Here is a 72,089-nt window from a genome sequence, read left to right on the forward strand (position 1 = left end):
ATTAGGAGACAGAAATTAGGAAAGAAAAGTGGATTAACTGATTAATAGTTTGTCCAAGTCAGGAAGAGAAAGAATCTGTCTCTTCCTCATCTATCTGTGGGAATTTTACAATATATAGAGAGCTGTGAATGGAAGCAGAAGATACGTGGACTCAGCTGTGAGACTCCTTCCTAGTCCTCTCCAAGGGGTACCTCCACTGCTCCGGTCTTAGTTATGGAGAGGCAAAGTGTCTCTTTAGAATTAGAGTGCCCAGTCCATAATCAAAGCATGGGATCATAGCTTTTACGTTACTGAAGGAACCTAAGCTATAAAATTAGGGAAGTTATAACTTCCATTAAAATTGGTTTTGAATTAGAAAGTTACAACATACTCTAATTCACTGTGGCATTACATTGTCCCTTTAAGCACAGTTACATTTAGAACATGGTGTATATCCAGACGCGGTGACAGAACAACTATCACAATATCATTTTTTGTTAAGATAGGGGTTTGCTATATCGCCTTGACTGGCTTCTACCCAGCCCAAATGGCCTTGAATTCACAATTATCCCCCTGCAGCTGTCTCCTGAATCCTAGGATTTGTTTCTATGCCTGACTACTAAAGGATTTGGGAGCAGATTAGGTGATTATGTCAACTGTGTGATACTCGGTTTAAGATTCAGTAGCATGTATCCACAGGTAAGTGTGTTAACTAGAACTTGACATGGCAGCCTTTCCTCACCTCAAGAAAACAAACAAAACAAACAAAACAACCAACTGTGGCCGGTCGTCCCAGCTCTAGAGAGGGAGCATGGACTGTGGGCTCTAGAGAGGGAGCATGGACTGTGGGCCCTTCGGATCTTTCAAATCTCTCCTCTGACACTTCACTGTGTTAGTATGGACAACATACCTGATGTTTGTTTTCTTTGTTTTTGTTTTTGTTTTCTATGCCACAGTTTCTTGTCAGCAACTGGGGGATAAACATTCTTTGTAGGCTCATTGGTTACAAATTTAAATCAATTTATCTAAAGTTTTAGGATAGTTTATCAATAGATCCTCAATAGGAAGACACAAGAATTACTGCAACGGGAAAGCACACTGTCTACAAATTTACACGAACCAAAGGTGACTTAGTTTCCTAATGTCTTTTTGGTGCATCCAAACTATTAGTCCAGCCCACACAAACAGTTTTCAATGAGGCCAACACTATGTAGACAGATTATCTCTTTTCTTGTGACCTGGCATAAAATGGTCAAAAATGAAATAAAAGCAATGGTGACTGAAGGCTCTGGGACGAGCCTGGGAGTGGTTTTAAAGAAGGCGTCCTATTCAGGTGGCCTGGCAGGCCACTGTAAACATCAGGATATTTAAGTAGGAAGTCAAAGCCCATTGTGGTCCACCAAATGGATGTCTCTTCAGTGTAACAGAGCTACAGATGGCTATCAGTGCAACAGAGCCAGCCTCCTCCTGTTCCTCTCGGCCTGGTCATTTCCTCTCCTGAGTTGAATGTAGGAACCACCCACTGGCGTGGTTCTCAGCATTATAGGTTTTTAGGTCAAACAGAAACCCCAGGGAATGCCTGAAAAGGCCAAGCAAATAGTTCCATCTGCCCAGAACGGATGACAAGGAGCTACCGCTGTTGTGTGTAGCAAAGTCCACACTGGAGAGACATTCCCTGCTGCAGCATCGGAGGAAGCCAGGAGCATGTGTGATCTGGTTAAGAGCTTGGTTCAGAAGTTGCTGAAATTTTCCCTAGGGGGCTCCGTATGAGGCCTTGGTTCATCTTAGAAGACTGAACAGTGGGCCCTGCTGAGTGACCGTCATTATCATCTTCACCTAGGCCTGCCATGGATGAGACGCAGGAGTCTCTAGCCTTGACTGTGCATCTTCTTGCTGACACTGGGAACGGCTCGCTTCTGCAGCAGGCTCTGGACCAACTCCTGGACTGCATCTGCCCGGAGGTGCGTCTCTTCCTGGTGTCTGAACGGACCAGACCACTGAATTACCATGAAAAGTACCACTCCCGGAGGGCCCGCTTCCCCGGAATGTCTGTTTTGCTCTTTCTTCAGGAAAGCCTGGGACAGGAGCGGTTGTTTCGAGTCTTGGACTTCCTACAGCATTCACCCTGGCAGGGTTTCCCTACCCAGCATGCACAGGGAAGGCCTTGTCCCTATCTCCCTGCCAATCAGGAATTCTATAGCCTGCACAACCAGATGCCAGTGTGGGGCATGAGGCCGGTGCACTGTGGCACTGATATCCTCAGAGTGACTCTGTATTGCAGTTTTGATAACTACCAGGATGCCATCAGGCTGTATGAGATGATCCTACAGAGAGATGCCACCGTGCAGAAGAGCAACTTCTGTTTCTTTGTTCTTTATGCCACCGAGGGCTTCAGCCTGCAGCTCTCTCTGAAGCAGCTGCCCCTGGGAATACCAGTGGACCCCAAAGAGTCTTCTGTGCTTCAATTCAAGGTTCAAGAGATCGGCCAGCTGGTGCCTCTTCTGCCCAATCCGTGTGTTCCCATCAGCAGCATTAGGTGGCAGACTCAGGACTACGATGGTAACAAGATTCTGCTGCAGGTATGTCGTTTCTTACGCTTCTACTGCGTACCTGCGTACCAGGGTTACCAGAGTTGGTAGGGTCAGAGTCAGGACCCTGGAAACTCCGACAAGCTAGGCTTGGCCATCCATCCTCAGTAGGCCAATTAAACAGATGAATAATAGTGAAATACAGAGACAGCAGATCTATTCGAAGCAGACACGTTGGGAGAAGACCAAGTGAAGAGGTCCAGTGGCCCCTCCCCCTGATAGGAAGTTTAGGTTTAAGTAGAGGTCAAGACATATGCATGTTTACCTATGCAGTCCTGGTCTGGGTGTGGTCCCAGTTATCATCCATCCATCATTGTCTTAGCTCCAACTTCTCCAGGCAAGTTGTGAAATCTTTCTGGGAGTCAAGCTTCCCCTCTGGCTGCCGTCAGGGTCCCAGCTTTCCCCCTCTGCAGCATGAGATTCCTAGGGAAATTTGAGTTTCTTGGAATCCATTGTGCCATTAATCTGATAGCTAAAGGGAGGGGCACAAGTACTTTTCAAAACAACCTCGTCCCTGTGAGGAAAGGTCTGATGCTATATCTGGGTGGTTCCCAGAGTTGCGTTAGTTAGTGGTCGTCAGCCTGATTGCATAGTAAGAGACTGGGGAGGCTTTAGACTGGTTCATGCCAAGCTACACCACAGTCCCACTAGACCAGCAAGTCTGGGGAGACCCAGAGCATTTCTTACAAAAGAATAAAAGAGCTCATTGTGTGATTCTCATACATACTGCAGGTGACAGTTACAGACTTCAAATTACACAAGTTCCTCATGTGACAGGTAAGAAATACCTGACTTGTGTGAACTTGTAGCTGAAAATCCCAAGAGTCAGATGATGTTCCCGCCCCAGAATGCCATTCACCATGCCTGTCACCCATCTGCACACACTTTGCCCCCTCAGATTCAATAATAATATTACTGGAAAATCTGGACGTCTATCTAGATTTGCACATGTTACTAGGATAATGGAGCTCTCCCCTTATGGTTGTTAGACTCATTGATAAAGGAATTTGAGGACACACTCAGGTGGAAATTCAAGCACAAATTTCTTGAAGTTCAAAAGAAGAGGTAGAGGAAGATGAAGATGAGGAAAAGGGGGGAAGGAGGAAGAAGAGGAGGAGGGGAAGGAGGAAGAGGAAGAGGAGGAAAGAGAAGGAGGAAGAGGAGAAGAAGGAGTAGAAAGATGAGGAGGAAGAGGGGGAGGAGGAGGAGAAACAATTGAGTGCAAGCAAGCCATAAATCTCAGCATCTGCCAGAGGAGAGACATAATGGGGGAGAGAGGGGGCAGAGAGAGACAGAGACAGAGAGACAGAGACAGAGAGAGGCACACAGAGAGAGACAGAGAGAGAGACAGAGACAGAGAGAGACAGAGAGAGAGAGACAGACAGACAGAGAGAGGGAGCCGTGAAGAAGGAGGAAGACTAGGAAATGTTGCACCGGAAGAGATGGTGGGCTTATGAAGTAGCAATGGGTCCTTCCACGTTGCTGATCAAGGCTACAGCAATGCCATGAGTTCTTTCCACAGACCTAAGGAATGGCAAGGTGTAACGGTGTTTGGAATGTTAGGTTGGCAATACTATTAGCATTTTCGACCACTGTCAAATTTAAACACAAATCAAGTTCGACACCCAGAATGCCTTCTAGAGAGAATCTGAATGCCACCCTTTTCAGCCATCCTACTGATGCTACACGCAGCCAGGTATTTACCTAATCATGATGGCTGCCATGTGCCGACCCTTATGGCATATGATGTGGCATCTAAGCTTTAACACTTAGTAGCAGCTGTGACCTTAGCTCAATGAAGGTGATACTGGCATCTTTCTACATGAAGGATGCTAATCCGCATGGAATGGCTTAACACTCATGAACACACATCATTATATTTTAGCTACTGTTGTACATATTATACACTGTACTAAGATTTTCAAATCATTAATTTTTAAAATCTTTATAACAATCTATGAAGTCAGTTTCATTCCTGTTATAAATGAGAAGACTGAGGCAAATTTATTTGTCCAAAGGACCTGTGTTTCTATCAGGTCTCAAAGTCTGTTTGACTAATGGTGGCACCATAAAGGTGGGGCATGAGGGATGGGCAGGGTTACGGCAGCCCCTGTGCTTATAAATGTTCAGGAGTACAGGACAGTCAAAGCAAATATCCCATGGTGTCTGTCCTCGGGAAATGACCAGAACTTCCTTTAAGGCCTAGGGTATGAAGTAATAACACGAGATAGAAATTGTTGCCCTTCCCCTGGGCTAGCTTTCTTACCATCCATTTGCCTTAATTAATAAAACATGAGTTACACAGATTCTATCATAAATAAATACTTCTTTTTCCCTTGAGTAAAACACAGGAGATACTTATCGAACAAGAGGAAAGCTCCAGGCAGCCACGAGGGGCCCTCTGAAACATGTTGTTAGAGATATTACTGGGGAAATGAGGGTTCATTTTTATAACTTCTTTGTCTTACTGAGAAAAGAATTTAAAAACATACCCTGTGTGAGGGAGATGTCTGGACTGGTAAAAGTGCTTGCAGCCAAATCCAAGGGTCTGATTTCAGTTTCTAGGATTCGCATGGTGGAAGGAGTTGTTATCTGACTCTATTCACACTGGAGTCACCAAGCAAGTACCTTATTTTCTACCTTCTTGCTTAGAGGCCTCTAGCACAGCTCCCCTGAACATCCACATTTAGTTCTAGTTAATCCCAGGAACTATAAGCATTCCTGGCATGCAAAAGGGACCATGCCCTTATTCATTCCTATTCTGAAGGCTAAGTGAATTTACTTGGGAGACACAGCTACACAATTAGTCACTTTGAAAAGCTGAATCATATTTGGGAAGACTAGAGAAGTTTTTGATGAAGGAAAATCCAGTAAGGAATACGAAAAAAAAAACTCCATTGTCTCAGCATGTTTTAGAAGTTCCAACACCTGTTAAGTAGGAACCCAGAATATGCCTCTCATTCTTGTGGCTGTTCTTGGACTCTTGGTTTGTGCATATCTTCACTTCTCCAAAATATTGGTCTTGGTCACTTTTTGATCTCTTTATATACAGGACTCCACACTTTTGCAAACAAAATGAGGAATTGTTTTCTAGAAAATTTTGTGATTTCTTGTCACAAAAAAGTTTAAGGAAAGAGTACAAAAGGCTAGACCATAGCGTGCTATTATAATTAACATGTGGTAGCTGCAGTACAGCCATGTTGCACTCAGAAGGAGGTGAGATGTTTAGTGTGCAAAACCCAGTGTAAATTTCCTTGGGATCAGTGTTAGGGCAACAGGGACAAATGATGAATACTCTTGCTTTTGTAAGTAAGTGGTCCAGGCCTAAAATTAGCAAACCTAGGATTTAGTTTTTAGCTTTGCTAAGTTGGTCTTCGCTCTATAATCAGTAAGTTTCTGGACTAGACTTCAGTTGGACCAATATATACTCTACTTTCCCCTCTGAATTGGTGGTTGTACTCAAAGACTAGAGTTTTATGACGACATTAGTCCCAAGGCAAAGATCTGGCCTTTGCTTTAGATGCTGTGTATGGTCACACTGATGTATGGAACTGTCACAAAAGGGTGAAGGTCCTTATAGAAGATTAGAGTGGAGGAGACAATTGCTGAATGTTTGTCAATGAACAAAATTCAATGAAGAAAATAATGTCTGTCCTGGGAAAATCAAATGACAAATTAAGCTCTCTACAGATAACCCCCCATGGGGTCCAGATGGAGACAAAGAGGCCAGAGTGTGTCCGATGTTAAACCCAAGGGGCCAGGGAGAAACTTTCTGGAGAAGTGCTGAGGAGGCCTGCATGAGCTAGGTGACATAGAAGAGGGCCAGCCATTGAAGGGAAGAAATGGCTTCTGAATGGAGGAGACAGGGCACATTTAGCACATTGCCTGAGGCTGCATGAAACTGCAATAAAGGAAATGACATCATGGCATGTGGATGGACAGGTGGCCAGAGGCCAGGTCTTCAGAAATGTGATCCATCATGGGATATGAACATCAAGAAAGAAGACATCTTTTTCTAGTTCACTCCTATGAAGGTAGTATTCAAACTAGTCCTTAGTACATGGAAGGCATGGACATTCATATATGAGTGAATGCCTGATAAATAGCTTCGATTCTAGCTTTAGTACAATGTACAGCTGCTGATGGACCTGTGGACAGCAGTGGCATGGATAATTTGTGTTACGAGAACCAAATGAAAGAACACGCATGTGGAGACTTGTGGAGGCCTGCAGAAGCAGAACAATCGCTGCCTTCGTGTGTCAGAGGCTGTTAGCTCTCTCGCCAAGGGACACTTTCCACAAAACTTCTTGTCACCATCCCCAAACAAAACTCCACACCCACTAGACTGAATTCAGAGTTCCTTCTTCCCCAGCAGTCTACATTGTATTCTGTCTTCATGAATTCACCTGTTTAAGGCATTTCCTGTGAGTGGAATTATTATTGTTTCTCCAGAAATAACAAGGATTTCTCTTTTGCTTGTGTAAGCTGTCCTCACTCAGACTTCGTCACTCACTCTTGTTTTTGCTCCTGCCTTCCCATTCTCCATCCCTACACGCAACTCACCTCAGGCAGTGATACACAACTGGATTTACTAAGTACCTAGGCTGTGCTGTGATTAGCAAGTGAGGGTCAGAGGCATTGGCTGCTATAGAATAGCAGGTTAGCATTGGTGGCTTGTCAGTAGATCAAGGAGTTTTAATTGGAAAAGATTTTCCACTCTTCAGTATGTCTGATGCCTTTTGAGAGTCTCCTCGTATCTACCTACTTTGTTTCTACACCATCATCTTTCCCATCTCAGAGAAATTCTTTGGTTACTTTCGTGAAAAACCGTCAGTGAGACATATTATTTCTCTTCATAGGTACAAGCCTGCTCCTTTGTCGATAATGCATTTTCACAAGCTTTTCAAGTCGAAACTCGCATTGGGGTATGCATGTTCTCCCTGTTTATCACACCTGCTAATGTTCTCTGAACTTGGAAAAACCTTGTACTTGTAGCATTTTAGTTCTTAGAAAGATGAGCTCCCAGTGATCATAATTCCAATAAATGTATCTTGTGGCAAGAGAAGATTTATTCCCCCTCCAGGAATTTGTCCCTTACTCAGAGTCAGGGTTCCTTTGGATATTTCTCACACTGCACCTCTAGATTGACAAGGTTTTTCTTCTATATGGCCTAAAGATCTCTTCTCTCTCTCTTTTTCGTTACCCTCTCTAGCTAGGAAGATTGCAGAAATATCCAGCTGTATGAAAAGAAAAAAACAATATTCACTTCAAATTATTTTTCCTTCCTTCCTTCCTTCCTTCCTTCCTTCCTTCCTTCCCTCCCTCCCTCCCTCCCTCCCTCTCTCTCTCTCTCTCTCTCTCTCTCTCTCTCTCTCTCTCTCTCTCTCTCTCTATTTCTTTCTTTTGTTTAGAGTTTTGAACACTCCCAGTTTCTGCTTTACCACTAAGTTACCTGCCTCAGGTTGACGTTTCTTTAAAAAACTCCATGAGGCAACTAAATGATAGACAGGAGCTTGATTTATAGATGTTAATTTCCATTCATTTCTCTGTGCAAAAAAATGAATTTTGTTAAGTGTTAAGTTTTACCTGTTTAGCAGGTACTGAGTCCTTGTTATACAAGAGCTTATCATGTTGTAGGCAATGTACTAAATTTGAAAGACTCTATCATGAAGATATTTATGATATCTTGGCAATTTCCAGGGGTAGATACAAAGGAGATAAACACACAACCCAGCACACGATAGAATGGCAAGTACTAAGGCCTGTGAGAAGAGACAGCAGTATTAGTGAACACAGCCATGCCATATTCAGCATTCCCAGACCAGACACCGTGATCGTCTCATTTCCGTGACAATCCTGTGATGTTGGCACTTATCTTTTCTTACAGGTGAGGAATCAGAGGTGTAGAAATATTAAGTAACTTGTCTAAGGTCTCACAGCTGATCAGTGGCAAAGTTGTCATATAGGGGTACCAAATACAAATGCAGTGACATTGTGAAGACTTTCATGAAGAGATGATGTATAACTTGCAGTTGACAGAGATTAGAGTTTCCAGGAAAAAGGCTCCAAGGCAGCCCTTCTAGATGGAATAGACGATAGATGACCAGAAGTAACGGAAAAGAGCAAGTTATGCTTAAGGGGTTAAAAGAAGCTCAAAGGGAGAATGGGATGAGTTCTTAGCTGTAGTGACTCTTGCTGCAGATGGTGACGAGCAAAGTAGGCTAACCAGAGGATTTGACTTCATCTTGAGACAAGCAGGAGGTCATTGCAGAATGGTTAAAGCCCCGTCCCCAAGAGGACAGTTGAGAGTGGACTAGTTGGGAGGCAAGAGGACCATGGGGAGTTAGATGCTGTTGCAGGAATTCAGATAAGATATGCTGAACTTTAAGGCTAATGGCAGTGAATGGAGAGAGAAAGACCTGTGAGAGTGCTAAGAGGCATGGTCCATGGGAATAGGTGACTGCTATACCGGGACGGACGTGTAAAGTGGCAGAGGAAGCTCTTGCATGGGTAACGTAGTGGTCACTAGGGAAACAAAGAAGAGCAGAGTTTCTGTGGAAGCAGATGAATTCAGTAGTAGAGACAATTTGGAGAGTGCTGTATTTGAGAGCTTGGTACCTGGAAGGGAGTTGAATAGGTAGATATGTAGGTTAAGAGACAGATGAGAGCTGGGTGGAGGTGGTGTACACCTTTAATCCCAGCAAAGGCAGAGAGATAGGCAGAGGCAGGTGCATCTATCTTTGTGAGTTCAAGGCCACCCTGGGCTACAGCCTGAGTTCTAGGATAGTCAGGGCTACAATGAGAAACCCTGTCTTGAAAATCCGAGACAGAGAGAGAGAGAGAGAGAGAGAGAGAGAGAGAGAGACAGACAGACAGACAGACAGACAGACAGACACAGACACAGACACAGACACAGACAGGCAGAGACAGAGAGAGACAGAGAGACAGAGAGAGGAGAGTGGCAGTTATGTTTCTGTGAGCCTAGTTACTTTGATGGCTGAAGGCGTAGATATCCAAGGATGGGCTAGGCATGCTTATAGAGAGAGCAACAGTTCTCAACCTGTGGGTCTGGACCCCTTTGGCAAGCTTCTATCTCCAAAAATATTTACATCATGATTTATAATGGTAGCAAAATTACAGTTATGAAGTAGTAACAAAAATAACTTTATGATGGAGGGGGGTCACCACAACATGAGGAACTTCATCAAATGGTCGTATCATTAGGAGGTTGAGAACCACTGTATAGATTCAGAAGACTCAGGGGAGTTGAAGAGATGGCTCAGTTGATAAGAGTACTGGCTGCTCTTTCAGAGGCCACAGGTTCATTCCCCAGCACCCACACAGCAGCTCACACTATCTGTAACCCCAGTTTCAGGGGATCTGCCACCCTCTTCTCATCTTCACAGACAAGAGACGTATACTCAGCACACAGGCATACACATAGGCAAAACACTCAAGCACATGGAATACAAATAATTTTTTAAAAGAGGGCTTAGATCATCTCGGGACCACTGTGACATTACATGAATCATCTAAGAAAAAGACACCTTTATGGAAACTGAGAAAGGCAGAGGGAAAGGGAGGAAAGCAAAGGAATATGCTGATCTGGAAACTTAAAAGACTGCAGAAGTGTAGGTACAAATCGCAGGGGAAACCCCTTCCTGGAGCTAACAATGATGACTGCAGATGACTTCTGTACTAGCTGGTTTAAGGAATAGTAGGCAGAAGTGGAGGTTATGGGGGTGGGGCTAGCAGAAAATGAAGATATATTTTAGAATCAAATGTTTGTCTGAAGAGCAGTAGGGAGAAAGCTAGAAGGGGAGAGGGAAAATAGGAGACTTGAGAAACCCATTAATTTCTGAAAAGAGCAAGGAGAGGGAGAGAGGTAGAACCTCTCTCATACATTTTCTAAGAGTACATCCATTGCACACATCGATGAGTTTCATAAGCACAACTTCATATGAGTATATTACATACTTCAATCATACTCATTCTTCCCCTTTCTCCATATGCTTGCCATTCCCTTTAAGTTCATCATACAATCTCACTTCTACCTTCATGTCATGAATACATATACAATGTGCTGGGGTTGTCTTGATTGCTAATTGGTGTAGGAGGACCAAGCCCTCTGTGTGTGGTGCCATTCCCTAGGCATGGAGTCTAAACAGTATAAGAAAACTAGCTGAGAACATAGTATGCAATTAAGAAAATCGGGTTGCTGGTGCGGCTGGGATAATATATGAGACCATTGGCAGTGGGTCCAAGATCCAACTCTAATGCACAAACTGTCTTAGTGGAGCCCATTCTATAAGGAGAGATGCCTTGCTCAGACTAGACACAGAGGTATGGGGGATGGAGAGGTGCCTTGGTCCTGCCTCAATGAGATGATGGGACAGACTTAGTAGACTTCTTAGGGGAGGCTTTATCCTCTCCAAAGAGCAGATGGGAGTGGGGGATGGGGGAGTGGAGTGGGAGGAGAAGAGGGAGAGGGAAATGAGATTGGAATGTAAAAAATAAATTAATAACTCCCCAATAAATAAATAAACGAGAACTACTACTGGTATTGATCTCCTAAATAATTTAAATATTGCCTAAATTACTTTCTTCATGTTATTTCCTTTAAAATGATTTATTAAGACCAACTTCAGTTGTGCTATGCACAGCTTTCTATCATATTTTTCAGTTCACATGGTTTTATAAATATACTAAATAGAAAGTGAATCAATGTGAAATTGTGGAAAGAGTTATTAAGGGCTATTTCAAAAGATAAAAATAACTCTAAAGTCCTGCCCTCAGTAACATTTATATTATTATTTTTAGCATATCCCACAACTCATAACATACTAGTCTGCTGAACGTGTGCTACTGAGGGGCACTAGTTAAGATGACAGACATGTCCTTAACTCTTTTTTAAAATTTTATTTTATTTAATTAATTAACTTATTTATTTATTTAAATTAGAAACAATCTTGCTTCACATGTCAATCTCAGCTCCCTCTGCCTCCCCTCCTCCCCTGCCCCCATCAGCTCCCCCAGCCTCCCTCCACTCTCCAGGGAGGGTGAGGTCCTTCGTGGGGGATCTCCAAAGTCTGTCATATCATCCGGAGCAGGGCCAAGGCCCTCCCCTATGTGTCCAGGCTGAGAGAGCATCTCTCCACGTGGAATAGGCTCCCAAAGTCCATTTGGATGCCAGGGATAAATCCTGATCTAGTACCAGAGGTACCAAAGAATGCGGAGGCCTCCTCACTGACATCCATGTTCAGGGGGTCTGAATCAGTTCTATGCTGGCCTCTCAGCCATCAGTCTGGGGTCCATTATCTCCCTCTTATTCAGTGTGTCCTTAACTCTTAAGGAGTGATCTTACTCATCTTTGTACCATCAGTGTCTACAGTCTAGAAGGATAAATCAATAAATGTTTGTTGAACTGAAAAAAGAAAATAGGGCTGCATACATTTATTTCACTCTGCTCTTGACTATTGATGTGATGTAACTAGCTGCTCAGATTCCTACCTTGACTTCCCTCAATAATGGGCTGCAGCCTTGAATTTTAGCCAGGTAAATCCTTTCTCCCATAAACTGCATTTTGTCAAGGCATGTGATCACAGTAACAGAAATGAAACCAGAACTTATGATATTATATGTATATTATAACATGGCATATTATAATATCTGTGTAAGATGTAGAATCCACAAATGAAAGAATGCACAATTTATGTCTTTATGAGTCTGACTTATTTAGCTTACCATGATAATCTCCAATTGTGTTCATTTTCTGCAAATGGTTGACTAAAACTCCATTGTGTGCATGTGTGTCACATTTTCTATATTCCTTCATCTCTTAATGGACACAGGTTGATCCTGTAAATTGGCTGTTATGGATAGTGCTGCAATAGACGTGGATTCCCAAGTATGCTTGTGGTACTACCACTCTGGGATGTATATCTGAAGAATCCTAATCCAACACACCACGGGCTTCTCTTTCTAATAATAGTTGCTAGAAAATGAAATGGCTAAGGTGTTGTTGGTTTTTTTTTTTTCAGACTAATCTAATACCACCCCAGAATGATTTTGGATAAGGGATATCTAACCTGTAATAAGATATTTTTATTAAAAGTAAACATGAAAAAAGAAAGATTGGAAGGGAGGAGCAGGAGAAGGGAGAGAAGAGAAAAGGGAAAGAGGGAGGGAAGAAACCACATGAACAGAGACAGTGAAATGGAATTAGGTGATGTAGTGACCAAAAGTGTGCTAGGGCTCAGTTGTCCACAAAACAACTGCCCAGACACAGCTCTTCAATGTCCATGGAAGTGGCTTCCAGATTACTATGCATTTGACACACTAGGGAAATGTGAACATTTTTAGCACCCATGCTACATCTTTATTTGAATACCCTTGAATTTTAAGGGAGGGTCTCTAGGGCCTTTTAAATGATCCCTAGGTGATTGCAGTGTGAAGCAATGCTTGGGGACAGATGTGTCTCCCATGGGCTTGTTGAAGTTCACAACTTAAGGTGCAACAGACATCCATTCAACAAAAGCCCCTCAATGCTGGCAGGAACTGGTTCGGACAAGAGCACTACACTCGGATGGATTCCATCTTGGAATCCCATTGGTGGATTAGGGGTGGGCATCTGGACATGTGCAGCACTATAGGAAATTGGCTTGGTCCATGGATGGGATCCAAAGATCCTAGGGTGGTGGTTTTTGATCTATATTTTCAAAAAAACCTACAGACTTGGAAGAGAGAGTTGGAGCTGAGGAAGGTCTAGCTGTCAGGGTTGCCCCTATGCTACAGCTCCAAGCTTCTTTAGTATGAGAGCTTCATGTTTTGGGCTTCCAGGTAAAGAATTTTAGAAAAAAGACTGAGAGAGAGAGAGAGAGAGAGAGAGAGAGAGAGAGAGAGAGAGAGAGAGAGAGAGAGAGAGAGAGAGAGAGAGAGAGAGAGAGAGCGAGAGAGAGAGAGAGAATGAGTAAGTATCATTGACTCATTGATCTAGAGAGAACACATTGGACACTTACAGGACAGGAACTAAGAATAGATTTCCTTTTTTAAATGACTGGAAAAGAAATATGAAACATGAAAATGACACAAAATTTAAGTTCCAGGTTCCACAAATAGAAATGTATTGAATTGCAGTCACACTATTCATTTGTGGCTTGTCTGTGGCAGCTCTGCTGAGTCAAGTAGCTGGGCTGATATCTCCATGGCGAGACAGTCACTACATGACCCTCTCACAGGATATATTTGAAACTTCTAAAAGAAGAAATAGATGTCTCTGTTATTTTGGGGAGAGTTGATTTTGCAGTTTCTATTTCTATCATGAAGAAAATGTAGGAGAAAGCATGTATGCCTGTCATTTGCATATATATAATAAATATATATATACATATATATGTATTTAGTAATTGACTCATTGTAGACCTGCTCCCCCCCCCCACACTCTCTATCCTGACTTCTTGCTTTGGGAGACAAATGTACAGGTCTCTCTTCTTCTTTTCAAATGTCCTCTTCAAAGACTGTTTTTTAGGGTAATAGTAGTTCACATCAAAGCAAGCACATGAAACATAGAGACCTCTATCCTGACCTCACAAATGAATAGCCTCCTCTCCTCCCAAACTCTCTGAAAGCTCTTCATCTATGGGTGGGGCTCGTGTGCCACTCCCCACCCATGCTGGAATTTTGACTGTCCTGATTTGTGCAGGTAATCTTAGCCGCTATGAGTTGGTGAGTACGACAGCCACGTCCTGTCTGTAAGACGGTATTTCTCAATGCTCTTCCTCCTCCAGTGCTCGCATGCTTTCCACTCGCCTCTTCCGTATTACCTGAGCCTTGCTGTATGTGTGAGGAGGGGTTGATATAAATGCCTTATTCTTAGCATCTTAATCGTTCGTGAGTCTCTGCATTAACCATGGACCCCTGAGAAGAAGCTTTGGTTGACCAAGGTTGAGAGCAGCACTAATCTACAGGTATAGACATAAATACTTGGAAGGCAGTTTGACAATGTGGCCATTTAGCAACAAAAATAGCAAGTTCTTTCCAAGGGTCTATGAACTCCCCAGCAAGGCCATGGGCTTTGGCCAGGCATAAATTCTGTCCTATGGAGAAGGCCTGAAATCTGACTGTAAAGCCATTGGTTTCCTCCATAACAGTCATTTTACTCTTGGGCCAGTAGGCATATTTTGCCTAGAATTGGAATTATAGCATGAAGGGTGTAATGCTACAAAAGACCAATGACATCTTTTCTCCCCCCCACCTGTGTAGCAGTGTCCTGCACTAGCCAGCAGACAAGTTTCCTAGTCAGTTGGTTTCTCCATGTCCTGAAGTCAACATGTATGGTTTCTTACCAATTAGTTCTGGTAGGCAACCAAGAGAAGAGCAACGGCAGTAGCCTGTATTATTGTAGGTGCCTGTGGGGGCTCCTTGAACAAGAACACATGGAGAAGTACTAGGTCCCAAATTCTATGATGAAAATTGTCACTTCCAGAAATTGTCTTGGGAGAGTACTGTGAAAAATGTGGTGTGCCGACTTCCCAGGAATCCAAGGATGGAAGGGATCCATTGAACTTAATCACGTGGGAAGAGAGGGCAGCCACCTGTAGAATGGGAATTTTGCTGACCAGTGTTGTAAGCCTGGAACCAGAGTGCAATTTGTGTGAATTAAAATGCTAGAGCATGCATATAAAGTAGTCTTCTTTTCTGTTTTCCAAGACAGTTCTATGCTCTACTGTGTATATGGCACCTCAAGGAAATAAGGAATATTTGTTTAAAAAGGTACTAGCCTATTAGCCTGCCTGGGTGCCCACATGTCTTAGACACACCTAAGAGGGATACCTTCATTAGCACGATCCAGTAGAGGTACTACAGCTTTGGAAGACTGAATTCCCATTCCAGTCCTTATCTTGACAGTGGTCACAGGCTTCGACTATTGTCTGTTGTAACACAGCACATGAATTATCTGGTGGGGTCACTGAGCAACATCTGTGCATGTCTTTGAGTGTTTAAACTATTAGATCTACAAGAAGTGTGGTGGTGTCAAGTGATCATTTCATTCCCGAAGCCTTGTCATTGTCAAAAACTTGGTAAGTTCAAGAAGGAGAGTGAGTTGTTCAGAGTCAGTGTTGATCGTCTTAATCAGATTTAGGTCTCACTGCAGCTCAAATGGTTCGACTGAAAGTCTGCTGAGGTGTGGCATAGTAGAGGAGGGACAAGGCACACGGAGTTTCTGACAGTCAGGCAGTCAGTGGAAACCATGCTACATTGGTTCTTCCTTTCCTTGTCTCGTAGGTCCAACCGAAGCCAGGACTTGGTGTTAGAAACGGTGAGTGTTCCTTCCTGGGTGGCAGCTTGAGAGCTGACATGCATCTACAGGGCTCCAGGCTGAACTCTGTTTCCACGCAGAGAACCTTAGAGCCCCGGAGCCGGAGGAACAGGAGCCGGCGGTTCAAAGCACATTCCCTGGAGCTTCCGCAGCCCAGTGGAACATCAGAAAACTCGAGTGACCCTTTGTGGAGAAGCCCTGGCTGGTCCTCCCTGGCTGACGGCTCAGGCACAGGCATGCGGCAGTACCGCCTGTCTATCCCCATCGAACCTGAGATGAGGATGGATGTCCTTAAGGAAAACAGCTTCCAGAAGCTCGAGGCAGAGACAAACGTTGACACTGGCTTCACCATCATCAACTCTAAACCCAGGCGATCTTTTCTGAGCAGATTCTCCAGGGATTTTCAGAGCAGCCAGCCACCAAGCCGCTTATCAGGATTTTCCGTCGAGGTGACCGCTTCCCCAAGCCAAAGAGTCTTTCAGGATAGACTCCGTCCTCTGTCACTTCCGCGTCAAGGGGACTATGGTGTAAAGGAGAGAATCTCAAAATGTTCCCATCATCGTCCTGTCCAGGGCGAAGAGAAAGAAGGATTCTTTATATAGCTTAAAACAAATGTGTCTCTCTGAGATACCAAGATAGGATAGAATGGTCTAGAAATGAAGCATTGTATTAGTTGCCCTTCTCATTGAAGTATCTAACAAAAGCAACTTAAGGAAGTGTTTGTTTGGCTCACACTTTGGTGGGAAGGTCCATTCATGGCTGGGAAGTCATGGAAACAAGAGCGTGAGGCGGCTGATCCTGAACCTTTACAGTCACATGGCAGAGGGGCGGGGTGGGTAGGGGAAGCTGGGGCTCGGCTTGCCTTTTCTTTGTGCCATCTGGGACTCTGGCCCATGGGAAGGCTTCCCACTTTCAGGGTGGGTCTTCCTTCCTCAGGTAAATCTTTCTGGAAACACCCCGAGGTGCGTTTCCATGGGGACTCTAAATCCACTTAGGTTGAGGATCTACAAACACTGATCCCGGATCATCCAGTTTCCTGCTCGTCTGAGAGGGCCTCAGGCTCTCAATGCACAGATTCATTTGCTTTCACTTCCAGCCTTAGAAGTCCATGAGGAGTGGATAATTTGCTGGCTCTCCGGAAGAGAATACAGCCTGGCAGAGGAAGAAAGCCCAATGCCCCAACTTCTCAGTGGCACACTAACCCAGCTACGTTTGCTGGTTCAGCACCTATCAGAACACCGACATAGTATGCAAATATATTAGATGTGATATGCAGATCTGATTAGTGTGTGTAATACAGTTTTAATTTTTACTTGAGGTTGCTGAGAGCTTATCCCTCTAGGCAGTGTGAACTATTTATTCTTTAGTGCTTTTTAATTTTTATTTGACCTCCTTTGGTAAGTAGGCCCTGTTTACCACATACCCTCTTGTGGTTTTGCTTTTAAAGTTCTTTGCATCTGAAACGAGTAAAAATGCAAAGTGTTTTAAAAATTATAATCCCCCCAGTTTAATTAGTGAAAATACCAGAAGTCAGGAAGCTACATTAAAATGAATGCTAGACTTTGAGATATTCCCACACTTCTGTTTCTCATCTGTCTGTCCTATACTCCAAAGAGGGCAGCACTTCTTGTTAGGAAACCAAGGAAGCCACAGTATAATTAGAATATTCCAGATCTCCACTGATGGGGGCAGAGAGATTGTGCTGAGTGAGTCACCAGACTCAGTGAACTAGATATGTTTTGGGGGTTCCCAGGGCTTTCTGCAATTCATATTTATTCATTTTATATATGTTCACTCAATAAATATTTTTGCATGCCTTAACTATTTATGGATATGATACTTAGACATTTTTATGGTCATCAAACCCAAAAGATAGTAATGGTTTTGCAACTGTGATAATCTACTGAACCAACCCTTTGAAAAGGTGTTGAGGTTCAAACTTATTCCACACAATCCAGGTCCACATTTGCCATATAAAGATGCACTGTCTTAGTTACTTGTCTTTTTGCTTTGATAAAATACCACAACAAAAGCAAGTTAAGGGAGGGAGGGATTTCTTTGGCTGACAGTTCCAGGTTGCAGTCCATCATGATGGGATGCGCATGGTGCAGGGGTTTGAGGTCTCTGAACACATTGCATCTGCAGTCAGGAAGTAGAGTGATGGGCAGGGCTGTGTTTCTGTTTGCCAGTGCAGGGATTACCTACCCGTTTTTTTGGGCTGATTCCTCCCATCTCAGTTAACCTGGTCAATATAATCCCTCACAGGCAGTCAGGCCCAGAGGCATCATTCCTAGGCATTCTAACCCTATCATATTGACAATATTAACCATCCCATGAGCATTGGTAGTCTGCAAGTGGAGACTGTTAATATTAGGAATTTCAGTTTGCAGTCTTGAAATCATAGTCACAAGGGACACACATGTTCTCTGTTGCCCAAATACTGGAGTTTGGGGATTAGGTGTACACTCATGATTAAAAATAGATGGAGGCTGTTAGTGCCTATGCCGTTGGTTGTTCTGTCCAGGAAGTTGTCTCCTGTGCTGATGCGCTCAAGATTACCTCTCACTTTCTCTTATATCAGGTTCAGTGTATCTGGATTTATGTCGAGGTCTTTGATCCACTTGGAGTTGAGTTTTGTGCGGGGTGTTAGATATGGATCTGTTTGCAATCTCCTATATGCAGACATCCAGTTAGACCAGCACCATTTGTTGAAGATGCTTTCTTTTTTCCATTGTATAATTTTGGCTTTTTTGTTGAAAATCAGATGTTCATAGGTGTGTGGATTTATGTATGGGTCTTTGATTTCATTTCATTAATCCACCTATCTGTTTTTATGCCAGTACCCTGCAGTTTTATTACTATACCTCTGTAGTAGAGTTTGAAATCAGGGATGGTGATACCTCTGGAAGTTCTTTTGTTGTACACAATTGCTTTAACTATCCTGGTGTTTTTGCTTTTCCATATGAAGTTGAGTACTGTTCTTTCAAGGTCTGTGAAGAATTGTGTTGGGATTTTAATGGGGATTGCATTGCATCTGTAGATTGCTTTTGGTAAATTGGTCATTTTTTTCTGTGTAAATCCTACCAATCCATGGAACATGGGAGATCGTTTCATCTTCTGATATCTTCAATTTCTTTCTTCAAAGACTTGAACTTCTTGTCATGCAGGTCTGAAACTGGAGGTTTCTCTCCTGCCTGACAGTTCCCAAATAACCATTCTGAGGCAATATTAATTATAAATGTTCGGCTGATGGCTCAGGCTCTTACATTTAAATTAATCCATTTTCTATTAATCTAAGTATTGCCATGTTGTTCCTTGGGCAGCTGGATGGCCTCTCTCAGACTCCACCCTTCTTCACTTGTATTTCTGTTTGGATTTCCCACCTGGCTCTATCCTCTACCTTGCCACAGGCCAAAGCAGTTTTATTTATCAACCAATGAGAACAACACATATTCATAGCATACAGACGGACATCCCACACCACAGGTCTTTCACTTGCTTGGTTAAATTTACACCAAGAAAGGACTGTAGGAGCCAGAGTGGTCAAGGACACCACACACACACACACACACAAAACCTCTCAGAATCAGCTAACTTTGGCTCACAGGAGCTCACAGAGACTGAACCAACAAGCATGGGACTGACCTAGGCACTCTGCATATATGCTACAATTGTGTAGCTTAGTCCTATTGTGGGAATCCTAACAATGGGCATAGAGGCTGTCTCTTACTCTTTTACAGGCTTTTGGGACCCTACTCCTCATACTGGATCACCTTGTCCAGCATTAATACATGGGGAGTTTAGTCTTACTGCAACTTGATATGCCATGTTTTATTGATACTCACAGGAGACCTGCCCTTTCCTAAACAGAAAGAGAGGAGGAGTAGATTAGGGGTGGGAACAGAAGTGGTGGGCGTGGGGAGGACCTGGGAGGAGAGGAGAGAGGGGAAAGTGTGGGATGATAGATATATAAATAAAAAGTTTATTAAAACATGGAAACTGGAGAGATGTCTCAAGAGAGCTTGCTGCTCTTACAGAAGGCACATGTTTGGTCCTCAGAACCCACATTGGGCAGCTTTACAGCTCCCTGTAATTCTGGCTCCATAGGATCTAATTGCCTCTTCTAGTCTTCACCAGAACATACATGCATATGGTATACATTCATACAGACATACATACGCATAAAATAAAAATACATATTTTAAAAAGTATTTGATTCTGTGACCATAATTCTCTTGGATAGGTGCAATATGAGAATATACATGTTTATTTAACTGCAGCCTTTTCTTTTCATTTCTTCTCCCTCATTCCCTCTCTCCCTCTCTTCCTTCCTTCTTCCCTCCCTCCTTCCTTCCTTTCTTCCTTGGATAGAACCCAGGGCCTTAAGGATGCTTATGAGGCAAGTGATCTTCTAGGTGGTACACTCCCAGCCCCCAGCAAGATCTGTCAAGACCTGGAACACTTACACCCAACTGGAGAGAAAGCCTAGCTGAGGCCCAGAAAGGTCTTGTGGAAATGCGTGCAGTCTAGTCTGGGTCTGTGAGCTCTGCTGAGAACACCAAGGAAAGTAAGGAGAATTGCAGATGGATAATGACGGGAATTCTGAATTGATTTTTTTCTGTCCATTAAACATCAAAATAGTCTCATTGTATTTCCTCCCTACCTCACAGATTAAACTTTGATCTTAGAGAATAGTGTGAGGGACTTAATGTTGATATGACTTTCTATAACAAAGCCTTTTTCAAAAACCTAATTTCAGTTGAACAATTGAGTTGCCTATGAAAGCACAGCAGGGAGAAGTTTTAAATTTTCCTTCTACCTTTTGACGTTATCATGATTTCTTTAACATAAAATACAGGTGAGGATATGAGTCTGTGGAAATAATAAAGAATATTGAGATGTTCAAATATGCACCTTACAAAATTGGCTTATAAAATAATGTACTCTTAAAATGTCACCCACTCTCTCCTATTCAGTGTAAGAATCCAATTTACATTATGGGATGGAAATGTCAGTGGAGCGGGTTGAGATTTAAAACTCTCTTTATATGTGACCTTAAACACGGTGGCTCTCCGATCCTCTGGTGACTTACCTACTGTAACAGAGCTTGTTAGAAAGAACCCTGGTAATATATATGAAAATATCTGATGTTATTAAGTGCTGTAAATGCAGAAGAGTTTTTATTATTGTATTATATTTTATAGTTTGCTATATATTATAATATAAATGGAATTGGTCCTTCAGGCCTACAGTTTAGAAAATGTTATGAGACAAAAGTTATTTTATGAGACAAGTTTCAGTAAAATCAATGAGATCGTAAAAATAAAAATTACAAATTTACATGACTATTTTTTCAAACTATCTATGCTACTTGTTTTACCTAACAGGAAGATGATGTATAGTAAATAACAAAATACATCATAAAGTTTGATAGATTATATCCAACAGAATAAGTTATGGTCTGAGGGTGATGGCGTTTGCCTATAGTCGGAGTACTTTGGAAGGGAAACAGAGCCAAGGCTCACATCGAGTTTTCTGTTGATTAGAAACTTCATTTCCTTGTCACGGACCATCTTTACACGTTTGAGAAACAACTCAGGGCTGTCTGCCTTTCTGGAACCTTCCCCTTCTCTCCTTTCTGTTCTTTCTTCTCTTCAGCCATTACTCTTTCTTTCCTTCTACTTATTCCCCTCCTTTCCTTCCCTCTCCTTCTTCTTCTGGGTTAATTTAATACAATGTTTTCTTATTTCCCACTTATTTGATTTTAAGGATCCACAGTGGTGGGAGGTTGGGGGAGATGGGGGTTTGTCTTATTGTGTAGTTCAGGTTGACCACAAACACAGTGGAGAAAGAGACAGAACTATCTGGCGTTTCTTCTTTAAGGCCACTAGTTGAAACATCAGGGTCCCTTCCCAAGACCTAGTAACCTCCAAAGACTTTTCCAGATTCCATCACACTGAAACTCATCCAAGGGTGTTGTTAGAATCTCTGTGTGAATTGAACCTAACATCCTCATATGTCATGGTATTCCCCCTCTACCCCCTTCCTCTCTCCCTTCCCTTCTTCCTTCTCTGCTACAGTGACCCTTTGGAATTTTATCTTGCTTTACACAATAATCCAATAAATCAATTAATCAAATTAAACATGACTGAATTTCAGCAGGATTTTTTTTATTTTTTTACATTTAAAAGAAACTTTAATTTTGACTGTGGGAGAAAAGTTTTCCAAAGAGAATAGCAAAATCCTTCGATGAGCATCAACATTATTTACATTTTTATTTTTTATTATTAATTTTTTTATTTTTAAGTTTAAATTTAGATTAGAAACATGGTTGGTTCACAAGTCAGTTCCAGGTCCCTCTCCCTTTCCATCCCCTCCTCCCGTGCCCTCCCCCCAACTTCCCCATTATCCCCTCATTTCCCCAGGGAGGGTGAGGCCCTCCATGGGGGTGTCCATAGTCTGTCATTTCATCCAGGGCAGGTCCTAGACCCTCCCCCCAAGAGTTCAGGGTGAGAGCTCATCTCACATTGTTGGATGGGAGTCCAAAGTCCGTGTGTATACTCGGGATGAATACTGATCTACTGCCCAAGGCTCAATAGATTACCTAGGCCTTCAAAATGACACCTCCATTCAGGGGGTCTTGATCAGTCCCATGTTGGATTCCCAGGCTGATGCCTGGGATTCAAGAGTTGACCTTTGTCAGGTCAGCTGTTTCTGGGGGTTAAACCAGCCCAGTCTTAATCCCTTTGGTCATCAGTCCTCCCTCTCTGTTACTGGCTTTCTTGAGTTCAGCTCAGTACTTAACCGAGGGAGTCTGCCTTTTCTTCCATCAGCCACTGAATGAAGTTTCTGTTTTCCAGACTCTCTGGCCATGGGATTGTAGGCTGGCACTCCCCAGATCTATGTCTAAAATCCATATATGAGAGAATACATGCCATGTTTCTCTTTTTGTGACTGCGTTACCTCACTCAGGATGGTTTCTTCTAGTGTCATCCATTTGCCTACAAATCTCAGGATTCCATTGTTTTTTTCTTCAGCAGGATTTTTATGAGTTTGTTTTATTTTATTCAAAGCTTGTCACCAGAAGTTACATGCTCTAAATTTTTGGGCTGCTGGAATGTGGGCAAACTTTCCCCACTCCCACCTTGGTTTTACCAAGAGGAGACATATAGCAGATATTATATTAGATACATTAAAAACTGGCTTAGGCTTAGGAGTCATGAGAAGGAGAGCCCACTGGGAAGACAGGGCTACAACGTCTATCTCCTTGGGTCACATGGTTCATCACTTTCTCCACAAATACACTCACTGCTCCTTTTAATACGTTGAATCAGTCGGGCGTTGGTGGCACACGCCTTTAATCCCAGCACTGGGAGACAGAGGCAGGCAGATCTCTGTGAGTTCGAGGCCAGGCTGGTCCACAGAGCAAGTTCTAGGATAGCCTCCAAAACAATACAGAGAAACCCTGTCTCGAAAAACAAAAAGAAACAAACAAACAAACAAACAAACAAAAAACATTGACACTGAACCACCATTGAGGGTGAAGGTCTCTCTGATTTTCATACACACTCCCAGAGGCTGCATTCCATAATACCAGATAATCATTTCTGCCTTGTAAATAAGAGCAATGAAATTTATGCACTGAATATTTTGCTAGATGCTACCCTAGGAATTTGCAATGAAGACAAACATAACTGTATGCCTTGCTTGGGGTTAATTGCCCATCTAGATAGAAGTAACTAGGCTTCCCCTGCTCCCAGCCTCTCCCTCATAATGATTATAGCAAACACAGAATCACGGGTGGCCAGAAACTTTCTTCCGTCTAGCTCTCCCTTTGTTTTTCCTCTGCATTTTTAAAACTTAATTTATTTTTTACATTCCAATCCCAGTTCCTCCTTCCTCCTCTCCTCCCACTCCCCTCTCCCCCCTGCCCTAGGAAGTCTACTAAGTCTGTCCCATCATCTCATTATAGCTCTCCCCTTTCAAACCAGTTACTTTCCCCAATTATTGTTTTCTCAATTTGGCCACGGACAGCTGAGGTATGCAAGGGAGCCTTCAGATGGCCCGGAGATGGGTTTTATAGCTGTTTCTAGTTGCCCTTGGTTGACATTTAAAGAAAACTGATGATTGTGCAACTGTCACCTTTGCAGTGGCCTTACCAGTCCCAACACCTCCTGGGAAGAAGTGTCAGTGTTGTGGTTTCTACCCAGACACTTTGTTCCAGCTCTGAGGCTCTTTGGAGGTCCAAGCCACAGCTGGTCCACACCAGTCACTAGCAAGGCTTTTCTATTTATTTATTTAAATTAGAAACAAGCTTGCTTCACATGTCATTCCCAGCTCCGTCTCCCTCCCCTCCTCCTACATACCTCCAGCCCCCTAAGTCCCCCCATCCAATCCCCACTGGACTCTCCAGGGAGGGTGAGGCCCTTCATGGGGGATCTCCAAAGTCTGCCGTAGCATCTGGGGCAGGGCCTACGCTCTCCCCCATGTATCCAGGCTGAGAGACCATCCCTCCATGTGGAATGGGCTCCCAAAGTCCATTTGTATGCCAGGGATAAATACTGATCTAGTACCCAAGGCCCCAAAGATGGCTGAGGCCTCCTCACTGACATCCATGTTCAGGGGGTCTGGATCAGTCCTATACTGGCCTCTCAGCCATCAGTCTGGGGTCCATGAGCTCCCTCTTGTGCAGATAGCTGTTTCTGTGGGTTTCACCTGCCTGGTCATGACCTCTTTGCTCCAGGAGCTCAGTTCTAGCAAGCCTTTTCTGAGTTCTTCTACCAAGCAGCAGCCCTGGGTACTTGGGAAGGGTTGGCTGCTTCAGGCCTTGGGGATTTGAACTGATTGTTGCAGTCTCTCACCAGACATTTCTCGTGTATGTGTGAAAAGAATGGCAGCACATGCTGAGCACACCTAAAATGAACCTCACAGGAGCCCTCTGCGAAAGTGCAAAATGCAAATATGTTTTGTCCGTTTTGCCCTACAAAACCAACAAAAAACCAACCGACCAGAGGAAGGACGGCCTGAGGAAGGGAAACCGGGTTGGGATCTATTTCCCAAGAGACACGGGGAACAAGTCTCCTCTGTAGGTGACTCAGCACATCAGGAGGCCATCAATTCTGCCCTCAGGCACACCCGTGCAGGCCCAGGTGAGTCAGGTCACTGAATGCTGTGTTTCTGAGAAAAGGAACGAGGCAGTTAAGTCTGCATCCTGGGCATTGCCCCCACAGCTGGGTTTTGTTGTGAATGTTATTTAGGAATGAGGTAGAAGTCTAACTGAGTCCTGGGCAGCCATTTTTAGGTATGAAATGTTGGTGAGCACCGACATCTCCTCATGCCGTGGGGTGGAACATAGTCATCCTATGCTGTGCTCATGTAAAGACGGCAAGTTCTGTGATCACGGTGGTACCCTAGGGACACTTACGCAGGAAGCTCTGGCAGTGGATCAAAACCGGAAAGGTGTATACTGAGGGGTTTGGGGCGGCTTAACCAGCTCGGCTGACAGAGTGCTCACCCAGCTTGTACAAAGCCCTGGATCCCCTCTCCATGGCTGCATAACTGGGTATGATGGTACATGCCTGTACTGGTATTTGGGCGGAGGAAGAGGAGGCAGTCGGATCAGCAATTCAAGGTTGTACTTGACTGCATTGTGAGTTAGAGGCCAATATTGGATACACAAGACCCTGACTAAGAAAAGAGACAAAGGCAATAATGGAGGGAACTAATGTGTCCTCAGTTGTCCCACAATAATGTGACACTGTGACGAGTTCGTTCACTTCAGATGAAAGGAAGAGAATCCAGGAAGAGTCTCCAGTGATGACGGATAACTTAAAGTTCCTTGAGAAAACTGTCCCAAGCCCTGGGTATTGCACAAACAGGTAAATAATGCCTCTGTCACTCCACAGCATTCCTTCTTTGTTTTTTGTTTTGTTTTGCTCGTTTGTTTACTTGTTTGAGACAGGCTTTCTCTGTATAACAGCTCTGGCTGTTCTGGAACTCCATCTGAGACCCACCTCTCTCTGCCTCTCGAGTGCGGGACTTAAAGGTGTGCACCACCACAGCCGGGCTGTTTTTTTTTTTTAATTTATTTTTTAAGTAATTTATGTATATGAATGCTTTGTCTGCATGTATGCCTGCACGACAGAAGAGGGCATCAGATCCCATTATAGAAGATTGTGAATCGCCATGTGCTGGGAACTGAACTCAGGACCTCTGAAAGAATAGCCAGTGCTCTTAACTGCTGAGCCGTCTCTCCAGACCTTCCCAGCCTTCCTTTTGAACTCTCAGCAGCTGTGGCAATCTGCACAAGATTGAGTCCACCATCACCCTCTCATGGAGTGTGGAGGAACTCAGGAGGCCCCACACTACACAGTCATGAGAAGGCCAGTGAGCCCGATCACCTGCCATAGGGTGAATAGCCCTGGAGCAGGGGGAGACAGGGACCACTCTGTCTTGAGAGAGAAAAAGTGTGGACACTCCTAGCTGGTGATTTTACTTTGTAGACAATGGGAAGCCTGAGTGAGAAGGAGCGAGCCTGTAGCACAGAGTCAAGTCACCAGAGAAAGCGGGAAAAGGAGTCACTTAGGCGCTCCTTCTGGGTTACCAATGGCCATGCAATAAAACCTTTGTTTGGCATGACAGGAGCTGAATCAGGGGTTGCCATGGGGAGGCATGCAGAGCCCTGAGCATCTTAGACATGGGGCTTAGCAATCACTGGCAGAGCCAGAGTTTATAGACACCGGGCCCCGGAACTAAGATAAGGGGAATCTATCTGTAGTGGGATGCATAGTTCCTTGGCAAGATAAGGATAACCAAGGTGAACACTCAGAATGTCTCAGGTAAGACTGGCCCTGTGGTGTTGACTGTAGTCGTTAAAGACACAATGCCTACTATCATAGCCATGAAGTCTGAATTCCTGAATGGTCAAAGTCTATCCAACCATACCATAATATTGAAAGATTAAATCCCCAAGTTGGAATCCTTCAAGTAGGCACTACACTTTGAGTCAAAAACAAAAGGGAAAAGCTCTGTGGAAAAGTGACAAATAAAGCCTGTCTGTGCAGACTTCCAGGCCTCTATGGTTAGCTAGTGGCAAGCTCCATCCTCTGACCCCCAGGCAGGCTTTGTTTGTACAAGTAAGGCGTCTTCACAGACAACAAAGGGGCTGGAGAGATGGCCTAGGGGTTAAGAACACTGGCTGCTCTCCCAGAGGTCCTGAATTCAGTTCTCAACACATGGTGGCTCACTACCATCTATAATGGTATCTGATGCCCTATTCTTGCATTCAGGCATTCATGCACACAGAGAACTTTCGACCAAAAAAAAAAAGTGATAACAAATGGAATTCTGGGGGAGAGGCTGGCCTGCTTTGGTTGTACAATGGAGTTATATGCCATGTAAGGTGAAACGGATACCCAGAAACTGGTGTCTGGTCAGCATTCTATAGCTGTGAAGAGATGCCATGGCCAAGGCCACTCTTGTAAGAGATATCATTTAACTGGAGGCTTGCTTATAGTTTCAGAGGGCTGGTCCAGTGTCATCATGACAGGAAGCATGGCAGTATGCAGGCAGGCACTGGAGCAGTAGCTGAGAACTACATCCCAATCCAAAGGCAGAGAAAGAGAGAGATAGCCACTAATCCTGGCTTGGACCCCTGAAACCTAGAGCCCACCCCCCAGTGACACACTTCCTCCAATAAGGCCACACCTACTCCAAAAAGGTCACACCTTCCAACCTTCTCAAGTAGTGCCACTCCCCAATGACTAAGCTTTCATGCATATGAGCCTACGGGGGCCATTCCTATTCAAACCACCACGCCTTGAGAGGTGCTAGTCTGGGTGTAGTTGTATTTCCAGAGGAAGTTAACAACATGGATTAACCAAGCAGTGGCCAGCTTTGAAATGGACGGCGTACGTGCGGAGCATCGGTAGGTCACGCTGTTCTCCACGTTCACAAGTGTGGAGTGTTTGGTGATGGCTGAAGTGAGATTCAAAGTACAAGAAATTATTCCTGCCAAAGTCAGTTAGTACGACCTTGACATGTCATGTGTTACTTCATGCTTGCCTTCCAAAATGCCTTTCATCAGAGAACAGGCAGGATTCAACAAGCTCCGAGTCTCTAAGAACCGATGATGTTTGTTCCAGTGTTCCAAATGTGCTTGATGCTCCACCGTTTTTGATTGGTTGACTGACTGCTAAAAGGAGATACCTCGGTACGCAGAAAAACCAGCACCCCTGAGTTTCATGAGGGCCAGCTCTTTCAAAACTCTACCCATTGTTGCTTTCAATGCCCTACTAGAACCAGAAATTCTAGCACTTAGCATGGATTTACTAACTTAAGGTGAAGCAGCCTGAAGTGTCTACTGCACAAACACAAGGTTCTAAGGTCCCTAGAGCCCAAGGTAGGTACAGTGGTGTGCACTTGTCATCTTGGTACTGAGGAGGTTGAGGCAGGAGGATTACTGGAGCTTGTTGGCTAGTCAGTCTATCAGAGATGGTGAGCTCCAGGTTCTGTGAGAGATCTTGCCTCAAAAAGTAAGGTGGAGAATGACAGTTAGATGTCCAGCGTCAAACTCTAGCAAGCACCCACGAACGCATATACATAGTTGCACATGCACAGAGCACATGCAACGGCGGAGAAGCGGTTTGTGAATGCTCCCCTGACATGATCAAGTAAACAATGTTTCATGTGAGTCTCTAAACCATAGAGACAAATTTGGAATTGGAGGTGTTTAAGGCTTCCAATAGTCAAATTTGAGGTAAATGCAAGCAAGTTTTATGTTTTTTTCCCTACTCACCCTAATGTGTTTGGCAGAAAGTTTGGACGAGCTGATTACACCTGAGACACAGCGGGGATGGAAACAGGTTTGAAAGTGTGTCACTTGTCTGCAATGACAGCCCATCACCAGATGCAATTCCAAGAGCCATGGTGCGACCAGGTTGCATTTGCCCAGAGAAACTAGTGAACTGACTGCCTTGCTTGGTCACCACAGGCACGGCAGGGTGCCAAGAGCCTTGCTTCTTGTGTTGCCTTCACAGTCAGCATTGTTTCTGCCACATGGGATGAACTCTTACCTGCCTGAACAGCCCAAAAGGAAAGGCCAGAAGCTGGGAAACTGAACAGGAACTGTCAGTGCCCGTCAGACCACTGGCGAATTCTGGCAAGAGCTGTATCTTGTAGAAAATTAATGGTAATATATTCTTTTTATTCATCACAAATTCACTCTTAAGTAGGGGAAATGGTAACCCACGGAGGCAGTCAAATTACATAAAAGAAGAATAAGGAAATCTTGGAGTACTTTGGTTAATTTCTGCTGTGACCTGGGCTGCAACGTCCAAGAAACATTACGCTATCCCAAGGCCACGTCAGTCGGCAAACAGACACAAGCAGCCCACAGATGCGATTGTGTTTTACAAACAACATCATTTCTCTCTTAGGCTGTGTGCAGTCAACACTCATGATTCTATTGCAGCAGAGAGTTCTTCTCAAGTGGCAAACGGCTTACCCAAGTTAATGAAGAAAGAGTTGGGTACTTTAAAGAGAACAACTTTAAGTCTTTGTAAATACTAAGATTAGTATCGAAAGGCTTGATTGTATATTGTAAAGAAACAGAAAAGATGAGGGAAAATAGCCGTGTTGGATTCCACCAGCAGTGGGGGAAACTCTTCCTCAAATTGACTCTTCTTAGACCTTCTGCACCAGCCAGTCTCTTCCATAATCCCCCATATTTATGTGGAACATATATTTGATGCTTTTAAGGGGTGATGAGTCCATAAAGGCCAAAGATGATCATTTTGATCATTTTGATACTACTATATTTATCTGCTATGATTTTAATGTGGCAGGCCCCCCACAGACTCATGTGTTGGTGACTTTGTCCCCAGTATGGATGAGGGGGAACAAGACCACTACAGCAGGTCTTCTCAGCTCCTATTATATGAATCCACTTGTTACAAAGGATCCAGTGCCAGACTTGTCACATGTGGGGAAATCCAAGATCATGACTTATTGGGGCTGCCTAAGCCAATATATCCTAAGATCAGGACAGCCACCCACCCTAGAGTTGGTTCAGTTCTAGATGTTGAAACAAGGGACCAAGATTATTCTGAAAGATTTATAGAAAGACAATCCAGTCAAGTGGGCAACAGTAGGTTCTCCTCTAAGATCCTTGGTCTTCCTAGCACCAAGTAGTTGCCTAGGCTTCTAGACCAGACACGATTTCCTCCATATTGGCCTTAAGTCCAGTTAGACAGCTGTTGGTTACCGCCGAGATGTGCCACAACTGAACCTTTAGGTATGATTTGCCACACCAGACATTGCTATGGTTCATGGGCAGCACCGCTGGGTGGATCTACTGACAGCCTGTTAAGCGCTTCTGGTGCTGTGAGAGGGAAACAGCGGGAAGGAGGCTTTCAACTTAGATCCAGCTGGAATACTCGGATTCCTGTGTCTGAAGTGTGGGTTGTCTTCTGCGATAGGGACCAACCCTCAACCTCCGAGAGGCAGCCAAGGGCAACAGCAATAGCCTATGTTGTTTGGGGGTCACTTGGACTATCCTCACCAACAGCTCACATGGAAGTTCTTCACATCTGGCACTGCGATTTTTTTGTTAGTCTCTGGCTCTTACAGGGAACATTAATGCATTAATAAATGCTTTATTTATTAAGGCAGTAATAAATGCTGTAACCTCATTTTGTATGTATATGCAACACAACATAATATATACATGCAATCCATTGATATATGTATTATATGTAACTTTATTTTACCAGAGCCCATTTGTACTCTAAAAACTTACCTTTATGCCATAGAAGTGCAACCCCCCCTTAAGAAGTGTTTCTTTGTCACAGATGGAGACCAGTGAAGGAAACCACAATGCAGGAGTCGGCCGATTGTGGGTACATAGCCCGATAGATATACCTACAGTACAACTCCCGCACGTAGGGATCAGGGAACTTAACTCCAAAGAAGGGCAGAAAGGTGTAAGGACCGGAGACGGGGGAAGTCTGCTGTGGATCTGCGTCTGTACCACGGCAACTCCAGACAGACGTGATAGCATGGCAGGAGGAGATCTCAGGGGGTCCAGAAACTCTAGGCAGCTGGTGATGCTGAGAGAAGGATGGCTGGTCTCCAACTGGGTGAGCTCCCTAATTGTATCCGACACAAAATAATCATTGGAATCATATATGCACAAGCTATGCTAAATGGACTCAGCAGGTGGTATTTATATATTTATGCATGTATGTAACAGTAATTGTCAAAGAAAAAGAGGATATCAATTTGAGGGGGGCCATGGGAGGTGCTGGAGGGAGGAGGAAGTGATGTAATTATATCTTAATTAATACATAAAGAAACAAGAATCCGTGGGCTTCCTGTAGATCAGTGTCAGAAAGTACTCGCTCGACGGATTCAGTTTCACTGAAAACATGTCTTGACCTTTACAGGAAAAGGGTTGTTAAAGTCAGTGACACATTCTTGCTATTTCATTGAGTAGTCACAGGGTCCCTTGGGCGTTGCGAGCAGCGTCTGCAGTAAACGAGTGGGAGCCTATCGCCACCTTGTGGGTAGAAATGGAAATGTTTTCATTCTGCGATGTGATGTAATTCTTTTAACTATGGATTCCTGTCTGTCGTTTGCGCTCTGTAAGTTCTTTCACAGCGTGATTTGCTTCTCTGCGCAATCTGCAATCATTTTTAGTAAATTAGAAAACCGCAGCTTTAACTTCCAAAGGGCGAAAAGGGACCCACTCAAAGCTATTAAAAGTCAGGCCTCCTTCCGCCCTCATCTCTTCGCAGGTGTACCGAATTCAGTAACCTTGGTATCTATCGCCGAAATTAGCCAGACACTTGCCAGATGGAGCGGGAGAGATTCAGACAGTTTAAGACATTTTCTTCACAGATAAACATTTTAAATTTCTCCCAATTAACTTTCAGGAAGACAGTGTCGGTGTTTCTGATTTGATTCAGCGTATCTGGGACAGGGCCGAAGACAGGGACATTGTAACATCAGACTATATATTTTGAAAAATTTATCTAGGGAGAACACTCCCAACTACTGGAAGTTAGAACAAACACCGATTTAAAAAACACCTAAAATATTTCATTCATCAAAATTAATGTAAACATTTTTAATGTATTTTATTTTTAAAGATTTATTTTATTATACTTGGCTACATAAAGCCATTTTAATGGAAACATGTAGTACACTTTGAGTATATTCTCACTTTTAATGCTTCACAAAGTAGCTTTTATTTCCAAATCTGGAAAGTTATAGATTGTAAAGTTTACTTATCCCTATGTAGTTCTCACTGGAGTTTTTTAATATTTTATTTTAATTTATGTGTATATGTCTGCTTGTTGGTGCACGCATACGGCAGCAATGTCTATAGAGGACAGAAGAGGGCGACAGACTCCTTGGTGTGAGCTATTTTTAGAGGCTCTGAGAAAACCTGGTTCTCTGTAGGAGCATGGGGGCTCTTATCAGTGATCCTCCTCTCCAGCATCCTCACCGGTTTCTGCCATCAGTAATCACTTTGCCTATGTAATGACCAAGTGCCTTTGAGCACCGCCTGTAGGCTCCCATGACAACGTTTTGCTAGAAGGTTGTCCTTATAATGTTTTGATCTTTTGTCATTCCTAGTTTGACCCTTTTTGTCACCATCATACCCTTTCATCTCTAATACCCATTAACATCTCCCATTTAAAAATTAGTGTGTAATAGTTGTACAGAATGGTGGTTTTCACTGCCAGATATCCTGTGTATCCTGTGCTTTAAGCATACTTGTTAGCTTATACTCTTGTCACCTGCTCCATCGCTTCAATGTTTCCCTCTATTTTCACATACATTTTAGGAAGTTTAGATGTGATGCAGGAGGTATCTTAGTGTCTTAGTTAGGGTTTCTATTGCTGTGGAGAGACACCATGACCACAGCAACCCTTATAAAGGAAGAGCGTTGAGTTGGGAGGCTTAGTTCATTATCCTCATGGTGGGACAAGGTGGTATGCAGGCAGACATGGTGCTGGAGAAACAGCTGAGAGCCCTACATCTTGACTCACAGGTGGCAGGAAGTGGTCTGAGTCACCGTGCACAGCTTGAGCATAGGGGACCTCAAAGACCACCCCCACGAAGGGTCTAGGTCCTGCCCTGGATGAAATGGCAGACTCTGGAGATCCCCCCAAGGAGGGCGTCACCCTCCCTGGGGAATGATGTGGGGATTGGGCGGGGAGCTGAGGGGGCTGGTGGAGGGACAAGGGAGGAGAGGTGGGAGAGGGAGCTGGGACTGACATGTGAAACATTCATGTTTCTAATTTAAATAAAAATGTATATTGAGAAAAACAAAAGACCACCCCCACAGTGACACACTTCCTTCAACAAGGCCACACCTCCTAATAGAGCCACTTTTTATGAGCTTATGGGGGCCAATTACATTCAAACTACCACAGGAGATAAAGATGATTTTTTTAAAAATTTGTCTTAGTTTAGTTAACAAGAGAATCTCTTGTCCCATTCCTTCTCTTTCAAAGGACATGATTTTATTCTTCTCAATGGATAAATACTATCACTGTGTGTGTATGTGTGTGTGTGTGTATGTGCGCGCACACGCATGTGTGCCAAATTTTTGTATCTATTCATCTACTAAAGGACACCTCAGCTACTTCTATAATTCAGCTACTGTGAGTAGTGTCAAGGGAAACACCGACTTTTCACGGAGGTGCTTGCAGCATCTTTCCAGGATACACTGCAGTACTGAATTACACTAGCAGATCTCATAAATGCTGAGACTTCCCTCTGTGGTTCATGGCTCACCAGGTCACCGTGTACTATCGAAGCGCCGATAACGTCATCTGCACACTACTTTATGGTATTTGTAATTAAAAACTGTGTTTCTGTCCTCATGGGAGCTCTTTGTTGGGTTTTGGTATTGTATGCGATTTTCTCCTCTGCCCTGGAACAATGTGAACAGCATTGGGATGGTCTCTTTCCTAAATAGTTCACACAATTGTTGTCTTTCATCCCCTCTCTGTATCTTTTGTTCGGTCTTTCTTTGTATTCTCTGATAATTTTTTCTGAGGTTTCATATCTGCAATCCCTTTCAGTAATTCCTACTTCTTGGAAGCATCATTCATTATGAACCAGCTTTAAAAACTACTTTGCTTAGATTTGAGTAAAGCCTTCTATAATCGCAAAGTGTGTTTGCACCCAGTTGTTTCTTTGTGTTGTGTACTTTCTACCCTTCTTTCTTGGTTATAGCAAGTCAGTGTTTTTTTACTTTAGCATTACTGAAATTTGGGACCCAACACTATAGTTCTGTACTGGGGGCGTCTGTGTTGGCATTGCAGTATGTTTTTCAGAACTCTTAGCTTCCATCCTCCAGATGCCAACTGCAACCTGTTTCTCCAGCTTTTGACAAAATTCCTTCAGATGCTTGAAATATCCCCTGGGAGTACAAAGGGGTAAACAAAACCCACAGGTCAGGCAATTGTTTATTTTTACTTGAAAAACAAGTGCACTATAGTTTTTCCAGAGGAGCTGTTGTGTGCATATTTGGTTCTGTCCCTATTCATGATCAACTTTATTCCTTTTCTGGTTTCCCCTGGCTCCTTTCCATGCGTCCTGAATGCCTGGGTGGCACACTCCTCGTGTCCCTCCCTTACTGGTTCAGGTACTCTTGGTGTCAGGTGGGACTCACAGGCCTCTGTACCCTGCAGTCCTGGGCACACTCAGAGAGCTCCCTGTGCACACAGGGCCCTGGCCTGACCTGTGCTTCATCAATTCATGCTGTGTCTGCCAGCTCTTCTAGAGGTGACCACCTCTCTCCATGATTTAGGTTTTACTATCTTCTCTTTCCCTCGAAGATGGAGTTGCCATTCCCCTGAATTTTCTTAGTTTACTCAGCCTATTTCATAGCTGAGAAAGAGCCACGGCACTCTAACCTATCAGTGAATAAGAATTCCTTGCCATACTAATTGCTGGGTTGGGTCAGATCTGCTCCAACTATATTGCTGACTGGCAGTTTTCTATGTGCATGAGTTCAGTTTGTTGGAATAGTGAACTTCAATGCCACTTGTTTAAGTTCAGTCTTTCTTAACTGCATCCTAATCTTTATTTTGACTAATTTAAGTGTGAATTATGAGGAAAAAAATGAATGAGTCCCGACAGCAGACTCTGCTTTACAATAACCCCTTTCTTTCCATTGGGACATTTCATAAACATGAAATGTGAGTCTGGTGGCCCTGTCTTTCTAGGGATTGGATGACATTGATACCAACAGAGCATGGTGGGCCAGGAGCATTTCCTGGGAGAACTCCCATGAACACTTGGGGCCCGCTGCTTTATTCATAGGACATGGATTTCTGTGGACACAGCTGGGTGTATTTGTCACTTTTATCACCATTGTGACCAAATACCTGGTGAGTGTCAGTTTAAGGAACAAAGAATTTCTTCTGGCCTATAGTTTGAGAGGGATGCAGGTCTTTGCAGCAGGGAAGGGGTGATGGCTCTGGGACAGGGTGGGGGTGGGTGGAGCCAGAGGTGACTCTCACAGTGAGGGACCAGAGACAGCTAAATGTTGTTGTTTAGCCGGATTCTCTTTCCTCCTTTATTCCGTCGGGGATGTCAGCCCGGGAAATGACCCACACTGAGAGTGTGTTTCCTTCTCTGTTAATCTCCTCTGGAAGCATTCTCATAGACACACTCCAAGATGATCCTAATACCCTAGGTGTTTCTTAATCCAATCAAGTTGTCAGTCAAAATTAGCCATGACCCTGGCCACCTGTGACACTGATGAGGTTTTAAACTTTCTCCACTTAAAACGTATCTTCACATTCTTAAACTATAGTCTTAGAGTCAAAACTGAAATTTAAAGTGACCTACTGTTAGAAATCTCCCCGTAAAGTTGAAAAGAATTGAAATGAAGAAAATTTAAACTCCGGGAATAACCCACCACTGGGAGGCAGCAGTGACCATTCTGTTAAAAGCAGTCTGTCATGGTGACCGCATCCTGTCAACTTTTGACTTGCAATGGCAACATGAGATCAGAAGAAAGAGATTCACTCCTTCTGGAAGCTTTCCCTCTTCCCTCATGGTATCACTACATATTGTATGATGGGAAATCTTGATTAAGAAAAAAAAAACTCTTGCTTATCATTAAAACGACCTATGAAACCAGACAAGTGAATTATAAAGTACTCCTGGAAATTGTAAAGATATCAACATTTTATTCGAAGTCTTTTAATCTCATTTTCATGAGAGTCATGCATTGTTTCAATGCCAAAGATTTGACTAATGTCGGTGAAATGTATCTTCATTATCAGTCATAATTTTTTGGCACTGTTTAACAGTGAGGAACTACTAATAACACAAGCTGATAATACAGGTCTCTCTGTAGCTTCAAAAAGGCTTTGGAACTCCAAGTCACTAACTGTGCCGATATGGTGACAGTCCAGTGTTTTCACCAGCTGCTCCTTGGAAATGCTGAAGAGCTCCTGGGTGTTGCTGAGCTCTTGATATTCTGTACACGTGTGAGGAGTCAGATTGCTGTATTGTTCTTGAACAAACTGTGTTGAGCAAATTGACACGGACTGATGAGTTTTGAGATGACTGGATGTAAAAATGTCCTGTGTGGACTCCTGCTTTTAAACACCTGGTTCCCAAGTGGCTTCTTTGATTGGGAGACTTTGGAAGGTGGGGTCTTGCTGTAGGAAGTGGATCTCTGGGGAGTGGGTGAACCTTGAAGGTCACTATTGAGCCATCCCTACTGTCCTGCATTGCTGTGTCGCTGGTAACCAACCATATCTTCATTAAAATACTAACAGGGGAAAGGAGTCTCAACATGTTCTAACCACTGCCTCTGGACTTTTGCATCAAGCCTGTGTGAAGTGGCAGGCCACCTGCTCATCTGTTGGTACACAATGTGTGCTTATCTCATCCCAAAATGTAGAGACCCAAGGACATGAAGATGCTGACATCAGCAGAGACAATAGAGCTCACCGACAACACATGGGCCATGCTGTTAGCTCTTAAGCAGGGTTCCTCGTAGTGTGGTTGAAAACAAAACATGCCTTACCTGTTTCCTGAAAGTGTGGACAGCAATGCATCAACCCGAGCTGAAGCTGACGTCTATGACCCGAGATGTAGAACAGTATTTCTGTAATGGATGAACACCAGGAAGCTGATGGTCCCTCACAGGCTCACCCTACTTGACCTTTGTCTATAATAGCTCCATGAGAGACAGCCCAACCACACTCAGCTAACAGCTGTTCCTCTACTAACTTTGCCAGCTTACATTACAGTTTCAGTATAGCTCTGTAGACCCATTTCTAAAAACAACCCATTGTGTCACCTTTCAGATGAGTTATCTCCATTGTGATGTAAGCATTGAAATCATTCACAATGTAGAATTTCCAAATCAATGAAAGAGAGGCTTTATTTTTTAGATGTGTCACTGTCGACTTTTGATTACCATTTATGTGACCTACAGTAATTAGCTATGTTATGGCTAGCTCTGCATAGCAAATGCATCAGGATTCCAGAGTATATGTGACAAGACTTCTGTCATTCACATTTTACTGGGATAGCCATAGAACTTCGAATCAGAGGGCTATTTCAGGTATGGTAATTTCCAATGCACATTATATTTCCATGTTGTGAATGTATGTGAAATAGTGCTGCATTTCTGGTGCCAAAAGCTTTGCAATATGCTTGATTTTTTTTATATCAGTCTGCAAAGCCCCTAGATCTCTGTTCTCTTGTCTCTTTCACAAAGCAGAGCTGTGTTCCAGTTGGTAAATTTATAATGACTTTCAGATTACTTGTACTTGTGGTGGTTGGAGTGAAAATGACCCCCATAGGTTCATAAGGAGTGGCACTATTAGGAGGAGTGACCTTGTTGGAGGAAATGTGTCACTGGGGGTGGGTTTGAGGTTTCAGAAGCTCAAGCCAGGCTCAGTGTCACTCTTTTCCTGCTGCCTGAGGATCCAGATGTAGGACTGTCAGCTACCTCTCCAGCACCATGTCTGTCTGTACCCTGCCATGCTCCTCGCTGTGATGATAATGGACTAAACCCCTGAACTGTAAGCCAGTTAAATGTTTTCCTTTATAAGAGTTGCTGCGGTCATGGTGTCTCTATGCAGCAATGCAACCCCGGCAGTACTTCTCTGCTCTCATATTGGTGTTTTGTTGCACTCTGACAACATCAGGTAAGTTTCTCAACTCTAATCCTCTCCGTGAAAAAGGAAGTAAGAGAGAGTTGAGAACACTGACAGTGTTCAACTGTCATGATCAACTGTAATGTGTAGTTTTCCCTGTCAGCTGCCTGGGCCTTGCCGAGCTGTGTGAACTCTCAAGTAACACACAAGACACTATATTAATTATGAAGCTGTTGGCCATTTGCTTGGTTTCTTATCGGCTAGGTCTGACTTGATTATTAACCCATAATTACTCATATATATTTTATAAGAACTTATCTTTGCTAGGACACACTCCTTCCACGTCTGTTCCTCCCGGGAGTCACTTGGCCACCAGCCTCCTTACTACATTTTCCAGAATCCTCCTAGACTCCTGGTCCCACCTATCTTGCTTCCCTACTGGCCAACAGTACTTTATTGACATATACACAGGACTCTCCCATCACTCAACAATCTTGCTTAGTTTTTCTTGTATCCCAGCCTACCTTGTGTTCATTTAGGATGTTTTCGTTGTACACAGCGATGGATGCTAGAAAGAGTGGGCCAAGCTTCTGATGAGGTGGAAATGCTGAAGAACCTGAAAACCATGAAGTAAGTGAGGCTGGTAAGATTTCTGAGGAGGCTGCAAGTTTTGAAGACAAGGGAGTGGGCTTGTTTCTCTATCCTCCTTACACTCCCTTCAACTCAGAGCCATTGCTTGGAGGTGAGTTATTGAATGAAGCTTCAAAACTTCCCTGTGGGCTAGTTCCATGTCAACTCAACACAAGTTAGAGTCATCCAAGTGGAGGGAAACTTGATTTGGAAAATGCCTCCAATATAAGGCTGTAGGCAAGTCTATAGGGCATTCTCTTAATTAGTGATTAATTAGTGATGGAAGGGGAAAATAAGGTAAGTGGGGGTAGTTAGAGCCATGATTCCACTGTGTCCTTAGAGAGAGGTCAAATGAATGTCTTTGGGAGGAGCCTTTCCAAGACCACACTCATCACTGGATATTCTGAGCCTTAAGATCAAGGAAGAAAGGGAAGCCATTGCCTCAAAATTCCTGCCCTGCTAGAGTTTCTACCCGGATTTCCTTCTGTGATGGACTGTGATATGGAACTATAAGATAAGTTTGCTCCCCAAGTTTCTTTTGATTATGGTGTTTTACCACAACAAAAGAAGCCTAACTAAGATAACTACCAGTAAATTTAGATAGCTCCTCACCACTATACAATTGATACTTGTGATGATTAATATTGATTGCCACCTTGGCAGGATTCACAGTCACAATGGTAACAAACCACTGAGAACATCTGTGAGGCATTCTTGAGATTAGATTAGTAGAGGTGGGATAGTCATCCTAAATGTGGTAAGTACCACTCCAGGCCTAAGGTCTTGAACTGGCGAAAATGGACCAAGTGTAAGTACTCATCTCTCTCTGCCTTCTCACAGTGGGTGTGTGTTACCAGCTGCCTCACCCTCCTGCTGCCACGCCTCCTGACCTACGAGGAACTGTTTTCCTTGAATGGGAGGCTGAAATAAACCTTTCCTTCCTTAGGTTGCTTTGCTAGGCATTCGCCACAGCAAAGGAGGAAGCAGTGACCACAATACACAGTGGTTACTTTTAAGGATGGTAGAGGTGGAGATCCCATAAGGGGGCTTTATTATGTAGCAGGAAGCTGAAGAGGCACAGGGGAAAGTAGATGCCATGGAGCAGGACACAGTAGACAGAGGTCAAATCCTCCGGATAAGAAGGAAGTGTTCAGAGAACGAGGGGCAGGCCTGGACGCAACTCCCAGAGCTCTCCTCTGACTTAGTAATGAGAAGAACTCGGGATACTGAACCCCCTGACCCAGCTCAAGGAGTTTCTTGTGTACTGAACACTTGAGATTTTCTCCTCTTCCTGTGTGTGACATGTTTTCATTTGATGGGTGGCTTGAGTTAGGTAACTTGAAAAGAGAGGGAAACAGGTTTTTCTCAGGAAATGTGAGAGCTCTGCTGAAAGAGGAACATGGAATGAGAAAATAAGTTGAGTGGTGTGTTTAGAGCCTTGACTCCACTGTGGCCTTAGAGAGAGGTCAAATGAATGTCTTTGGAAGGCGCGTTTCCAAGGCCACACTCATCACTGGGTATTCTGAGCCTTAAGATCAAGGAAGAAGAGGAAGCCATTAGCACAGTTTGTCAGCAGGACAAAACTAAAGAAAAGTTAGGAAACCACTTCTGAGAAAAAGTGTTTGCTTGTTTGCTTTTCTTTTTGCTGTTTTGTTTTTGAGACAGGGTCTTACCATACGTTGTTGGCTGGCCTGTGCTATGTAGATAGGTTGTTCTTGAACTCTCAGAAATCTGCCTGCCTCTTTTGATCATGCACTGAGATTAAAGGTAAAAAATCGAGAGCTTTGCCAGCCATGGAGGGACCCGAAGCACAGGCTGCTCATGTCCAGACTCTTTGCCAACTATCTGTCACTATTTTATCCACCTTCTTGATTTCACAAGGGTTTATTTGATAACAAAATTTGCCAGTGTGGCAGTGGATAGCGGGAGGGAAGGGGAAAAACTATTTCCTGAAATTATCCTTTCTGTACACAGCCAGCCAGTACTGAGCTAGCAGCGTTAGGGCAAGCTCTTTATAGAACTTATGGGGAGGAAAGTTCCTTGTGCAATCAGCAGCAGGTCTCTCATGGATGGGGCGTGTGTGTGTGTGTGTGTGTGTGTGTGTGTGTGTGTGTGTGTGTGTATCTGTGTGAGATCTCCGAGTCCTAACGGCTCAGTTTTGTAGGCTGTAGTGAATCCTTACCTGCCTCTTCTGCTCAGTGCACTCACAGTGATCTCAAGGATCCTGTCTAGTTCAGAATTGAGGAAGTTGAAGCCCAGGCACATTAGGTAGTATGAGTTCAAGATGGCTGCTTAGTGTGCAAGACCTTAGTTTCCTGTGCTGAAAGGGAGAGCGCTTCCTTCACTGTGTTGAGGACACCGTGCTAAGACTGTTACATCACATGCTCCTGGGCCACACCTGAGGGTGACTGATCCATTGGAGCATTTGAAGTTATTATGGGAGGATACCTGTTCTTAAAATTACTTGCCCTGACTCTCAGGAGGAAAGACATTTTGGGGAGGCCTGGGATCTCCTGGGTAACCATGTCTAAAACTGAATCGGGGCCTGGAGCAGTTAAGAGCACTGACTGCTCTTCCAGAGGACTTGGGTTTGATTCTCAGCACCCACAGGATGGCTCACAGGTGTGTGTAACTCCAGGCTTGTGACATGGGACGCTCTTTCTGGCTTCTGCAGGTACCAGGCATGCACACGATGCACAAACATATATTCAAGCAAAACACCCATACACAGAAAAATAATAAGCAAGCAATTCTTTAAAAGGTAAACAAAAGAGAAAAACAAAACCCTCACCGAATGGATTCCCACTGAGACTGGCAACGGAGTAGCAGCAAGTGGTTCACACTCCATTTTTAAACCACATTTACTTCCTGTATGTGCCACAGGGTGAGTGTGTGTGGAGGTCAGAAGACAACTTGGGGAAGTCATGGGTCCCAGTGATAGAACTCAGGTCACCAGGCTTGGCATCAAATACATTGACTTGCTGAGCAGCCATGCCAGCTGGCCCCCTTCATGCTTTTAAGTTAGGTCAGGCTGTGGACTTCCAGAGAACTTTTTGTCTCTCTCATTCTACTGCTGATTACTGAAGTCACAGTCTGTTTTCCTGAAGTGTGTTAGGGCTGGTGGACCTGCAGAGTCAGGGGATTAACAGCAAATGTGGCCATGGCTGCTGTGTATCTAGTGCTAGCAGTCAGGTAGCCTGAGGTTTAGGACTAAGATAGGTGACACCTCTCCTGCATGTCTCAGCCCAAAGCAAGCAGCTTGAGTTCTCCCAGGGGATCCTGAAGTGGACCAATAGAGTCTCAGAAAATGCCAATACCGATGTGGAATAAATGGAAACAGGGCTTTTCAGCATTTACTTTCTTGCCTGAGACCTAGCATGTGGTAGGCATGCGATCGATGACTTTTATTTTAGTTATATCGTTACTATTTTTCTTGACTAGGGTTTTGCAAGCTGCAGCTATGAGATGTTAATTGCTTCTGAGACAATCCAAGGAGGCAGCATTCAAGGCTATCATTTCCCTCTACTCTCTGAAAGTGAAAAGAAAACGATCCTGCCAAGAAAGCAGCAAGCTGAGAGCCTTTGAAATGGTGGGGAGGGGATGGGGAGTGGGAGGGAGCAGGCATCAGGGAAACCATGCCTGCCTGTGTGGTCTCCAGCTGTGGCCCAGGCTGTGAGGTGGTCACCTCCTCCCTTAGAATGCCAATGTCTGTGAAGACCTGATAACCTCATGTGTCTGGAGACTCAAGATGTGTATTGGAAGAATGTCACTTTCATGCTTTATGGAAGTTTGTTCTGAGTGCTGGTTACACAACTAGCTTTTCCAACATCAATAGGAGTTTGTCTTTAGACAGTTTTAATTACCTTGCAATGGATTAAGAGCTTTTGTGCTCAGGCACTTCAAACACTGATTAGGGCAATTTGAACTACATCTCCTGAACTACAACTTATAGACTCCAAATAAAATTCTTGTTAGAGTTCTTGAACTTGAATTCCTTGGCACTGCTTTCAGAATCCTCATTTACACACGTGGATGGGAAGGGATTGACTCGCCCAGGCTGCGACTCTCTTTAAAGTGGTTCAGGGTCTACTGTAAAGTCCCTTACCCCACACCCACAGGTACCTGAAGCTCTCTGAAGCCCCTGAAACAGTGTGCAAGGTTGAGCGCTCATAGACACACTTCCTGGAGGAGAAAGGTTGGAGATATTGTAAAACTCTGAGCTCGTGATCTAGAAAAGGCTTAGGGAAGGTTCAGGTGTGAAATTGATCATTCACAAACTGACCTTTGGATATTCTCAAGGGACTGACTGGCTGGGGGGATTCTTCTAGATTCTTGTGTGCTACCCTTACAACAAATTGCATCCACTGGCGGCAGATTTCAAGAGGGAACCTGAGCTGTTTACAGACTTTACCTCTGCCCTTTTCGTAGCACCAGGGGTGGACTGCCCACATAGTGCAGTAGATTTGAAGGTTCACCCCCAAAACTTAGGGAATCTTCTTATGATCCTCTCTTAATCTGAAATGGTCAATGCCACGCCTACTTTTGAGGTTAGAAAACAATGGAGAAGCTTAAAGACTGAGAGATGGAAGGAGAACAGAAAATAATAAGTGGCGTTTTCCCACAAAGGTGCTGAAAATTAGGAATGGCTGAGAAAGTAGGAAGAAGAAACGGCTTTTCCAAGTGGACGTCTCCTTAGAAACTGGCTTCATAGATATACAGTGACAGACCAGAGAACCACTGATACAACCAAGCAGCAGTAAAAGGTCACCGATGGTCATACCCTTTACCGCATTCTACTGAAATTCCACATTTCACTCATTTTTTTAAGTACTCAAAAGCCACTTAGTTTTTTTTTCCTTTTTTAAAATTTAAGTTAGAAACAAGCTTGCTTCATGTGTCAATTCCAGCTCCCCTTCCCTCCCTTGCTCCCTCACCCTCCACACCAGGTCCGCCAGTCCCCCACCCAACCTCCACTCTGATTCCCAGAGAGGGTGAGCCCCTCCATGGTAGATCTCCAGAGTCTGTCATTTCATCCAGGGCATGGTCTAGGCCCTCCCACAGGAGTCCAGACTGAGAGAGTATCCCTCATTGTGGGATGGAGACTCAAAGTCTATTTGTACACCAAGGAGAAACACTACCCAAGGCCCCATTGATTACCTAGGCCTCCTCACTGACACCCACTTTCAGGGGGTCTGGGTCAGTCCCATGCTTTCCACACAGCCATTAATCTGGAGTCCAAGAGCTCCCCCTTGTTCAGGTCAACTGTTTCTATGGGTTAAACCAGCCCAATCTTAACCCTTTTGCTCATCAGTTCTTCCTTTCTGTCACTGGATTCCAGGAGTTCAGTTCAGTGTTTAGCTGTGGATGTCTGCCTCTGCTTCCATCAGTCGCTGGATGAAGGTTCTGTTTCCCAGACTCTCTGGCAGTGGGATTGTAGGCTGGCACTCCCTTGATTCATGTCTAAAATCTATATATGAGTGAGTACATACCATGTTTCTCTTTTTGTGACAGGGTTACCTCACTCAGGATGGTTTATTCTAGTGCCATCCATTTGCCTGCCAATTTCAAGATTCCATTGTATTTTTATGCTGAGTAGTACTCCATTGTAAATGTACCACATCTACTCTTCAGTTGAGGGGCATCTAGGTTGCTTCTAGGTTCTGGCTATTACAAATCCTGCTACTATGAACATAGTGGAACAGATGTCCTTGTTGTGTGAATGTGCATCTTTTGGATATATGCCTAAGAGTGGAATTGCTGGGTCTTGTGGTAGACTGATTCACATTTTCCTGAGGACTCTCCATACTGATTTCCAAAATGGCTCTACTAGTTGGTGCTCCCACCAGCAGTGAAAGAGTATTCCCCTTTCTCCACATCTTCTCCAGCATAAACTGTCATTGGTATTTTGATTTTTAGCCATTCTGAGAGGAGTAAGATGGTATCTTAGAGTTGTTTTGATTTGCATTTCCTAGATGGCTAGGGATGTTGAGCACTTTCTTAAGTGTTTCTCTGCCATTTTATACTCCTCTACTGAGAATTCTCTATTTAGTTCTGTACCCCTCTCTTTGATTGGATCCTTTGGTGTTTCGGAGACTTGCTTCTTGAGTTCTTGGTAAATTTTGGAGACCAGCCCTCTGTCAGATGTGGGATTAGTGAATATCTTTTCCCCAATCCATGGGTTGCCTTTTTGTCTTGCTGCCTGTGTCCTTTGCCTTACAGAAGCTTCTCAGTTTCAGGAAGTCCCATTTATTAATTGTCGATCTTAGTGTCTGTGCTACTGAAGTTATGTTCAGGAAGCAGTCTTCTGTACCAATTATTTGAAGGGTACTTCCCACTTTCTCTTCTAACAGGTTAAGTGTGGCTAGATTTATGTTGAGGTCTTTGATCCATTTGAACTTAAGTTTTGTGCATGGAGATAGACCTGGATCTATCTGTAGTCTTCTACATGTCAGCCTCCAGTGATGCCAGCACCATTTGTTGAAGATACTTTCTGTTTTCCATTGTGGAATTTTAGCTTCTTTGTCAAAGATCAGTTGTTCATACGTGTATGGGTTGGGTGTTCAATTTGATTCCATTGGTCTGTCTGTTTTTGTGCCAATACCAAGCTGTTTTCAGGACTATAGCTCTGTAATACAGCTTGAAGTCAGGGATGGTGATGCCTCTGGATGTTGCCCTGTTTAACAGGGTTGTTTTGGCTATCCTGGGTATTTTGTTTTTCCATATAAACTTGAGAATTGTTCTTTCATGGTCTGTGAAGAATTGTGCTGGTATTTTGATTGAAATTGCATTGAATCTGTAGATTGCTTTTGGCAGGATTGCCATTTTTACTACCTTGATCCTACCTATCCAAGAGCATGGGAGATCTTTCCATTTACTGGTGTCTTCTTTAATTTCTTTCTTTAAAGACTCAGAGTGCTTGTGATACAGGTCTTTCACTTGTTTGGCTAGCGTTACACCAAGATATTTTATGTTGTTTGTGGCTATTGTAAAGGGCGATGTTTCTCTGATTTCTTTCTCAGTCCTTTTATCGTCTGTATCTTGAGTTGATTTTGTATCCAGCCACTTTGCTGAAGGTGTTTATCAGCTGTAGGAGTTCCCTGGTACAGTTTTTTTGGGTCACTTATGTAAACTATCATATCATCTGCATATAGTGAAAGTTTGACCTATTTCTTTCCAATTTGTATCCCCTTGATCTCCTTTTGTTGTCGTATTGCTCTAGTTACAACTTCAAGGAAAATATTGAAGAAGTATGGAGAGACTGGATAGCCTTGTCTTGTTCCTGATTTTAGAGAAATCATGTTGAGTTTGTGTCCAGTTAGTTTGATGTTGGCTGTTGATTTGCTGTATACAGGTTTTATTATGTTAAGGTAAGTTCCTGTAATCCCAGATCTCTCCAAGATCTTTATTATGAAGGGGTGTTGGATTTTGTCAAAGGCTTTTTCAGCATCTAGTGAGATGATCATGTGATTTTTGTTTCTGAGCTTGTTTATATGGTGGATTACATTCATGGATTTTCTTATGTTGAACCATCCCTACATCCCTGAAATTAAGCCTACTTGGTCATGGTGGATGAGTTTTCTGAGGTGTTCTTGGATCTGATTTGCCAGTGTTTTATTGAATATTTTTTGCACCAATGTTCATGAGGGATATTGGCCTGAAGTTCTCTTACTTAGTTGTGTCTTTGTGTGGCTTGGGTATTATTGTTATTGAAGCCTCATAAAAAGAGTTTGGCAAAGACCCTTCTGCTTCTATTGGGTGGAATACTTTGAGAAGACTTGGTATAAGCTGTTCTTTGAATTTCTGGTAGAATTCTGCACTGAGGCCATCTGGACCTGGACTTTTTTTGGTTGGGAGACTTTTGTGACTGCTTCTATTTCCATAGGGGTTATAGATCTATTTAAATTGCTTATCTGTTCTTGATTTAATTTTGGCAAGTGACAGCTATCCAGAAAATAGTCCATTTCCTTTAGATTTTCAAATTTTGTGGAGTACAGGTTTTCAAAGTATGACCTAATGATTCTCTGGATTTCCTCAGAGTCCGTTGTTATGTCCCCCTTTTCATTTCTGATTTTGTTAATTTGCATGTTCATACTCTGCCGTTTGGTAAGTTTGGATAAAGGTTTGTCTATCTTGTTGATTTTCTCAAAGAACCAACTCGTCCTTACATTGATTCTTTGTATTGTTTTCCAAGTTTCTACTTCATTGATTTCAGCTCTCAGTTTGATTGTTTCCTAGCATCTATTCTTCCTGGGTGAGTTTGCTTCATTGTGTTCTAGAGCTTTCAGCTGTGCTGTTAATTCTCTAGTGTAACTATTCTCCAGTTTCTTCATGTGGGCACTTAGTGCTATGAACTTCCCTTGTAGCACTGCTTTCACAGTGTCCCATAAGTTTGGGTATGTTGTGTCTTCATTCTCATTGGATTCTAGGAAGTCTTTAATTTCTTTTTTTATTTCTTGTTTGACCCAGGAATGGTGCAATTGTGCATTATTCAATTTCCATGAGTTTGTAGGGTTTCTGCAATTTGTGTTGTTGTTGAATTCTAATTTTAATGCATGGTGGTCTGATAAGGTGCATGGAGTTATTCCAATTTTTTGTACCTGTTGAGGTTTGATATATTGCCAAGTATGTGGTCAATTTTTGAGAAGGTTCCACGTGGCACTGAGAAGAAAGTATATTCTTTTGTGTTTGGATGGAATGTTCTTTAGATGTCTGTTAATCCCAATTGGGTCATAACTTCTATTAGTTCCTTTGCTTCTTTGTTAAGTTTCTGTCTGGTAGTGCTGTCTAGTGGTGAGAGTGGGGTGTTGAAGTCTCCCAGTATAAGTATGTGGGGCTTTATATGTGATTTGAGTTTTAGTAATGTTTCTTTTAGGAACGTGGATGCCTTTGTATTTGGGGCATAGATATTCAGAATTGAAACTTCATCTTGGTGGATTTATTTTTTGATGAGTATGAAGTGACCTCCTTCATCTCTTTTGATTAATTTTATTTTAAAGTCTAATTTGTTAGATATTAGGATTGCTACCCCTGCTTGTTTCTTGGGTTCGTTTGATTGGAAAATCTTTTCCCTATCCTTAACTCTGAGGTAATATCTGTTTTTGAGGCTGAGGTGTGTTTCTTGTATGCAGCAGAAGGATGGGTTCTGTCTTTGAAACCATTCTGTTAGCCTGTGTCTTTTTTGGGGTGACTTAAGACCATTAAAATTGAGGGGTTTTAGTGACCATTGATTGCTCATTCTTGTTTATTTTGGAATGTTTGATGGTGGTGGAATTACATGTGGATTTCCACCTCTTTTTTCTTTTGGCTGTTGGTAAGGTGGGATTATCTATTGCCTATGTTTTTCTGGTTGTAGTTAACTTCCTTGGGTTGGAGTTTTCCTTCCAGAACTTTCTGTAGGGCTCGGTTAATGGATATGTATTGTTTAAATCTGGATTTGTCATGGAATATCTTGTTTTCTCCATCAATAGTGATTGAAAGCTCCGCTGGGTTTAGCAGTCTGGACTGGCATCCATGGTCTCTTTGTGTTGGTAGAATATCTACCCAGGACCTTCTGGCTTTTAGGGTTTCCATGGAGAAGTAAGATGTGATTCTGATAGGTTTGCCTTTGTACGTTACTTGGCCTTTTTCCTTTGCTGCTCTTAATATTCTTTCTTTATTCTGTATGTTCAGGGCTTTTACTATTATGTGGCAAGGGGACTTCCTTTTGTGGTCCACTCTATTTGGTGTTCTATAGGCTTCTTGTACTTTCATTGGCATGTCTTTCTTTCAGTTGGGAAAGTTTTCTTCTATGATTTTGTTGTATATGTTTTCTGCCCCTTTGAGGTGGTTTTCTTCACCTTTTTCTATACCTAGTATTGTTAGGTTTGGTCTTTTCACCGTGTCCCATATTTCCTGGATATTTTGTGTTATGGATTTGTTGGACTTAAGGTTTCCTTTGGTTGATGAATCTATTTCCCCTAGTGTATCTTCAAAACCTGAGATTCTCTCTTCCATCTCTTGTATTCTGTTGGTTATGCTGAAGTACCTGACCATTTGCTTTTGTATTTCCAGCATTCATTAAGACTGTGTTTTTTTTTAATTGTCTCTATTTCAGTTTTCAACTGTTTGAATTGTTTCTTGCAATTTTTGCTTTGTCTTTCCTCTCTTTCTTGCATTTGTTGGATTTTTGGGTTTGTTTTTTCTTCCATTTCTTGCATTTTTTGTTTTCTTTTTTTCTTCCGTTTCTTATATTTTTTGTTTGTTTCTTCTTCTATTTTTTAAGGGATTTTCTCATATCCTCTTTGAGGGCTTCTATCATTTTCATGAAGTTGTTTTTAAGATCTTTGTCATCTGCAATGGGCTGTTGAGGTCTTGTGGGTGTAGAGTCTCTAGTCTGGTGGTGTCATATTGGTTTTTCTGTTGGTGGGTGTGTTTTTATATTGTCTCCTTCCCATCATTTCTTCTTGTGGGTGCAGAAAGAGTCTCCTCCTCTCCTGGTGGATATGTGACCACGGTTCCTTTCCAGTGGGTGGGGACAGGCCCTGGTGGCTTTCCTCTTGGGTGGATGGAGACCATCCTAGTATCAGGGCAATCTCTGGGCAGGCCGGACCCTCGCCTGTCCTGTGGGTGGAGAAAGGGACTATGGAGCTGGAAGTATCTGGGCAGGCTGAATCCTGTTGGGCTGGGATCTGCGGTGCACAGTCCTCAGGTCTCCAGTGGTTCTGCTCAGGACACCTGAAGTTAGGCTCACCTGTCCCTGGGTGGAGAATGGGACTTGGAAGCTGGCAGTCTTTGTGGGGGATGACTCCTGCAGGGATGGGAGCTGCAGTGTGTGTTGAAAGCCACTCTAACAGGTGACATACATTACTATAGTGTGTCAACATGCATGAGCTTTTTAAACAAATAATCTTTGACTTAAAACATTCTAGAATGTGAAAACACAGATTGAATTTGTTGTTATTATTATTATTATTTGGTTTTACGAGACAGGGTTTCTCTGTATTGTTTTGGAGGCTGTCGGTCCAGCCCGGCCTCGAACTCACAGAGATCCGCCTGCCTCTGCCTCCCGAGTGCACCACCACCACCCAGCTTATTATTATTATTCTTAAGCCACAGGCTTCTCCCTTATTTTGTATCTCGAATAACCTCCAGTTTGGGGTTCATTTCAGAGGGAAGTGGACAGGGATGATCAGAGTGGATATAGGTAACAGAAAAAAACTGAAAACTTCACTGATTCTGGGCAGCTGACTCTCCAACAACCCTACAAACAACTCATGTTTCCAGGTGCACAAACTGACTGCATGGACAGAGTCTAACTCACCTATTTTCACTGCCGACAAAATGCACCTGGATAATTTTGTGTGACTGGTGAAGGTTACATCTCCCCTTTCCTTCTTGTTGGATGTACCCCTCAATGTAATTCAAAGACAGGTCTGGCAAATGCTGTGCCATTTCCATATTCTTCACTTAGCTTGTGTGCCTGGCATAAATCTTTCTATCACTTTAAGTAACTGATCTGACTAAATATGTATCTTATGTGTTTCATGGATATGTGAGATCCATATTTTACCAGACATGACTTCTGTGTGGTTTACACAGGAAAGGATTTGTGGGTTCTGTCTTCCATTAGTCACTCACTCCATCTTCTGATAAGAGAAAGCCTTTGCTTGTCCCCAGGGGCATTGAGTCTCTGATAGGATGGGGAAAACCTTTCCAGGGTTATTTTCCAAAATTGGGGCAATTGCTTGTATAGTTGTTGATCAACCCAGGAGTCACCAGGCCTGAGTCCAGATGCAGTGTCTATATGAGGGATTTTTCTGGTGTTTTCTTCCCAAACTGAACCTTTGCACTAATGTGGGGGGAACATTGGTTTCCTGAGTATGGATAGCATACCAAGCATACTGCTGGATAGTTCTGTCACACATTATCTTTTTCTCCTGTAGTAGTAGCTCTGGAGCAGTGGTTCTCAACCTTCCTAATACTGTGACCCTTTAATACAGTTCCTCATGTTGTGGTGACCCCAAACCATAACATTTTCTTGCTACTTCATAACTGTAATTTTGATACTGTTATGAATCGCTATGAAAATATCTGTTTTTGGTCTTAGGTGACTCCTGAGAAAGGGCTGGGGTCATGAGCCAGAGGTTGAGAAACACTGCTCTGGAGGGAACGTTTTTATCCCTGTGACTCTGGGTCAGGACACTGATGTGCAGGGGCCAATCCATCCATAGCCACACACTTGACCACTGTAGGCCAGCAGTGCTGATGTTACTGTCAGCTGTTCCAGGAGCTTCTGGGGACACAGATGAGAGCAATCACTCTTGGCGTTTGACAGCCAACCTGTGTCTATCTTTCAGGACATCTTGGCTTGTGACTATTATTATTACTTTTATGCAGCCATCCTGGTTGAAGTTTTATGAAAAGTGACCCCCAGAGACATAAAAGGACAGAACATTTCTTTTTGATGCCTGGCTTTGGAAAATCCTTCCCAATGCTTTTGTGGTTTTGTTTGCTGTTATTTCTCCTTTTTCAAAAGGCTATGCATTTTCCTTAGGCCAGAAAATCTCAGTCTTAGATGTGTGAATCAGAAACTGTAAATTTTGGTTTCTCCTGCATGACATTTAGAAAAAATAAAAATAGGGCTGGCAATGTGGCTCAGTGGGTGTAGGTGCTTCTTGCTAAACTGATAAACTGAGTCTGATTGCCAGGATCTAGATGGTGGAAAGAAAGAGAATATCAAACCCTGCTCTTTGGGCTCTGGTATCTCTGTGCACACATACAGACTGTCATGGCTATTTTTGGTTGTCAGCTTGACTGTTTCTGGAATGAACTAAAACCCCAAATCCTTGGGCACACCTGTTAGTGAATTTTAGTTGATTGTATCACTTGAGGTAGAAAGACCCACCTTAAATCCAGATAACTTGAGGTGGAAAGACACCCTTTATTCTGGGCTACACGTCTTGTGGCAGCCTTTGCTTGTGTCCACTAACTCTCCATTCACTGGCATGGGAACCTACTCCTTTGGGATTGAGAAGTACACTGAAGACCGGTTGAAAGACATCCAGCAGACATCCAGCCTTGTGCGCTGAACACCTTTCCGCTAGGGGACAGCTGTTGTTGGACTAGGTGGACCACTAACAAACCCTGTATTTATATTTCATCAGTTCCATCCCTCAAGAGAACCCTGAATAATATGCACATATAGACACAAATGTAAAAAAAAGATTTAAATGTCTGTCCCTCATAATCCTAAATACCTAAAAGTAAACATGAAGGCTTCTTTTGCGCTGAGGAATAGAAAATATTTTAAAAGCTTCATGGCTTTCTTTATCCTCATATGAATAGGTATTTATGAAAAAATTAACATTTGTCCCTAGAGAGCCCAGGGAGAGTCATTTGTTTTGCAAGTGTGATACAGCGCTGTTACACATTGCACATTCAGCAAATGTGTTATTGCAGCCCTCCCCTTCAACCAAAGCCATCTAAGCTCTGAACAGCAGTATAGCAATGTATCATCTAGGGGATACAGGTTGGTGGGCGCATGCAGTTGGATAACAAAATGCTCCTGAAAATAGAGGCTCCTGCTCAGGTTTTAGGGTTTGTCAGGCTCATCAAAGTTCATATTTATCAAATGTCACAAGAGATATACCTCAGGTCAGGTTCCAAGACAAAGGATGACTTGAGTGTCTGGTCATGTCTGTTCGCTCCTCTATGCTGTCCTAAGTCACTCTCTCCTAATTCACTCGCCATGATTGCTACCAGAAAGTTCCTCTCCTGGCCTCTCCCCAGCCTCCCATGTTTAGATCAGTCTCTGCTTCCTCTAAAAGCCTTATGCAATTGCTCCTGGCCGAGTTGATCCTCACCAAGGGCTGACTTTCATGTTGCTTGCTGCTCTGTGACCTATTTTTTTCACTGACATTGGCTTTCTCGGGGACACACATTCTATTTTACATTTTCATTCTGTGCATGTCCCGAGAATAGCAAATATGCATTCAGTATGTGATAAGAGGAGAATGTTTTGAAAATGTAGCATTTGCTCACAGCCCCCAAACTCTAGGGATCCTGAGTCATTGCTAAAGCAAATTAACAATCATAAGAGATGAGTCTCAAACAAAGGGATTCTCAACTTTGAAAAATTGCAGTTACTTCTTTTGTTTTTGTATGCACGTATACACAGTTTCACGTGTCCCCCAGCATGCACATGGCGGCCAGAGGATTACTTGTGGTAGTCGTTTCTCTCCTTACACCATGTGAGTCCTGGGGATGGAACTTAGGGCTTCAGGGTTGGTGGCAAGTGTGTTTAAATGCTGAGCCATCTTGTTGGCACTCAAAAAAATTCTAGAACATTGGCCAAAACCATCTTGGGGAAGGAAAGGATTTATTTGGTCAATGCTTTATTGAAGCAACAGGAAGGAAACTAGTATGCCAGCCCGCCCAAAACTATGAAGTCTTTAGAGTCAACCCCTAGGCAATGGCTGAGCACTATTCTCTCTATATTTTTTCTTTCCCCAGAATGTTCTAAATGGAACTCTATAATGTGTAGTCCTTTGCACTAGTCTTCTCTCACTTAGCAGAAAACAGGTGAGGTAAATCTGTGATGTCACAAGTATGAATGGCTTATTCTTCATTATTGTTGAATATGCATGTCTTGGGATCTTGATTTAATGGTGAGTTGTTGGGGAAGTCCTGTGTATTTGTCAATAAAGCACTGCTGGCCAATAGCGAACCAAGATAGGTGGGACTAGGAGTCCAGAAGGATTCTGGGAAGGAGAAACACAGAGAGTCAAGATGTAACAGCATGGAGTAGGAAGCCCAGAAACCTCTCCGGTAAGAGAAATACTTAGATTAGCAATTATGGGATAAATACTTAAGTCAGAGCTAGCCAGTAAGAAACAAGCAAGGCCAACAGCTTCATAATTAATATGGCTAGCAAGGAAAAGCCTCCCTTTACAGTGAGTGTTGGGTTCTGAGACTGCTACTGATGTGGATGTAGATCTTGATCCATGTCTTGTTCTACCCTATGATGAATATGGAGTGGCTTGACTTCACACTGCTCCACACCAGGGTATCACTGAGAAGAAAACAGAGTGGGGCAGGCTGATGTTTCTTAGGAGGATCAAAGTGAGGAACAGGTAAGATGTTGCTCAGTGATAAATAGAATTTGCATTTGAGGGTTGATAAGTATAAGCATAGATGATAAGACTCACTTCAAACATTTTCTGTTGGAGATCTAGGCACACTTAAGCACAAAAAGGAATTACCAAAGTGTAGAGAGAAACCTTTAACTTGCCAGCAGCTTTGGTTTTTCCCCACCAGTCGCCTGGGCTCTGCCGCGTTGTAGTCCCCAAATAACACACAAGATACTGTATTAATTATGAAGCTGTTGGCCTTGCTTGCTTCTTACTGGCTAGCTCTGACTTAAGTATTTAACCCATCTAATTATTTCTCTTACCGGATGTACATCTTACTTCTCTGGCGGGCTACGTGATGACTCCCTGTGTTTTTCCTACCCAGAGTCCTCCTTGACTCCTACAACATTTTGTCTATCAACATTCAGCAAGATTTAAAGAAATATCATCTATTCCTTCCTTGTGAGTCCAAAGTCCTACATGTAGCTTATCTTTTATCATAACTAAGGAAAACTATAATTATAACTATCTGCCTTCAACTCTATCAAAGACCACAGAAGGATAATATATAAACACAGGATTGACAGAGACATCTTGCTGCCTGGGCAGTCGCTTGAAGTTCCTCTGTAATGTTGGGGCATCCATCTTCAGCCCATAGGCCACAGTGTGTCTGGAAAACTTTTCAGCAAAGCAGGAAATTTCAAACTGTTCATCTGCATTGGCAGTCTGTAAATCATTTTTCTGTGTCCTGCAGAAAGTCTCGTAGACTCTTCCATGAATCAGGAACCCTGAAGGACTGTTTGAGTTCAGCAGTCACTTTCCTGTGGGTCCTACATTTCCAGCTTATACAGCAACAGTCAAGCAGTCCAGGCAAGAGCAGTTTCTTGCCCAAATGGCTAATCTTGCCATGTTGAAAGCAAACTCCATAACGCGTTTCTTCGTTGCCCATCTTCCTCTCAAACATAATTGTTGATGCCAGGAGCAGACATTTCTCATTATCAAGAAAAACCCTAAGCCATTTTAAATGCCATTTTCTGAAGGCCTTTGAAAGGTTTGAAGACTGTCTATCTATCTCAAATATATTTCTGTATATCTAGAAAACCTAACTTACCTAACTATAAGTTCTGACTATTATAAGTAACTATCTATAATCTCTATTTAATTATGCATTATGTTTTAAAAGATTAGTATAAACACAATACTTAATCAAGAGGAGAAATATACACATCACAAAATTGACCTTGAATTTGTATCAATAAATGAAAAACCATACCAATACAAAGTACTCATTTCCATACCATAATCCCCTTTTTCCTTTAAAAAGAGATTGGTTGTGATCATTAACCAATTATAAACAACCCAATTCAAATGAGAACAAAGATTTATAAACAAGATGGGAATTAGGATGTCGCTCATTCCAAACCGCTTTGTGCTGGATGGGGGAGCTGTTCATATCATGGGGATCATGACAAAACTCAGAAACCTTTAAAAGTCCTTATTTTCATGGTCTGTAAGGCTCCATCATCTTAGTTGTTTTAGATGTTGAATCACTTGGGCTATTGCTTCTGGGGGTCTTGGTTCATCAAACCACAGAAGCCTGGAAGGAATCCTCAGCTCTTCATTTTCTGTAGAAACATAAACAAAAACTCTTTTCCAAAGTAACATATCCTTATACTTTAATTTTGAAGTCAAGGCATTTTTAAAAGATGTAAATTGAATTAATTCAGCAGTGTTTATAATTAAGTGTACTTTAGCAGTTGTTCCTTCCTTAACAATGAAAAAAGTGAAAAACACAATAGTAAACAGTACTCAGACTTTCTGTGTATTTTACATCTTTACGTGGCTTATTTATTTATCTATATTATTACTGTATTTCTTTTACTTCTATTTCTTTATTTATTTCTCTGAGACAGGGTTTCTCTCTGGAAATCTGCCTGCCTCTGCCTCTGGAGCAAATCCTACCGGCGTGTGTCACCACAGCTGGCTTCTCTATTTATTTACCACTATGCCGTTTCTTTTTCTCTCTCAATCTTCGTATATTTTTAAACACACTGTAAACCCTTAGAGGTTTTTCTTCATCCAAGTCTGACTTAACTGTAAATCTTTATGTTTTTCTGGCCATGTGTCTTATTTGTTAAACCCGTGGCTGTTTAAACTGCAGTTTTTCCAAGGTGGCGTGTGTAAGCATGATTCCAGCTCACTGTCTCAGTCTATGCTGACATCCAGCAAAAGCTGCCGGCTTGGAGATGTGGTCACTCCCACTTCCAGCTGTACACACCTTTCAATCGTTAGCAGAGCCTCTTAAAAGAACCTTGCTGTTTTTTTTTTTTTTTTTTTTTTGCTTATGCTGAGTCAGGAAGACTCCCTTAAACGAGCCGTGTGAGTCTCTGCTTGTTGCTAGCAAAACAGAGCCCACCTGAAAAATATGCTGTTACCAAGAACCCATGCTTTTCTCCGTTCTTTTGTTTCTAAAATTCCTTAAAAGCTTTTGTCGTTCTACGAGGAAATTCATGATCCCACTTCTGATCACCATTTGTAGAGAGAAGCCTTTTCCTTGCCAGCTGCTTTGGTTTTTCCCCCACTAGTCGCCTGGGCTCTGCCGCATTGTACCAAAGACCACTCCAACAAGTGATGAAGTGCTAAAAACATCTCAAATAAATCTGTTTATATAGAAACTACAAAGTAGGCTATTATTTTTGCCACCATAAAGAAAAGCCACCAATGGTAAAAAATACTCTCTCTGAAGGTTTTTGTAGGGATTCTCTCTCTTGGCTAGACTAAAGCATTGCCTAGGGAGCTTGGTAACATTGCCACATGTCCAGGCATTATGCCTAGGGTTGGCTGTCATCAAAATTTCAAATGCACCAAAGAGGAGCTATTTGTTTTTGTACATAGGGTTATTTTTTTTCTCAATGCCCTCCTAGGGGTAAGCCTTAGACTAAACAGTATAGAAGAATTCACACATTTCCTGAGAATCAAGGAACCCCTGCAGAAAAAGGATAGGCTAGATCTTTTGCCAGCAGGGTTTTCTATTGTTTAATTTACTTCTGGGGCTTGAGGCCAAATCTGAGAGGTGCCATGCAGGGATGGGGTGGATGGTTGTAGCTGTTTCCAGAATCAATGAACATCAATACACACACACACACACACACACACACACACACACACACACACACACACACACACACACTCAGGAACTGTGTAGTCAGTTTGCCTCCCTATTAGACTGCGGTCTAAAGCTACAGCTGGTTTGCTCATCTTTGCATCGCTAGCATTTAGGAATCAAATTTGGTGCAAATAGGAGCTCAGAGAGGCTGGTGGAGTTATGGACCGGTTGCTAGCCCCGAGAAACGCATTGTCAATTGCAAACGGGTTTAATATCTTCTGTGTGATTCTTTTGTCCTTTTATGTTTATCATCGGGTTTTTGCTGTGAAGTACAACTGAAAAATTCAAGTGTAGAAGGCCGTGTTAGCATATAACTCATATTCTCATGGAATCAGATAGGCCTGCAGGTGTAGAATTATGTGTAATACATGCAGTTTATAGGATGGGTGAGTCTTTTTAACCTGCATTATTATAGGGTAGCTTGATTGCACATTCCCATCAAACGTACGAATGTAACCATAAGGAGATAATTGTGAGGCATGAGGCTGACAAGAAAATAAGAGACATTTTAGTGTTCCTTGTCTGCTTGGCACACATCTAACTTCCAATCATCTTGCGTAGGTCAGAGCTAGAAAATTGCGCGAGATTATGTCTCAGAGGCCAGAAATCCTAAATCTATTCCCGAGACGATGTTTAATCTTTTGAAAATAGGGTTTTCACAACTTTGCTCCTTCTCTGTTCTGCCTCAGGCTACCACCCACTCTCAGTATCTCTGCTCTACCCCAGAAGCTGCAGCGGTCCCTAAGGAACACAGCGGATCTGTTCAGAATGTTATGCTATTCTTGCCTCTCAGAGCAAAAGCCACAATCCCATCATGGTGCCAGGGTACCCAGGCTGACCTGCCTCTGCCCTGGACAGGCACACCGACTCTGCCATGCTCCAGGAAATGCTCCCGCTCACTCCTTTGCTTTCTCCCAGTGTTTTTCTTTTTATCAATTAATTAATTTGACATTCCAACCACAGTTTCCCTCCCTCCTTCCCTCCTGTTCTCTCCCTTCACCTCCCTTCTACCCCTCTCCCCCACATCCATTCTTCCCTCATCTCCATTCAGAAACAGCAAGGCCTCCCATGGGAGTCAACAAAGCATGGCATACCAAGCTGAGGCAGGACCAAGCTCCTCCCCCATGCATCAAGGCTGGGCAAGGCATCCCACCATAGGGAATAGATTCCAAGGAGCCAGCTCAGGTGTTGGGGACAGGCCCTGGTCCCACAGCCAGGGGCCTCACAAAAGACCAAGCTATATAACTGTCACCCAGATACAGAGGGCCTGGGTCTGTCCTGTGCTGGCTCCATAGTCATCACTAGCCCAGAGTCTGTGAGCTTCCACAAGCTCAGGTCAGCTGTCTCTGTGTGTTTTCACCAGATCTTGGCACCCCTTGTCATATAATCCCTCCACCCTCTCTTCCACTGGACTCCCGGAGCTCAGCCTAGTGCTGTGGATCTCTGCATCTGCTTCAGTCAGTTACTGGATGAAGGGTAGTCACCGATCTGATATCAGGGGAAGGCCAGTCCAGGTACCCTCTCCACTATTGCTAGGAGTCTTAGCTGGGCGCTCCCAATCTTTTTTAAAAAAAGGTTTTTATTGGTTTGTATTTTGTGCATGAGTGATTGCCTGCACATGCATGAGTTACATGTGTGTGTGTGGAGGACCAAAGAGGGCATCAGGTCCCCTGGGACTGCAGTTACAGACAGTTGTGAGCCACCATCTGGGGACTGAACTTGGATCCTCTGCAAGAACAGCCAGTGCTCTTAACTGCTGGGCCATCTTTCCAGGTTCCTTTCTTCCCATTTTACACTAGCTACCTTGTCAATGATGCCCACCCTGTGCTCCCTGTGGTCTGTGCCTCATTCCAACACTCTGGATGACCTTGATTGCTTCCTTTCACAATCTCCTAAGAGCTCTCACAATACTGCCTGTATTCCTAAACTCATCACCACACATTACATAAGTTGCATCTCTAAACTGCTGACCAGCCATGGATCATTCAGATCCTTGGTTTTCTTTCCAGCCACGCACTTGTGTTAGATACTTTTGTAGGAACTGATGCAAGGAGGCTGAGGAGGCTCTGACAATGACGGGGAAAGGATTATGGGAAACTCAGAAGATGTCATCTGTAAGCTTGGGCATGAGGGTGAGCAGGAATCTGAGCCCAATAAGGAGAGGAGTGCTCTTCCAAGTAGACAAGGGTGGAAATGGGAAAGGCACAGAGAGCTGTGGAGGCTTCTGAGTGGGTCAAGCCTAGGGAATGTGGTGGTGAGATACAAGGAGCCAAGGCTGGACCAGTAGGTGGAGATCATAAAGAACCTTGATACTAAGAAGGTGAGCTCTGATGATACAGAGGTAGAGACCAGTGGTAGGGAGTGGGCCAGAGCTACAGGAGCTTACAACCATTTCCCCAAAGGGTTCCATGAGTAGACTGGGTAGAACAGGGAAGCAGGGAGACCAGTGATGGGCTATTCTCGCACTGTGGTGCAAAGTGATGAGGACTCCTACATAGATTGTGTGTGTGTTTGTGTGATTATGTATATATGCATATATACACATATATGCACATGTTATATGTTGTGTATGTGTGCGCATACATATATATACATGTGCATGTATGCATGTTTGGTTGTTTGCGTATATCTGTGTATGTGTTTATGTATATATATGTCTATGTGTATGTGCATTTTTATTGGTATATATGTGTGTGCATGTGTTATGTTTTAAGGAGGATGTTTGTAAGTATTACACCAACTCAACATACAGATGTTAATTATAGGGAGTTGTGCATCTTAGGTGCTCCATTAATGAACAATGTATACACTGAATTTTCCAGGACAATATTAATTTCATCTATTTTGATAGGTCTCTGCAGGTTTTTTTTCTTTCTTGGTTTTTTGAGACAGAGTTTCTCTGTGTAACAGCCCTGGCTGTCCTGGAACTTAGGCTGGTTTTGAGTTCACAGAGATTCATCTGTGTCTGCCTTCTGAATGCTGGAATTAAAAGCATGCAACACCACCAACCCTTTGCTTTGATTCTTTTCAATGAAGCCCTTTCATGAAATGTAGATATGTAATCCTATAAACTGTCTTGTCAGGTGCGTGCGTGCGTGTGTGTGTGTGTGTGTGTGTGTGTGTGTGTGTGTGTGTGTGTGTTTAGGAAAACCAGGTGGGCCCAGATGCCTCTTTAAATATTTCTTATGCAACTGTGTAGCTTTAGAGCTCCTTGACCCACTAGCTAAGCAGAAAAGACCCTGCAAGCACACTGGGATCCCTAGGAAACTTGCAGCTTGAGCAAGGGAACATCATGTCTGTCATAAACTCCATAATGCCAAGGGGAACACATCATTAAAATGCTGTCTGAACCAGTTTATTTTTAGTTCTGAAAAAGCACTCAGTTAAGAAAATGCTAATGAATTTTTAATTTGTTTTTTAAATTTACTTTTCAGCCAATGTTCTCATAGAGAGCACAACATTGCTGTGCTATTACCAAACAGCACTTTCTCCAATGTGAAGATTTAAGTGAAAACCTTCTAAAACAATATGTTTAAACACGTTACTAAGAATATTTTGGATAAGCAATTTTTTTATCCTGAACACTTTTTAACTTTTTGACATTTGTGCTGAAGGTGCCATTCAGTGGCTTGCCATTGTCGCATGGCGGTGGGGAGAAGGCAGAAGATGAGTTGCTGGCTCTTTAAGGCATCTCCCCTCTATGCCCCCATACCACCTCCCTCTGTTTTCAAATTCCAGAACATCTTTATCAGTCTGCATCCTCAGTCAGTTTGGCTGGCTTCAGGACCTCTGCCTGTGATGGCTTTCCCACCTGGACATCCTCCTGGATTTTGAGTTCTCATTAATTCCTACACATTCACCCAAGAGACACTCAACATCTGTCACTCAGCAAAGCCCTGCCTGACCTCTCTGCCTGGATAAAGTCCTCACTTAGATAAACCATGCTCCTTAAATTTTTTTATTAAAAATTTTCCTTGATGATTTCACACATGTATGTAGCACATTCCAATTACTGTCACCTTCACCATCTTTCACCTTCCCCTACCCCCGTTATGTCCCCTTCCACAAGTTCCCTTTCCACATTTTTTTTGGTGTTTTGAGACAGGGTTTCTCTGTATTGTTTTGGAGGCTGTCCTGGCACTGGCTCTGTAGACCAGGCTGGCCTCGAACTCACAGAGATCCTCCTGCCTCTGCCTCCCAAGTGGTGCTGGGATTAGAGGCGTGCGCCACCAAGGCCCGGTTCCCTTTCCACATTTAGGTCTTTTTGTTTCGTTTTTAAGCCCTTGTGTATAGCCAGGGACATCTATGTGAGGATGCATCCATGGATGCTCTCCGTTGGATTCTGCTTGATTCATCAGTGGATAGACAACTGAATAAATCAAGATTTGAACATCCACCTATGGCTTTAATGCCTCTGGCATTTAATCTAATAGAGTTAGAAGTTTTAGGGGTTAGAACATAGGATCTTAGCTGAACTCGAGAAAGCCAGTAACAGAGAGGGAGGACTGATGACCAAAGGGATTAAGACTGGGCTGGTTTAACCCCAGAAATAGCTGACCTGACAAGGGTTAACTCTTGAATCCCAGGCTGATGCCTGGGAATCCAGCATGGGGCTGATCAAGACCCCCTGAATGGGGGTGTCAGTGAGGAGGCCTAGGTAATCTATTGAGCCTTGGGCAGTAGATCAGTATTCATCCCGAGTATACACATGGACTTTGGACTCCCATCCAACAATGTGAGAAGCACTCTCACCCTGAACTCTTGGGGGAGGGTCTGGGCCCTGTCCTGGATGAAATGACAGACTGTGGACACCCCCAAGGAGGGCCTCACCCTCCCTGGGGAAATGAGGGGATATTGGGGGTGGCTGGGGGGAGGGCACGGGAGGAGGGGAGGGAAATGGAGAGGGACCTGGAACTGACTTGTGAAGCAACCTTGTTTCTAATCTAAATTTAAACTTAAAAATAAATAATAATAAAAAAGCTAATAATAATGAAAAAAAGAAGAACATAGGATCTTTAAGAGTGGCCAGCCACAGGTTTCAGGCATGTGTGGGTCCTGCCCAGAGGAAACCTGAGCAGGGGTTCTTTCATTTTGGGATGTGGTCTCTTTATGTCAGCTTTTCTACTCTTTATTACCACACTCCACAACAGGACTGCTCACAAGTCTAATTTATCTTGTGATGACATAGACTGAGGGCAAACAACTCTTAGACAGACAGGAAAGGGAACACTACAGCTACACAGAACAACCAACCTTTTGGCTCTCCTTTTATTATTTCTAAAATGTAACAATGATGTCTGGAGGGTTAGCTCTGTGGTAGAGTACTTACCCAGCATGCCCCAGGCCTTGAGTTTTATCCCTAGCAGGGGGATGACTTAGGAATTCTATAAAAACCGAAGACTACATCTTGGAATGTTTAAGCACAGTATAAGAACAAAACTTTAGGGGTTGGAGAGACAGCTCAGTTGTTAAGAGCACTGACAGCTCTTCCAGATGGACCTGGATTCAATTCCTAGCACCCACATGGCAGCTTATAAGTATCTGTAACTCCAAGATCTCACACAGACATACACATTCAGACAAAACAGATGTACATAAAATAGAAGTAAGTAAATTATTAAAACAGAAAACCAAGACTTTATTAAAGTTATGATTAAGTTTTATAATTTCAGTTTTAAATGACATTGTATCTAAGAAGCACAAAGGAGAAGCACTAAGAATTGTGGCAGTTTCTTTTCTGGCTTCACCTGCACATTGATTCATTTTGTTTGTTAACCAATCATGGTTGAAATTTTGATGCTGTTAATTAGCTAAGAAAGAAACTGGCAAACATGGGAGAAGATGCTGGGATTTTAAGTCTCTATAAAACATTTGACAGGGACGTTGTAGTCACTGGTCCTTTGACATACACTATTCCTTGGGACACTAACTCTTTTTCCACTGACTCTCAGATGCAAAGGATTCTACCCCACCTGGACTCACTCAGTCGAGGTTACAGCTAACATACAACAATTCTCTCATACTCTCCAGTGAACAAAATCGATGAAGATGTCTGTTAGGGAGGGACTGACCAGGCTTGAAACTCAGTGGAGCAGTGGTCGCTTTAAGGTCAAGGAAAGAGCTCAGTTTAGTGTGCTCTGAGGCCATTATTGCAAGAAACTAACCCTGGGCTCAAATCCCTGTAAACCCCCTCTTAGCTACACTTTATCCCACCTTGGAACTTTGTTCCTTGCCTGGAATTCTCTCGAGATCCCAGAAGCTGCATCAAATTAAATGCCAAGTTAGGTTTAGGTAAAACATTCCTTTTTTAGATACACTGACCTCCCAGCCTTCTATAGGAAGTCCTGTTTCATCCCTGGAAATGACATGTTGGCATTCCCTTCTATTGGGTTTAGTTCATGTCAGCCAAGGGCAAGATAAAAGGAAGGCTCTATATCCTGAATGACAAAGGTCAGGGTGAGCCAGTTTCTACAATGTCTTGGGTCCATCTGTGCCTTCTCCACTTCCCAGACCACTCAAAATGAAATCAAGGCGCTCCCAGCACAGCAGCTACAGCCTGGACAATTCCCGACTCTCTGCCAAACTAACCATCAGAAATCCTCGACTCTGGGTCTGCTCTGTAGGAATTCCTCAAAGTGAGGTGGGAGGGTTGTGAGTTTGAGGCCAGCCTGCATGACATGGGGAGACTGTGCCAAAACAAAAGCCAAAACAAAGTAAAAACCAGAGAGATTTTTTTCTTTCCTGCTGTGGTTTTTCTTGAATGGTCACAGTGTGCTTTATTTGATGTTAGCATGTGACTTTTCAGAACCAGGCTGTTTACAGGAACAGAGTGGAACCTCCCAGGAGCATGCTAACACAGTCAGCATACCTCTCGAATAGGGACTGTAGCTGGTGCTGAGCCCTGGGTTGATGGGAGACGGAGAAAGGGATCTTGGAAGACAGGAGGCAGCAGCAGGTGGCACACACATGAGTAGCTCTTGTCGTGCCCTCATTATGCTTGAGATAAGTTCAAAGAGAGAATCATTAGGCAGTGACAGGGGAGCATCACATTCCAAGCCTATCTGAGCCTAGAGGCCAGAGTGATGGCTCTGGAACCCATCTAGGAAGCCCATCCTAGTTCCGAACATAGTTGCTTTTAGACAGAACTATGTAGTCTAGGCTGGCCTTAAATTTACCATTTATCCTCCAGACTCTGCCTCCTGGATGCTGGGATTACAGGCATGAAGCGCTATGCACAGTTTATGTGGTGCTGGGGACCGAGCCTAGGGCTTTGTGCATGCCGGGCAAGCATTCTACCAACTGAACTACAATTCCAACCCCTCTCCCACTGCATTCTCATACAGCTCGCCAGGTCTCTTTCCCTTTTCTCATCTCCTGGGTGTGACCATCAATACATTTAGCAGGAACCATGAAATTGCATGACTGGAACATTCCTTCAGTGTCAGAGATATTTGCAGTTTTAGGGAATAGCCGGGGACCAGGGAACTGCAGAGAGGTGAGTTTTCTCTGATCAGGAAATGCTGTTATTGTAGCAGGAAGATGGCTGCTTGAATTTTTGGGACTAAGATCTCTTGCTGACTCAAGTTTGCAGAGCCATTGGCAACTATTAGTCCTTGTGATTTCAGCTGTGGTCTATGTTGTCAAGCACAACAGACTATTGTCGGTGGGAGTTTTTATGGACCATGTAAGTCCTTATCCTGTTCAACTCTATAATAAACCATCTCTAATGGGAATTATTGGTGGTACCCATGCAAGGGAAGCCAGCATGCTTCTTTGGCATTGCCTCCTCTGGCAGGGTAAAGAAGGTCTCTGCTACTCTCTTCTCGGGATCTTAGATCCTTTCTGTGCTTGGAAACTCAATCCCATTTGTGACACTGGGGCAGAGCCTGAGTCCCGCAGAGAAGGTGAAAATGCCCTGAATGCCTTCTTATTACTTGCCAGTGAGGGTCTGGGGACTGATTCAGCCTTGGAAAGCAGACCTAGCCACTGGTACTGTGAACTCTGATCCAGTCAGGGACAATCTGGGGTCAGGGGCTACACTGATGTGGATGGTGGTAGTATAGGAGTCTGTGTTCACCATTGAGTCTGCCCCTGTGTACTTTGTGTGCTCCCAGGACAAAGGGGCCCCTCAGGTCAGACCCCATTTGTGGTTTTAACTGTGCATCCTCAACTCATTCCTGCACACTTTCAAAGTATCTGTTCCCAGATACGTCAGCTATTCTGTGAGCTAGATATCTTTTAAGAAGGTATGTTCAGCCTTCACCTGCACTGGGTTTCTTAGCATCCTTTAGACATGGAGGTCTTTCCTCTCCACTTCCATCCCTGCCTCCATCCTCTCTCACTCCATGTCACTGAGCCCTGGTCTCACACCTCACTTAAAATGTGCATACTGGATCTCCAGCAGCGGGAAACGCCGATTGCTCACTGGACCTGGTTCTTATCATCCCCCAGAGCTTATCAGTCTCTCCCATGCTGTAACATTTACATATTTTTGGTTGAGCCATATGGAATTTATATTTGACTGTAGCTTTTGCCTACAAAAATGGAAATTTCACAGGGTTTAGATCAATAAAATAACTCATCTTTTGTTGTCCCCAATTGCTGTTTCAGAAGAGTAGGGATGGATCCAATTTTATTTTAATGACTTTATTGTGATGCGACTGATAAACTACGAACCTCATACACTTAAACGACAAATTAAACTGAGAATGAATCAGAGAGACTCTCTGAAGAATGACATTTATTTGGGAACAGAAGGGCATTGCATGGCATGGTAAACTATGAGGAGTTTTAAGGATTTTTAGGGGATATTTTTAACAGCCAAAACAGACATTTCTGATGCTACCAGGATACAAAGCTCACTGATGTTGGAGACCGCATGCCCGAATTGGAGTCTGCTTGTGGTGAAGGTGTCTTCGCTGGGCAGGAACCTATGGAGATTGTTTCAGTCTTGCAGTGTTTTGTGCATAGATGCAGTCACATGAGACCTTCAGAACAGTGTGTGTGTGTGTGTGTGTGTGTGTGTGTGTGTGTGTGAAGGAATTGCTCTTGGCCTTCTGAGTTATCCGGAACACGCTTTCTCTCAGGCAGGCATGAGGGCTCCTCTCCTTTGTTATCCCCAAGCCCTAATGCATCTGGGTGTGACAAAAATGGTTTTCTCTTGGTATCAGCAACTTTCACAGGTGTGATCTGTCAAGTTTTGATGCATGAAACTGCCATTGATCAAGATAATGAGCCTGCAGTTCCCTTGACAGGCTTTGTGTGCCTCTTTCTTCCCACCACTGCCTTCTCCGTTTCCACACAACAACGGATATGCTTTCACTCTAGAGTTATAGTTGTAGAATTTTATATAAATGTGATCATTTAGTATGTATGTTTTAGACACCTGTATTCTTTTTTATTGTGAGCTCCGTTTTATTGCTTTAATGCCTGAGTTGCAGTCAATGTGTGAATATACCACAGCTTGTTCGCTTGTTCATGGGTAGCTATTTGTATTAGCTCCAGTTTTTAAGCTTATTGTTAATTTTTATTCACCCTCTGTCTTAGTATTTCTATTGTTGTGAGGAGATGCCATGTCCATGGCAACTCTTATAAAGGAAACCATTTAATTGGGGTGGCTTATATTTTCAGAGGTTTAGTCCATTATCATCATGATGTAACATGGTGGTGTGCAGGTAGACATGGTGCTGGGGCAGCAGTTGAGAGTCCTTACATCTTGACTCATAGGCAACAGGAAGTGGTCTGAGACACTGGGCATGGCTTGAGCATATATATGAGACATCAAAGCCTGCCTCCACATTGACACACTTTTTCCATCCAGGCCAAACCTCTTAGTAGTGCCACTCCCTTTGGAGGCCATTTTCTTTCAAACCACACCTCAAAGCACACAGGAAACAAGGAAAAGTAAACAAAGAAAGAAAAAGAGAGGAGACCTAGAAAGCACATAACAAATGGTAGTGTAAACAGACCCTATCAATAATTACACCAGGTCCAATTACTCTGTGTAACCCATTACAAGGCAGCATAACCCAGTGGCATTGGTTAAGTCACACAGCCTCTGAAAACAAACAAACTAGGAGCAGTCTGGAAAAACAGCCCCAACTGAGTCACAGTGCCATCTGGTGCTGGGAATATCTAAGGGTTCATCTGTAGCTGTCTGCTCTGCCTGTTTGCTCACGTGGTGTAGTCAGAAGCCTCAGTTTCCCCTGGTTATGACTCAAAGTCATCGGTTCTGCTTTGTCTTCTATGCAAGTTCCCTGTCCACTAGGCTGCTTCTGACATTGCAGCTGGTAGAGGATAGTAACATTACTTTTCTATTACTGTGATAAAATACCATGACCAACGCAACTTTAGAAGAAAGAGTTTATATGGGTTTATGGTTCCAGAGGAAAGGGATCTATGATGGTGGAGTAGAGGCAGCAAATGATAGACATGGCGGCTATGGTAGCAGGCTGAGCACTACTCATGCCTTCAACTACAAGCTCCAAACTTGATATGGTATGGTGTGTGGTTTTAAAACATCAAAGTCTGCCCCCTGGTGGCATACATCCTCCAGCAAGGACAGGACTTGTAAATCCTTCCAAATAGTGCTACCAGCTGGGAACCAACTGTTCAAGTGCTTGAGATCACGGGTGACATCTTGTTCAAAACACTCTTATCATTGTTAGTACACACACTGCTTCCTGCTTGTTGGTTCAGCGTGTGAGCCTTCAGCTCCCTGCTCCTGCTACCGTGGAGCCATAATCCCAAATGAACTCTCTTATGAGTTAACTTGGTGCTTTATCACAGTAACTAATATAGTGGGAGAGGGCGGGAAAGACAGATTTCTCAATGTCTTTTATAATCTTATCTTAATATGCATACTAGAGCTAGTGATATGTGCTATGCAAACTTGGTGACCTGGGTTCTGGAACCCAAGCAGAACTTAAAGTCTAGAATTGACTACACAAAGTTGTCTTCTGGCCTTCACATACATGTGATGGCAGAGGTGCACCCCTATACACCGCTATCACAATAACAATAAATAAAATTAATTCAAAACATTCATGCTAGCAGGAGGGAGGTGGGTAGATAGGGTTCCGTTGCTCTTCTGGAGTTGAATGTTGGATGTGTGACTATTAATTGAGAAACTGTTACCTAATTTTACTTTCTGCCTCCAAGCCAAGCACCATCCTGAATTTCTTTTTATTTTCTTCATTTGGCCAGGAACAGGTGAAACACCAAAAAAGAAACACCAGATAAACACGAAGTTGAATCTAATTAAACAGAAAAGCAGGCAGTTAGAATTTGTTTTCTACTGCCCTAAATCTAGAATTTTAAAAAAAGAATAATTAGCACACAGTTAGAACTCTGTGCCCACAGAGCTGCCTCATCCATCCAGAACACTTACTGGGAATTAATATTAATGTGTTGGTTTGCATTAGACATTTACAGCTGCAGAGACTACGTGATGGTGACAGCAATGCCCCTGGTGGTCTTGTGAGAGCTTGCAGGTGACTATCCATCATTAAGACTCAGCTTCTAATGAGCTCAAGTTCAAGGACTTTCTGGATTCCCCACATAAGCAACAAGTGCTAAATTTTCACCTGTCTTCTAGGTCAGGACCAAGAGATCTCCAGTTAATTTCTTTGGCTTCCTGCTAAGACATCAGTTCTCAACCTGTGGATTGTTACCCCTTTGGGGGTCAAATGACCCTTTCACAGTCGCCTATCAGATATCCTGCATATAAGATATTTACATTATGAATCACACCAGTAGCAAAATTACAGTTATGAAGTACCAACAAAATAATTTATGATTGGAGGTTGCCACAACATGAGGAACCATACTAAAGGGTCACAGCATTAGGAAGGTTGAGGATCACTGTTCTAAGAGAAGATCTCTCACAAATGAAGGAAAAAGTGGCACTTGGTCCCTGATGAGCTCTGTTCCCATTGATTTGCATATCTACATCATGGAGTTGAGCTTTGATAGCCACCCAGACACAGCTGAAATGATCTGGAAACTAAGCCATGGTCTGTCTCTGAGTTTCACAGAGCCTAGGCTAGCCTTGAACTTATGATGTAGTAGTGGATGGTGGTGAATTTCTGATCCTCCTGCTTCCATCTCTCAAGTGCCAGGATTACCAGTGTGGTTTATGCAATGCTGGCAATCAAACCCAGGGCCTTGTGTATGCTAGGCAAAAGCCTACCCCACAAACTGCTTTTCCAGCTCCCAGACAGCAATCACAAAGAGAGAATGCATGTAGGATCTCATACCTGAGGAAGAATACATACATTAGTCACTTTTCTGAGTGCTGTGACAAATGCCTCACAAGAAACTATTTTAGTAAGGAAGCATTTATTCTGGCTTATAGTTCAAGGTGATTAATTCCATCCCCGTAGGAAGGTGGGGTAGCAGGGACAGGAGGTTTCTTGGGTACATTGCACCTGATGTCAGGAACCAAAGAATGAAAAGAAAGAGGGGTGGGTTATACAACTCCAAAGTCCATCCCTGTAACTTCCTTTTTTTCCTTCTAAGGCTTTCACAGCTTTCTTGGAGGTTGCCACCAGTTAGAGATCAAATGTTTGAATAAATGGGCCTGTGGGGGGACACTTCATGTTTAAATCACAACACTGTGTATTTGTTTGCACAGAGTCTACGTGAGTAGATTTTCATCAACTTCCCTGGGCAGATTTAGTTCTCAGGTATGCCTGTATAAGGGCCTCTCTCCTTTTGGCAGTGTCTGTTCTATCTGACAGAGCCATAGAGACCTATGGGAGAATGTACCTGGTCATTTGAATGAGATGCTTCCTCTCTGCCTCATCTTGGGCATTTGAAGTCTTGGTCTTGAGTTGGTGGTGCTGCTTATGGAATTTAGGAGGTGTGGCCTTGTTGGAGGGGACATGTCACTGAAGGCAGGCTTTGAGAGATTATAGACTCATGCCATTTTGAGCCTTCCCTTCTCTACTTTGTGCCTGTGTTTAAAAGATGTGAACCTGGGCTGGAGAGATGGCTCAGCAGTTAAGAGCACTGGCTGCTCTTCTAGAGGTTCTGAGTTCAGTTTCCAGCAATCACATGGTGGCTCACAACCATCTCTAGTGGGATCTGATGCTTTCTCCTGACATAAAGGCATACATGAAGACAGAGCACTCATATATATGCATGAATAAATAAATAAATCTTTAAACAAACAGACATACAAACAAAAAGGATGTGAACCCTCAGTGTCCTGCTCCAGCAACCATGCCTTCATGGATTATTCCTTTTTACTTCTAAAACTGTAAACTCAAATAAACCTTCCCTTCTGTAAGCAGCCCTGCTTATATGTTTTTTTTTCACAGCAATAGAAAAGCAACTATCATAGGCTGAAGAGAAAACCCCAGGAGGTGCCATGGGAGAGTGAGATTGATCTTAGGGTTGACCTTGGAGTTGCTCTCTGACTCTCAGTGTAAGTGGCTGTGTGGTGTCTGGAAGAAAAGCATCATTGTGGAGGGAACAGTGTATGCACAGGACTGAGTTGGGAAGGCATCCCAATGTCATGCAGTTAGAAAGAGGTCCTCATGTAGCTGGAGCAGGAATGTGTCTCACATATGATGAGTGGGTTGTGATGGGAAGTGGTATCATAGGGCTTCGTTTTCCAAATTTTAAATATTTTTTGAGACAATATCTTGCTTGTGTAGCCAGATAACCTTGGACTTGTGGCAATCCTCCTGCCTCAGCTTCCCAAGCGCTGGGATTACAGGCATGCACCTCCATGCCTGGCTTCCTGATACTCCTAAGGCATGAATAGAATGGTTTTCATCAAAGCCATGACACAATCTGATTTAGAGTAAACTAGTGAATACAAAAATGAGCAAGATAGAAAGGGACCAACACCCTAAAATGCAATTCCTGCAGAGGTAACATCAACATCCCATAACTGCAGCCTTATAAGCTGGAGTTTCCCTTTGAAAATCCCTACTGGGGACTGCAGGGATATGGTGATGAACAGGGCTCTGCAGGGTGAGAGTTGGAGACAATGCCAGTGGGTAGGGTTGTCCAGTGTCAATCAGTTTAAGACCATAAGTAATTTAAGAATTCTAAGATTCATGTTAAAAATCAAAGAAGAAATGGTATGAATTTATATTTCATCTAATCCATGATGCAAAGTAAAATTACCTCAAAATATAATCAACATAATGAGTTAGCTTAAATTCTTTTCCCCGTCAAGCCATCCAGATCCAGTTCATCCATAGCACGGTTCAGTTTATACTCCACAGGTGCTCATTAGCCGCATGCACTGTGGTTGCCATGTTGAACTGTGCAGCTTCAAAAGTTACAGCCTGGGGTTAGCCCACTGCTTGGGGTATGAGGCTGGACTTTTCCCTGCAGAATTCAGCAACAGGGACACAGGGACTATCTTTATCACACTGTGGGCTGACGTTACAACAGCTCAGAGCAAAGGAAGACCCTGTTAGACTACGTCCACCAGACAACTCCTCAGAGCAGACCGAAGCCACGAGAGCCTTGAATTGTCCACCCTGTGAGCTCTCTGTGGGTTTGATGTTGCTCTAGAAACTAAGTTGAAGGAAACTCGGAAAGGGCTGTATCAAGCCAAGACTGTGTTTGCTTCAGATGCCCTTAAGCTTCCAGTTAAAAGGCATCTCATTAATCTGACTGCATGGAAGTCTCAAAGGTCAATGAGATAAGGCTGTCATATGTTTATACAATCCTATTCCCACTATAATAAGCACTTTTAATTCAATATTGTATCATTTAATTCCCTTTAAATTAGAGCCATCTGTCTTAAGAGCCCGACTTATGCTATGAGCCAAAGAAAGGCCACTGCAGAATTCCAGCCCATCAAGCCCCCTTTCTTCCTTCCTTAGCTTTTCCAAGCTTGTAAGTTAATAAATTGAAGACTTTCTTTTCCATGGAGTCAAAACAATAAGCTGGATGAGGTGGCATAGACACATAATCCTAGCACTTGGGAGGTAGAAGACATTGAATTCAAAGCCAGCTCTGTCTACATAATGAGATCTTTCCTCAAATTTCAGTGGTGGAGCACTCCCCCAGCTTGTGCAAGCCCCTCGATCTAATCTCCAGCACTGTCCTCAAAGAAACAAAACAGAGTCAAGCAACAAAACACCAATCTCAGCATAAGCTAACAGAGTTAAAGTTTGTGGTCTTCCTGTC

General features: G+C 43.3%; 1 protein-coding gene across 1 annotated transcript; it reads left to right on the top strand.

Annotated features, from left to right (window-relative positions):
- Window positions 1-1,493: 1,493 nt before the first annotated feature.
- Fam124b (family with sequence similarity 124 member B) lies at window positions 1,494-17,706 on the top strand. Its single transcript, XM_005082508.4, has 2 exons — window positions 1,494-2,558; window positions 15,852-17,706. The coding sequence occupies exons 1-2, from the start codon at window positions 1,827-1,829 to the stop codon at window positions 16,485-16,487; spliced, it is 1,368 nt and encodes a 455-aa protein (XP_005082565.2). The 5' UTR covers window positions 1,494-1,826; the 3' UTR covers window positions 16,488-17,706.
- Window positions 17,707-72,089: the final 54,383 nt, after the last annotated feature.

The sequence above is a fragment of the Mesocricetus auratus genome, unplaced genomic scaffold (assembly GCF_017639785.1).
Source record: "Mesocricetus auratus isolate SY011 unplaced genomic scaffold, BCM_Maur_2.0 Super-Scaffold_100010, whole genome shotgun sequence".
Lineage (NCBI taxonomy): Eukaryota > Metazoa > Chordata > Mammalia > Rodentia > Cricetidae > Mesocricetus > Mesocricetus auratus.

Excerpts from the sequence above, each read along its gene's own strand:
- Fam124b (XM_005082508.4), top strand. The coding sequence starts at position 1,827 with ATGGATGAGACGCAGGAGTCTCTAGCCTTGACTGTGCATCTTCTTGCT. Across the intron at positions 2,559-15,851 it reads GTAACAAGATTCTGCTGCAG|GTCCAACCGAAGCCAGGACT; the intron begins GTATGTCGTTTC and ends CTTGTCTCGTAG.